This window comes from Dendropsophus ebraccatus, chromosome 7 (assembly GCF_027789765.1).
Source record: "Dendropsophus ebraccatus isolate aDenEbr1 chromosome 7, aDenEbr1.pat, whole genome shotgun sequence".
Lineage (NCBI taxonomy): Eukaryota > Metazoa > Chordata > Amphibia > Anura > Hylidae > Dendropsophus > Dendropsophus ebraccatus.
Window position 1 is genome coordinate 17,711,281 of NC_091460.1, and position 72,089 is coordinate 17,783,369.

Below are 72,089 nucleotides of genomic sequence, written 5' to 3' on the forward strand. Positions count from 1 at the left end.
TTAGGATCAAAAATTCAAGTTCAATTTGGCTGAAATAAGTACTCCAGCGCCGCATGGAAATCCACGGCCGTGAGTTGGAACATTTCCGTCCTCAAACAATGGTCTTGTTCATTTTTCACGGCGCCGTATATGATTCGGCCGTAAGCTCATACGTAGTGTGCATTGTGCGGCCGTATATCGTATACTTTCAAGCGAACGCATCAACCTCAAAACTACGTGCGTATATTCGCGGTTCGCACTACGGCCGGAAACATACGCAGTGTGAACATAGCCTAAATAGGTAGAATTCTAGACCCCTAAACCTTGATACTGGGACCATCAATATCCCTAGCCTTGGGAAGACTTATGTGAATGTCCCACAATGTAATACCAGAAGAGGCTATGGCTACCAGAGGGGGGATTGCTCTTACTTACGTTGCTCCCAGTAGTTACTTATATTGTGTGGTCTTTTAAAGGTTTTCTTCCTATAAGTCCCAGTACACTTTACAATAAAGTTGGCCAAACCCTCTGATTTTAGCAGAATCGTATGACTGTCTGATATGAGGGCCAGACGATTCTTCCCTGACAAATGATGATGATGATGATAGAGAGAAGGATCGGGCAAGCTGGATATCAATGATAAGTCACGTAAGAATGAATAATTAAAGGAAACCTTTAAGACATTTTTCAGAATTTTCTTGGTATCTGCAACTTGTGTTTTGCCTCAAGGTATGAAATGTCATGTTATACTTGTTTTTTAGGGAATATAAAGTAAGAAAATGAGAATGTTTCTAGATTCTTCACAATACAGATACGTAACTCCCAATGTCTTGTTTCAGGCACTAGAGCGGGAAAATGCTGAGGCTGTATCTTCTAATTCTTCTAAGTGTCCCAGGTACATTATGCGAATGATATTGCTGTCATTTTTCTATATTGATACTACTACGCTTATGTTTAAGCTGCCTCCTATTGAGGGATATTATATATTTAAAGGGGTACTCCAACCTTTGAAACTTATCAGTTATTTCCTGTCCTCTCATGGAGAATTCATGGAGCCTGTGCTGACTTATGTGTGTTTGGACCCACCCATGTGATCAAACATTTATCCCCCATCCTAGGGGGGTACATTTTAGTGGCTGGGATACTTCTTTAAGAAGTTAACCTGTAGACAATGCCGCTAAAGAGGAGTCACTGTCTATTAAAGGGGTTATCCTGAGATTTTCACTTTCTATGTAGAGGTCAAGCACTTCTTCAGGGTCCCGTGAAGTGCACAAAATTTACTGCTTTCACTATTGAAAGCCCCACTGTTATTGATAGGATCAGCTGTTCACACATGCCGCACACATGGTCCAGGTAAGACCATTGTATTTTGAAAATATTGTTGCATCAGGCCATTGTAACTTGTGGGACCAAGTGTTTGATTGGTGGTCCAATCAAAGGAACCCCCACTGATCACTAGAACATGGATTCTCTTGTGCAAATGGAGCAGTTAATTAATGAATCCCATAACAAGTGGAAGTCCCATACACTGCTTCATGTATACACAGGACAAGGGTCCCCCATTCTTGCCATTAATAGTTAAACAATGGCCACTCAGGTGCTTATCACTTAATTTGTATTCTGGGCCATCAAATTCAGTTTTGAATTAACACTGACTCAGACCCCCTGGGCTAGGTCCCTACTGTAGAGGAGCAAGGGTTCTTGTCAAAACGACAGGAGTCCTTCTTCCTGGAGTAATGTGAGAATACTCAACTGCTCCGTGCTCCTGTCTGTGGCCAGGCCTGCCTCGACAAGTGGTCATTAAGGCGCAAATCTGGGCCTGAGCAATAACATGAATGGTACCATCAGGTACATCCTCTTTAATCTGACCCACGGATCGAACGGCGGTGCCGCGGTTGGTTTTTGGAACCGTGTCCCGGTTCCCGTGTACGGCGCCATTCTATCAACGGGTCCCAGGCTGGTGCTGAAGCACAGGAGGCGGGCCAGCCCGCCCCCACTGGAATGGGAGTTCCCTCCCCTCTATGACGCGGCTCCTTTAGAATCAATGCAGCCGCGTCATAGAGGGGTGGGGATTTCCTCCCACTGGGGGTGGGCCGGCCCGCCTCCTGTGCTTCAGCACCGGCCCGGGACCCATGGATAGAACTGCGTTGTACACGGGAACCGGGCTGTGGTTTCAAAAACAGACTGCGGCACTGGCTTCCCCTTGACGGCGCCGTTCGATCCTAGGGTCAGATTAAAGAGGATGTACCTGATGGTACATCCTCTTTAAGGACTGAGCAGCCAGGTATACAATGTATACAAAAAAATTAGTTTGAGATCCAAATATTTTTGTAAAATTAAAAACAAATCTAATTATAGCTTGGGATAACCCACTGAACACAAAACATTTACTATTTTTTTTAAAGGAAACCTGTCACCAAGACAATGCTATGTAATCTATCATCATTGTATTATAGAGCAGGAAGAGCTGAGCAGATTGATATGTATCTTTATGGGAAAATATTCACTATAACTTGTAACATGTTGCTTAAAATCCCTGATCATTCTGTGTTAAGGAGTCCAGTGGGCGGTGTCACCCAATGGGCTGGACTCTTTATTACTGAAAGATCAGAGATTTCAATCAATAAATAACGTTAAGATATACTGAATCTTTTTCAATAAAGATAAATATCAATCTGCTCAGCTCCTTCTGCTCTATAACATGGTGCAGATAGCTTAGGTAGCATTTTTCTGGTGGTTGCTTCCCTTTAAGGTTTTGCAGATTTGTTTGGAACAAATCCCACACTAAACATTAATATATGTTCCTCTTTCTAGGAGTTTACTGCAACTGGGAAGTGCTTTACCCCAATAGGGCAAAGAGTGTCTCAGGATCCTGTGCCCTATTCCCTTGCTCTTTTAACTACCCCAGTAATGTTCAAGCTGTGGATGGACTTATCAAAATGTGGTACAAGGACTATGATGGTGACAGAAAACTGGTGTATCATCCAACCGACCAAGTAGATGCGGCTTTTCTCAACCGAGTTGAATTTGTGGGTGAACCAGAGACCAAAAACTGCACGATCCTGATCAGTAACGTCCAGACATCTGACTCCGGGACGTTTTATTTCAGATTTGAGATCGTAAATGTTAATAAATGGTTGGACAAGACTGGAGTCAAGCTGGAAGTTACAGGTAAGTCCCTATCCTATGGATAGGGAATAACAAGCTGAAATGGGAATCCCCCTTTAACACCTATTAAAGGGATTATTCAGCATTAGAAAAACATTGCCACTTTCTTCCAGAGACAACACCCCTCTTGTCTCCAGATCAGGTGTCATTTGCAATTAAGCTCCATTCACTTCAATGGAACTGAGTTGCGAAACCTGCACCCAAATTGGAGACAAGAGTGGTGCTGTCTATGGAAGAAAGTGGCCATGTTTTTCTAACACTGGACTACCCCTTTAAGTTTCCATCCTCTTATTCCGTGCCTATTGTATATGATGCATGTTCTTTCTACAGATTATCTCCTTGCTCCAGACGTTGTGTTTCCATCAGAAATCACTGAAGGTGAATCAGTAACCTTTCAGTGCTCAACGCAATACTTTTGTCCAGATGGCTCTGTGTCGCTAGAATGGACGGACCATCCTTCTGAGAGATCCCACCAATCCTACACGGTACAGATGGACACAAGTGCCATTCTTTTTACCAGGAACCTGACCACCAGCTTCTCCTGGACGGACGACCAGAAAAATATCTACTGTGCAGTTTCTACAGGGAATAAAAAAGCAAGGAAAGAAATAACCCTCAATGTAGTCCGTAAGTTGGACGCCAAGCATGCATATAGGTCCTATATATCCTGCTAAGCTTACTAGAAATAGAAGCAGAAACCTTTTGCATAGGGATGGTCCGAACCCTCCGAGGTTCGGGTCAGATTCCCGCTGTCTGCCCTCTCCGTGCAGCGGGCGGATACAGCGGGAGGAACGCCTGGAAAACTGGGATACAGCCTATGGCTATGGCTGTATCCCAGTTTTCCAGGCAGTCCTCCCGCTGGATCCGCCCGCTGCACGGAGCGGGCAGACAGTGGGAATCATTACAGAGAGTTCGGGTTCGTACGAACCCGAACCGAACTCGGTTCGGACCATCCCTACTTTTGCAAAGAAAGTGGTTTTTATGCCGCCATTTTCCTAAAAAGGTTTATCACATGAAAGTTCTTCCTTTCTCTTATAGAAAAATATTGGCCAAGTGTCAGCCCATTTATAGAAGATGCTAACGGTGTCGGACTGGGGTATCTGGGGGCCCACCAATGAAGAACCAATGAGAAACAACATGTTAGTCAGTGTTTTTGCAGGTTCTAAAGCTGGGGGCCCACCGGAGATTTCTCCCGTCTTCTGATCTGCCAGTCCGACACTGAGTGCTGAAAACAAAATCCAGTACAAATGAGCTTATTCAAGATTAGAAAAACTTAACTGCTTCTTGCCAGAAACAGCGCCACTCTAGTCCTCAGTTTGTGTGGGGTATTGCAGTTCAGTTCCACAGAAGTAAATTGAGCCAAGTTTCAATACCACACACAACCTGATGACAACTAGATGCAAAATGTACAACTAGAATGATGGAATACATGAGGATATCACCAGAGAATGTCCTAATAGACAGCCATCCTAGAAGACAATGGATGATGAAATCCTTTATTGCCAATCCCTATTTCAGACAGTCTAGCTCTTAGACAATTTAAGGCTATGTTCCCATAATGTCTTTTTAGGTGAAAATAAAATGCTGTTTTTTTAAACTGTTTATGATCATTTTAACAGCCGCCATTGTTAAAAAAAAAACTGCAGTTTTTTTTTCACCTAAAAAGACATTATGGGAACATAGCTTTAATGTAATGGTGTTTTCTCACCTTGAGATGTTATCCCCTCTCCTGTGCTAATATTGGGAATGGGGGTTCCAGCAATCTCACGGACAGGGACCCCAGTTTCTATTAGAATAGAGAAGATTATATGTGATGTATTATTTGGAATTTTTTGCCATTGCTTTCCCCATAGATCCCCCCAAGGGGGTGAAAACACTACTGCAGCCTTCAAGTGGCAATATCAAAGAGGGCGACTCTGTGACCCTGACCTGTAACGTTAATAGCAGCAACCCCTCCGTGACCAACTACACCTGGTACAAAGGCGGACTGCAGGTGTCTACAGAGAGGGTTATAATATTCCACAGAGTGTCCAGAAGTGACAGTGGGGAGTATCGCTGCCAAGCACAGAACTCTTTAGGCCGAGCATCATCTGATAATACAGTCCGACTGGTCGTCTTCTGTAAGTAACAGCCTGACAATTCTACGGTTACCTACTGGGATATTAACCTGGGGTTCAGGCAGGGATGGAGTCACTCAGAATACTTTCAGCATCAGGTGATTCCATCATCTTTTATCTACTCCATCTGGAGAAACATCTGCCAATAATAAAAGAAATTCCTTTAATTTATTTTAATCCTGAGGCACAATGTTCTATGGATTGGGGGAGGGTGCAAATTGTTGCAGCCTGTTTTGTTTTAAATATACTTTATATAAAGTGGGTGAGATATAGCATGAACGGGGCATGGCCTCAACCTCCTACCACATTAAATATTATTCATGGACTGCAGGGCTGCTCAAGCCCTGGCCCCTGCCCCAGTTACTTATGGCTGGCATTGCTGAATGCAATGCTTGTGAGCTTGATGTCTTTGCAAAATTAGAATAGACACCAGGCAAGACTCACTAGTACTGTATGCAGTACCACTAGTGATATGTAACTGTCCCAGAACCAACACTTCAGAAGCCCTGCAGTAGGTTGGCACACTTTAGTGCTGAATGTTAAAATATATATATATATATATATATATATTTATTGTTATTTTGGAGGCTGGATTACCCCTTTAAGAGCCGTGCCTCTCTTAATAAAGTTGTAGCAACTTGCTACTGTGCAGATTAGCTAAAAAACTACACTGCCTTTAATAAATCTGCCCCAGTGTTTTGTGTCATATCTGCAAATTGTGGGGGGCATCCTCTAGGCGCCAAATAAAAAAAAAAACATCTCTCCAATTGGCTACATCAACTGGTCGGCCAATGATTTCAGAAAAGAACAAAGAAAAAACTGTCATTCATAAGAAGGGAAAGTTTCAGTTTAGTGGAAGATGAGACTAACTCTAATAACTCCCAGAAAGGAAATGTAAGGAATACAATTATTGGGGAAGTGAAACAGGACGTATAGGCTTTATTTGCTGACTTTATGGATTTTTTGTTTTCTTTGCAGAAGTGCAAGTTATGACTCAAAAATAAGTATAATAGAAAATACTGTATGTTATCCAATAAAAAAATGTTTTGACTAGAAATATCGGGGGTGAGACTTCAATGCAATGTATATTTTCAATTAATTGAAAATATACATTGTGTGAACTTAGCCTAAAGTGTACCTTTCATTGTAATTTTAAAAATCTAAATCAGCAGTAGATGTGCTATAAAGTAAGTTTGCAATTTACATTCAATATGTATTTTTTTTTAGTTATCATACTTTATAACAAAGCTAGCTTCTGAAGGCAGCTATATAACAGCTATACTTACTGTATCCAGGTCCAGTCTCCTGAAGGCTGCTATATAACAGCTATACTTACTGTATCCAGGTCCAGTCTCCTGAAGGCAGCTATATAACAGCTATACTTACTGTATCCAGGTCCAGTCTCCTGAAGGCAGCTATATAACAGCTATACTTACTGTATCCAGGTCCAGTCTCCTGAAGGCAGCTATATAACAGCTATACTTACTGTATCCAGGTCCAGTCTCCTGAAGGCAGCTATATAACAGCTATACTTACTGTTTCCAGGTCCAGTCTCCTGAAGGCAGCTATATAACAGCTATACTTACTGTTTCCAGGTCCAGTCTCCTGAAGGTTGCGATATAACTGCTTTACTTACCAGAAACTAGGTCCAGTCTCCTAAAGGCTGCTATATAGCAGCTATACTTACTGTATCCAGGCCCAGTCTCCTGAAGGCAGCTATATAACAGCTATACTTACTGTATCCAGGTCCAGTCTCCTGAAGGTTGCGATATAACTGCTATACTTACCAGAAACTAGGTCCAGTCTCCTAAAGGCTGTTATATATAACAGCTATACTTACTGTATCCAGGCCAAGTCTCCTGAAGGCTGCTATATAACAGCTATACTTACTGTATCCAGGTCCAGTCTCCTGAAGGTTGCGATATAACTGCTATACTTACCAGAAACTAGGTCCAGTCTCCTAAAGGCTGTTATATATAACAGCTATACTTACTGTATCCAGGCCCAGTCTCCTGAAGGCAGATATATAACAGCTATACTTACTGTATCCAGGTCCAGTCTCCTGAAGGCTGCTATACTGTATATAACAGCTATACTTACTGTATCCAGGTCCAGTCTCCTGAAGCTTTTGTCTTGTGCCGTTTAAAAAAAAGAGACTAAAGACATGAAGTCCCAGCCAGTACAGAGAGTCACGGCTCAATCTGACCAACAATGAAATGACTGCCTTCTTTCTGAGTGCAGATGACAGGGATTTCTTTTCTTTTTTTTAACCAGCCGGAGACTAAAAAGCTGCCTTCAGGAGACTGGACCTGGATACAAGTAAGTATAGCTTTGTTTTAAAGCATGCTAACTAAAAAAATCAAATAAAATAATGAATGCAAATTGTAAACTTTATATCTCACCCCCTGTTGAGTTAGATTTTATAAGTTACAAAGACAGTGCCATTAAGGTCACATTCACACATTTCGTAGATAAGGTCTGTGCCTGGACTTTATGCTACTGGACCTCAAAACTCCCGGCATCATCATTCATTTTGATGCTGTGAGCTCCAAAACAGTTAAATCTCTGCCGCTACTGTACTGACACAGCATGTAACTTTGTACTCAACTGCAGTGGTGCCTTCTGAGGAACGGATATTTTGGCACCCAGTCACTAACGGATGCCAACGTATTTGTGCATGGACTGGAATGAATCCCATTCACTTCTATGGCTCAAATGTAATCAGCTAGTAACTATGTTAGGCTGATGTCCCGCACTAATACAGTTTTTTGGTAAAGCACATTTTTGGGTTCAAGTCCACAGGTTTGCCTATAATTCCCACATCTAGACTGATGATGAAGGTTTTACCATTATGTCCAGTATTACTTTTGTTTTATATCTGTAGCTGCCAGAATCATTGTATCCCCCTCACAAGATATTGGAGAAGGCGAGGCTGTGACCATGACGTGTGAGGTCCCCGGCGCCAGACCTGATGAAGTTCACTACAGCTGGTCTAAGAACAACATCTGGATCAAAGAAAGCTCGGTGACCTCCCTCAGCTTCCCGAGAGTAACCATCAATGATGCCGGATATTATTACTGCAGGGTGCAAAATGACAAAGGCAGCGACGACTCCCCTCCCGTCATATTAAATGTCAAGTGTGAGTGAAATATAAGCCATTATTTATAACGTTACAGTAGAGTAGGGCATCGTATTATAGTGTGATGGATTTTTACTGCCTGACCCTTTAGTTCTCTGAGGTATAAGCTGACGCTAGAGCTGCCTAGCTGCCACTTACTGCTCCTTTCCCTATAGAGAATGCATGAACATACTGAAGTTTATTGGGAGGATAGGAGAGATAACTTATTAAAGGAGTATAGGCATCTTAAAGGAGAAGTCCGGCCAAAATAATTTTTTTATATGTTATTACTTATGGAAAGTTATACAATTTTCTAATGTACATTAATTAGGGGAAATGCTCATATACTGCTATTTCCCTTAATTTAGTGTATCAGGAAGTGTTAGATTTCTCTCAGAACCAGTGACGTCACGACGAAGGGTGTAATTCCTATGAAGTGTCCAGCAGGGGGCGCTCTCTATATAGAAGTCAATGAGTACCATTGACTTCAATATATAGTGCGCCCCTGCTGGACACTCCATAGGAATTACAGTGTATGTGAATGTAATGTTATGTACTGTACTTTTGTGACTTCATGAATACATTTATGGAATACTTTGGGGAGCAAGTGTCCTTGCTCCCCAAAGTATCCCATAAATGTATTCAATGAATACATTTGCTGGGCACCGAGCAGGGAGGGAGAGAGGTGCCATCTACCTCCCCCTCCCTGCTCGGTGCTGGGAACATATACAAAGTACTACTCCCCCATTATCTGCAGATAATGGGGGAGTAGTACCTTTTGCTATCCCTATCACCGCCTGCTCTGCCGCCACCGCCGCTCACACAGGAGCTGCTTTTCATGCCCCCCGCCACTCCCCCTCCTCCTCCCGGCTTCAAACTTACTATCGCACCGCTGATTCCCCAACACCCGCCCCATTCGCACGCCCCGTTCCTCATACTATCTGGCCGACGCTCTCTGCTCTTGCATGCCCGCCACGTCAGCCCGCCCCCACCCCGGCCGGGAGCACGGCGCTTCCTGGTGTCCCCGGCTGGGGTGGGGGTGGGCTGACGCGCCCACATTAGCTGTAGTATGAAATGCCAACTTGGTGTCGTTATTGTAAACCAAAAAACATTCATGAATTTACCTCTTGGTTCTCGATTGTCCAATACTCCTTTGATATAAAGTACAACTTTTGATAGAATTTTAAAAGATTAAAAGGCAATTTTGGCAATGACAAGTCATACCTGATTAAATATATTGTTTACTTTGTCTCGGTCATATGGCAGATCCTCCGAGAGTTCCATCCCTCTCCTCATTCTTAGAGACTCAACAGGGCAACTTGGCAATAATTCACTGCACCGTGGAAAGTAATCCCTTCTCGGAGTTAACTGTGTACAAGGATGGACAACTTATCGGAAACTCCAGTTCTCATGGTACCCTCAGCGAGAGAGTACAGGTGACGTCTACTGGGAACTCTCTGAGGATGAGGATCCAGGATGTGACGTTATCTGATGAAGGATTATACAGCTGCAATGCTCGGAACGAGATTGGAAACTCATCTACAAGTCTTCAGTTCATAGTAGAAAGTAAGTAGAACTGGTTCATAACCGGTTAACTTTTTTGGTGGTTGAAAAGAAACGTATACAATCAGCAAAAGAATATATAAATTATGGTCCATGCTTGGAGTTTAACCCAGGAGCCAAGAACTGAAAGTCATCAGGGACAACCACAAAGCCAAGACTATGTCTTCTGCTTGATACACAGAATGTATGGTCGGGGTTTCCCTTCCCCATTGCTGGAATTACACAAAGGATGAACTCCCATTCATTGAAAGAATGCTGTAGAGCTGAGATTATTATGTGACATCTTATTGGGGTATCACAAGATGGTTAAGCAAATGATGTCAGCTTATGGCTCTATAAGTTAATATTTTATTCCAGGTCCCAGCATTAAAACATGAACGTCAGGAGAATTCGGACTATTAAGTTGGTGATAACGTGCAACAATACATTTAAGAACTGGACATTGATGATGTGTGCCAGACCTTAGCAAAGTGAAAACTTCTTAGACATGCCATGATTAAGTAGTTTTTACTTCGAAACACGTTGGCATCCATTGTTTTACAAATATTGATGTCCAATTTTTAAATATCCTAATAAAGCATTGAAGTTTATTCATCTTTGGAGCCTGAGGCATCACTTGTATTAAAATGGTAGTGCGGCGTTTAACATTTATTCACTAAATTACACACATTACAAAGTTATACAACTTTGTAATGTGTGTTATTTAAGTGAATGGCCCCTTTCCCCGTGTTCCCCCCACCCTGGAAGTGTGGTGCATTATACTTACTCCATTGCTGTCGACCCCGGCTGCCATCTTGGGTCGACGACAGTTATCCTCAGCCAATGCATCAGCCAATGCTCAGCTGATGACGCGGCAGAGTGGGGCCGGCATGAGGGACGGCTGGAGCGGTTTGGCCGGCCTCCCGAAGATTCCGGTATAGTTTGTCATTTGCTCCACAGTCCCATAAGATCATTAGGACCACTGCCCCACCTCCCCCTAGCAATGATCCAGCCCACCCCTGGCCGGCCCGCTCCATTGATTATCATTAAAAAGGGCTGGGCTGGCTGAGGCTAATCAATACTATGGGGGTGGGGTAATGCTTGTAAGGGTCTTATAGGGCCATGGAGCACACGACTAACTGCACCAAGGAGGAAGGTAAGAGACATAACTTCCTCCACGGTATCTCCTGTGCAATAGATAGAATGAGAGACAGCACTCCTGTCAGGAATGTGCCTTTGTGCTCCTCAGTTAGGGGCATGCAGCGCAGAAGGCACTGAATCTTGTGTGAATAGGGCTCTGTTTTTGTCTGTTCAGCCCCACCTGCTTTGCCTCTCAGTCTCTGGCAATGATAGTTACTCTGCTAGCTTGACTCCTGCAGCTGAGCAGTGTGGCGTTTCCCTTGACTGGCAGGTGTCTTTACCAGTTAGGATCTTTGTGGACCTAAGCACCAGTCCAAAGGGGATCTGGACCAGGCTTCTGGTCCTCATAAGTAGTAAGCATGGCCAGCAGCTAGTCGCTGGCTATTAGAGCAATCTAGACTAATTGTACTCTGTCTGGTATCTGCTGTGTGTTTCTTTGACCCTTGCCTGTTCCCTTACTAACCTGTCTGCCGCCTGCCCTGACCTATAGCCTGTTCTCGTTTACCCAACATGTCTGCCGAGTTTGTACTTTTGCTGCCCACCGTTACCGACCCAGATTGTTGACCTTGGATTTATTGTGTTTGTTTGTCCGTTGCTGTTCTGTGTTTCCCCCTATTGAATATAGGGACTGCCATCGTGGTTGTCCCCTATCACCTAGAACTGTCTTGTGGCAAGTAGGCAGGGACAGTGGGTGGAGTCAGCTTAGGGCTCACTGTCCATGCCTTGTCAGACTGCCTTTTGCTATACCCGATGCTGACAACTCCATAGCGTTATCTAGACAAAAGAAATAAGGTGAAGGTATATATGGAACTCTCACCTTAGTGAGTTGTGCAAGTATAAGACGCAACTCTTACAAAGAGCATGACAAGAGGGACATGTCAGCAGGTTAGATTCCTCCAACATGCTGATAGTTCCCCTTTTTACATATAAACATATATGATAATAAGTCTTATACATGTTTTCCAGCTGCCAAAGTGATTATTACACCATCATCCGAAACAGAGGAAGGAAAAGAGGTCACGTTGATATGTAGAGCAACCCGGGGCTCTGAGAGTGAAACCACATACTCCTGGTACAAAAACAGCAAAAGGTTAAAAGAAGACATGAGAGTGAAAGAACTTGTGCTCCGCAGATTGTCAAAAATGGATGCGGGTTCCTATTTCTGCAAAGCTCATAGTAGCCAAGGGACAAGCACTTCTCCCCCCGTGACCCTACATGTTCTATGTAAATTTCATTTCTCTTCTTTACATATTACTTAGATTTCACATCACTAACATCCTATTCTGTGTAAACCTACGCAAATAGCTTAAAGGGGTATTCCAATCAACATAACTTTAGATATGTTTCTGCCCATGGTGACACTAACAATTCCTTCTATACTTGTTATTATCTATTTTGTCTCCTTCTCCCAGTTCTGAGCTGCTGCTTTCTGCTGAAGACACAAAAACCTTGTGAGCTTTTCTCTTTGTCTCTCCCTCCTCCCCCCTACCTTCTGAGACGGCTGATATAAAAAAAGTCCCTGGCAGGTTTTATCTGCAACATTGTAGCTTCTTTGTAATGCTGGGAGAATTAATCACAGTGAAATAAGCAGCAACTTGACCTCAGAATATTCCTCCCAGCATTATAAAGAATCTAAAATGTTGCAGATACAGCTTGCCAGGAAATTGTTTACATTAGCCATCTTAGAAGGGAGGGGGGAGGAGGGGGAGTCGGAGAGAAAAGCTCACATACAGATTTTTGTGTTTTCAGCAGAAAACATCAGCTCAGAACTGGGGGAAGGAGACTGTATAGATAATAAAGTAAGGAATGAATTGTTAGTCTCACCATGGGCAGCAACTTATCAAAAGTTATGTTTTAGTAGAATACCCCTTTAATACCCCCTTACTGATTCAATTTCAGTGTGGAAATTGTAATTAAGAAGAAATACTATGTTTTCTTAATGTCTGTTATATAAGATGAATTTTATTTCTTCTAAAGTCAATGTGAAGAACTAGAAATGTCGTCTACGTAGCGTATCTTTTTTTATACCTATGAACAGAAGATATTGCATTTTGTTACAGTTCCACCTAGGGACCTGTCATTGAATTCACTTGTATCAAGTCAAGGTATTCTGCAAGCGGTCATTCAGTGCACAGTGGACAGCGACCCTCCTTCGCAGATGTTCCTATATCAAGATGGCACCTTGGTGGCTTCAAGCACAAGAGTTATCTCCAACAAGAGATATGAAGTATCTCATTCGACCAACTCTTTACAACTAGAAATCCGCAGTGTTGTGTTAGAGGATGAAGGGCAATATGTCTGCTTAGTAAATAACTCCTATGGAGAAATGACTGGTGCATTAGAATTTACTACAGAGAGTGAGTATGAACACAACGTGTTTCTTTCTTCCAGGTTGCTTCAGCTACCTGCATGGTTGGGACTGGAGAGTCATATGGGTAAACTCTATGGCACAGTAATACTTCATCAGGTTGACCAGCAAATCTTCATTCTGTGCTGGGCATAGGGATAACTAGGGATACCATTCAATAGTTTTAACCTACCTATAAATTGCAATACAAACGTTTGGGATCGCTAACAAAGAATCCCTGCTCCTGTACAGTACACTGAGAGGCTGGTCTGGATGTGGAAGATCTAGCCAAATGAATTTATGTCATGAAAAATGAATGAAAAATGTCAGTTAGAATTGGAAATTTTTTTGCGACATTCAGACCAAATTCAGACCAAATCTGCCTAATCAATTCACTCATCTCTAGAAGCCAAAACAAAGAGCCATCAAAACGCAGAAGTGGGGGATTAGAGCAGATGAGTATACTTGCTATTTAATTGTTAATGATGTCTCCTAAAGATGGCTTCCTGGTCCCCTCCAGCCTGTTTGCAGCTGCTGCAGATGGTAGAAAGAGAGAAGGGGGAAGGGCGAATTGCACCAGGATCTACTTTTGTAAAAAAAATTCAGGGTGAGAATACTCCTTTAAAAGGAAAATACAAACATGGAGAGAAAGGAGCGCTGCACCTCACGCCTATAGCTGACACTAATGCCTCTCGGCTACATTTAAAAACCAATGGCCAGAATGTTGGTATATAATTTGACTCAAACCATATTGCCCCATGTACCACTTGCAGCTCCTCTGGCCCACATGAGTCCCTACACTAAATCAACACTGTCAGTCAGCGACCCCAATGTCACAGGACCAAACCCACTGGGCCCCCCCACACACCCCGCAGGCACCACCGGCGGAGAAGGTGGCTGCCAAGAACCATGAGTGTGAGCAAGGTGTTACTACTCACCATTACTCCAGCAGGTAGAATGGGAGAAAGAGGAGGTACTTACCATATGTGCACAGGTGCTTCCTGCTAATTGGGGTCACATGGGTCTTATAAGGAGGAGTGCTAGCCACTCAGAAAAGGGAAACAAGTAAAATATGAGCATGGAGAGAAAGGAGCTGCTGCACCTCACACCTATGGCTGACACTAATGCCTCTTGGCTACATTTAAAAACCAACACCAGGATGATGGTATAATTTGATCAAACCATATTGCCTCATGTACCACATGCAGGTCCCTTGGCCCACATAAGTCCACACTGTGTTGGTCAGCGACCTCCCCATTTGCCATTTCTCTAGACATGGCACCATTCTTGTCAATGCAATGTAACTGATTTACCCCACTTGCTTGGGGCTGAGATACTACCGCCACTAGTTATAGCCCAAGAATAAACCATCAGTAGTTACTGTATGTTACTCCTTCAGTTATTTATCTACTTTTTTATTTATTTTTTTTAGTTTGGTCAAAATGTAACAGAATATTTTCTACCTTCTTATCCCCAAAATTGAAAAAAAAATTTAGCGGCAAAAATAATTGCGTTTCCATCTGGGGATGTTCGAGAAGGAAGTGGAGTAAATCTAACCTGCTCGCTCAAGACTATGTCAGACAACAGAAACTACTCTTACAGCTGGTATAAAAACAGCCTCCTGCACATGGAAGGATCGAGCAGCCTCTTAGAAATTCCTAAAGTCTCCAGTTCGGATTCTGGATTTTATTATTGCCGAGCGTGGAACAATGAGAGCAGCAAGAGCTCCGCTGTGATCAGCCTGAACGTTGCATGTGAGTATGACTTGGCTCTGACTTGTGTATACTGTACCTGTGGGTGGTACCCCAAGGCAAGGCAAGGAATAAAGTTAGGAGTTTCCTGTATTTTGTAATAAAGATCTTGGCTGCAAAATACGTCAAACTTTTATTTTCAGTGGAAATTCTATAACTAGGTTGGGAGTTACTCCAGAACTTTTATAATTGGGTTTGATAACTGTTACTCTCTGTATAAGGCTGGCCCCCCCCCCCCCCCCCCCCCCCTAAACCAAAGCCTCACTGACTTGGGTTTTACCATTCATATCTACCAGGCAAAACTATCTGCTTTATAATTTTATATACCTTCTATTACAACTTGACAATCCAGAGCATTCCCTGCATGGTTACGGATGTTTCTCCCATTATTTCTACTCTTTATATATCATGAAATGCGGGGCACAACATGGCTTCCAATATTTTGTATGGCGTTATATATGTTTCTACTGCATATGTGGTCACAGGAGATAAGTGGATCTCCTGAGATGGATTGTAGGTCAGATCTGGTGAGTCTGACTGTTAGATCTGGTTTAGAGTCAAATACCATTACCCTATAATTGTCCACACAAAGTATATAAAGCAGCAGGGACATCTGTCAAAGGCAGGAGTCCCTGCTCCTGTACAGTAGACTGAGAGGCTGGCCTGGACGTGGAACATCTAGCCCGATGTGTTAAGTGGGAGTTGCATTGCATGCAGCATCTTCTCTGGGCCATTCAGTCAGTAGTAGAAACAGAACTTATCAAAAAATGTCAGTTCTCACTGAGCTGAATTTTTTTTTTAGATCAAAACCAAATCTGACTTGTGCCTATTAAATTCGCTCATCTCAGTGCCACTCAGTGGTTGCCAGTAGAGATGAGCGCAACTTGAGCATGCTGAAGTCAGTTCGCTCGGCATTTGATTACTGGTGGCTGACAAAGCTGGATTCAACCCTAAGGAGTCAGGGAAAACATTTATACAGCCTAAAAGGCCGGGTTCACACTACGTATAAAAGACAGCCGTAATTAATAACACCGGCCGTAATTGCGCAAACAACGGCCATTATTTCACAAATAACGGCCGTAATTTTTGCAATTACAGCCGTTGTTTTGAAATACGGTCGTGTTTTTTACGTAGTGTGAACATAGCTTAAGGATGTATCCATGTATTTATGGACTCCCTAGGGGTGCATTATACTTCTACAGCTACCAGTATGTCCCTATTGCAAAGGACAAGCCGAGGAGGAAGGTATGTCTCTTACCTTCCTCCTTGGCACCGTTCCAGTGCAGTTACTCATTTGCTCACCTCTCTGGTGAGACTGTTAGGAGCACTGGGGCACCCGTTAGGAGTACTGCCTGCCCCCATAGCACTGATCTGGCTTTCCTCTGGCTGGTTCACTCCATTCATTATCTTTAGAAAGGGATGAGCCTACCAAGGGCTATGGGGGCACTATGGGGGCAAACAGTGCTCCTAAGGGGAACCCCAGTGATCCTAACAGTCTAACTGGACCATGGAGCAAAAGACTAACTGCACAGGATTGGCGCCAAGGAGGAAGGAAAGAGACATCCCTTGCTTCTCTGCGTCTCCTGTACAGTAGGGACATATCAGCTGCTTAGATTCCTCTAACCTGCTGATAGTTCCCCTTTAAAAAAAAATTGCAGAAAGTTAAGGGTAGACACGTGGATTGTGTATTAGGGACTTTCCAACTTGGTGCTTTGAAGCATAGATTCCTTGTAATTCTACCCTATTATCAGGCACAGAATAATTTACAGTAAATGTGTTATCTAAAAAATACCAATATGTTTTTATACACACTACTCATAGACTTGCAGAATATAGTACTATATGTATATTCTCTTCATCTCGCACCACACAGATGCCCCAAGGAATCTCCAGGTGATTTCCTTCCAGGACACTGCTGAGGGAAAATCCGCCTTCATCCGCTGTACTGTGGACAGTTTCCCGTCAGCTGAGATGTCATTTTATAGAGAAGATCAGCTGGTTGCCTCCAATGGATTCGTTGTAAATGAGCGATACCGGGTTACATCATCCCATAATGAGCTGACCATGAATATTAACAATTTAAAGATAGAAGATGAAGGGAAATACAACTGTACCTCCAGGAACAACATTGGATCAGCATCTCAATCAATGGTTTTCCATGTGCAGAGTAAGTTTGTGAAGGCCATTGCATATCTTCTCAGGGTCTATTCACCCAGCCAACAGCTCAGCACAGATGACACATGTTGCTGTTAGGTGCTGAAGCGTGGGGTCAAAATGATCCCTATATTCTACACTAGGGACCCTTGAAAAAAGCTTGGACCTAAAGGGTCAGTTCTCCAGGTTGTGGTCCACAGAGTAGTCACTGGTTAGCAGCAGCACGCAAAAGCAATATCCTAATCGGGGGTAAGTTAGATGAAGCCATAGAGCAGAGCCAGAATATCAAGCAGAAGTTATAATCCTGAAAGAGAAAACTAAGGCAAAGTCTCCAATCCTCTGTCCTTCCCCCCTCCCCCTTCCCTTCTAAGACCAAGGTCATATGATCTGTCTCTTCTGTTGCTAGGCAAGCAGTAACACCTCATCTGTAACCCGGCCGACCACTGACATAACACCAATGAGCACATGGCCAAGAATAGTGGAAACAAAAAAAACTGTGACAGCCTCCTGAGCAGTACTGGGGAATGGAAATAGAGTTGTTTAATCACCCTCTTTCTAATCTATCTATATAGATGAATGGAAGGATGGACTGATGGGCAGATAGATATTTTGTTCACAGTATAAAGCAAAAGTAGACTGAGCCAGAGATGGGCAGATACTACAAGATGAGGTGAATACTTGGCAGTTGGCTCTGAGGTGCAATGCATGCTGGGAAATGTAGTTTCACAACCAGCGCCATCTTGGATATACACTAACTAGAAATACGGGAGACATCTCAAAATACTGAGGGGGACCTGTTGAGTAAGACCAGCTAGGTATGGGAGCATTTCATTTTTAAGCTCTTGGGTAGAATACCCCTTTAAGGAACAAGGGAGAGCTAGCCTTTCTAATGTGGAAGGGGGATAAAGGTGGGCAAGTAAGCTTTGGGCACTTCTGTGCCAGATAAAGAAGCTTGTATGATCTGAACCAAAACCAGGTGAACATACAAATGCAAACTTAATCAGTTCTACTCCTACAGATTTAAGCTGGCACATAGGCTTACTTGGAAGGCAAAGGGGACATGAAGCTTTAGAGGCTTAAATGTGTCAAGTTAAAAAAAGATAAAAACAGAAAAGACAGTGATTAGAAAATGCCCGACTAAACTAAACTCCACTCCCCAGCTTCTTGCCTCTTCTGTCTTGTGCAAGAAATGGTCTTCGTTGTTAGTCTGTATAAGTTGGAGGTCAAAGTTACTCAAAAACATAATGAAATATTAAAAGGAGAGGGGCACACAGAGAGGATGGTAGGTCGATCAAATTTCAGACAATATTTTACACTCAATACTTCCTTTTTAGCTGCTAGAGTCTTGGTGTCGCCATCTACGGAAGTTCTGGAAAGTTCCCAAGTGACAATGACGTGTAGCTTTATGAAACTGCAATTGGAGCAGTCGGAAAAGATTTGGTACAAGAACAGCAAATGGCTAAAGAAGACCAGGGAGAACACGCTGGTGTTTGACCATGTGAAGGACAGCGACACCGGGTATTATCACTGTGTAGTGCAGGAAACGGAGGACAGCAGTGTTTCTCCATCAGTCTTCCTTCACGTGACTTGTAAGTAAGAGTTTTAAGTACATTTTTCCTAACTTTTTGTAATCTAAAATTTTACAAACAACAGAAATTTGTAAAACTGATTCAATAATCTGTATAGTTTGAAAAACAGGTTTCCTCATTTCTTTATCAAAGACTTACACACCATATTATTATTAAAGGGGTTGTCCCCCCGACACCTCACTCAAAAATGAAAGGTAACATACAGACCCCCGTTTACATATTTGCAAAGATCACAAGAGGCAAACAGGGTTAGCCACCCACAATGCTTCCTGTGACCACACTAAAGACTATGCCTGAGAGACTACTACCCAGATCTTCCCTGGACTACTCAACCTATCCTCCTTGATGTAGCTCACAGAGAGGTGTTCCCCTTTAAGATGCCTCTCTATGAAGGTTGCCCTAATAAAGAAACCACACACTTTAGCAGCTAACCTTCCAATGATCTTTCTATAATAAATGTGGGTTTTTGTAAGCTACAGTACAGCTCTAAAGGAAACCATTTCTTTGCTTTTTTTTTTTTAGATGGCCCACGAACTCCAGTAATGTCATCATTTTGGGAAGCTCAGAGTGGACAGACTGGCATCATTCAGTGCTCTGTAGACAGTGACCCACCATCCAGCTTGGCTCTGTACTTCAGAGGGATGGAGATATGGTCCTCAGACTCCATGCCATCCCCCAATGACAGGATAAGAGTGTCCTCTTCACAAAACATGGTAAAGATGGAGATCAGTGAAGTTAGACTGGAGGATGAAGGAACATATCTTTGTGCAGCAAAGAATCGTATTGGAGAGTCGAGAATGACAGTCAACTTCACGGCACTAAGTATGATATTCTCCTATTCAAAATTTTCTACATCTAGAATTTTCTTAGGGTTTAAAATAATAAAACTGGAATAAAATATTGGAAGTATAAAAATATATACCCATCTGGGACAGAATATATCATGTGACCCCTAGATGCAGGTCTCACCTGCTGGACCCACACCTATCTTCAGCTTGAGGGCCCCCAGGCCTCCTCCAGGTAGCTAAAAATAACTGAATCCCGTGAGATATGCAATTTAGTAACTCCTATTGACTTAAATTGGAGTTGTGCAAATAGAGGAACCCATGAGCTACACTGTTTATGTAACTCTGGTGGGATATGCTGTTTGTCAAACTCTCGTAAAAGACAGTACTAACAAATTTGTCTGTTTTTGACCTCTCGACCATCTCTGGAAGCAGTGACTGGAGGGGGCCGGGGAGCCCTTCATCTCAAAATAGGAGCAGGTCCTGGAAGTGCGACTTGCATCTGCCTCCAGTGAATATGTCATAATTATAGCAGATGGGTGTACTCCTTTAAACCATGCTCATCAGATATTTTTATTATCTGAATTAGGGTGAGGCCACATGAGGTGTTGGCTGCATGTGGTCAAAATGCAGCAGCCCATAATTTTGTCAGCCACATGTGGTGGCCTAATCATACGGCCATATGATTAGTGATGAGCCGACTTGACAAACGGTTTGGTTTGGGCAATGTTCTCTGAACCTGAACGCTCGGCATTTGACTCCTGGTGGCTGGAGTAGTTGGATACCGCCCTAGGGATTGCTGAAAAACATGGATACAGCCATAGGCCAAACAGCCATAGGCCATCTCCATATTTTCCTGATCAAATGCTAAGTGTTCAGGAGCAAAGAACATTGCCCAACCCAAACAGTTTGCCAAGTCCGATCAACACTTCTTATGACTTAACCACTCTTCTCAACATCCAAGGATGCTGGGAGTAGTTATATGTTAAATAAGGGCACAATGAGTTCACATTGATAAAATCTTTGTTGTCAAGAAAATGCTAGAAGGAAAAATAAAAGTGCAGAACATTATGAGCACATTAAGCTCAAGATGACATACGCATAGTCATATTAACATTGTACTGAAGACAAGAGGAGAAATTACAGCTCTGTCTATACAATTAATTATGGAATATTCTCAATATTTTAGCTTTAAGGATCATTATAGATTATCATACCTAAAAGTTTCATTAAGTTACATCCACACACCAATCAGTCTTAACATTAAAACCACTTGCCTAGCCATTGTAGTTACCCCTACTGCTCCTCCCAGATGCTCAAGTATTCATATGTTTCCAATGGGGTCGGTTGCCAGAGTCATTCCTGAGAAATAAAGAATTATTATCTTTTCTAACATCTACTACATGTGCAAAGTTGTAGTAGTAAGGCACTATCTCACTGGTATAATATAACTTGTCTATGAAGAAGGAATAATGACAGCATTACTTCATAGGTTGTAATAGAGGGGTATAAAAACACTTGTAACAGAGGTAATACAGACCTGAAGGGCTTTACATTGGTAATCCCACCCATAAGCACTGGCAACATGAAAACAACTGTGCTACACAGCTAGCAAACATAAAAACCTCTGAGTTGCGGCAGTATCATCTACTGATATTACTTATGTGATCTGCAAGGTCATTGTTACCCTCTCAGTATTGTTTTACAGCCACCAGAATTGTGATCAGTCCATCATCGGAGGTTCAAGAAGGAGAGGCAGTGAACATGACTTGTGTAGTCGCCACTGAGGTCTCAGGTGCCATATTATACACTTGGTATAAGAATGGAGTCACATACTCTGAAGGTTCAGCAAACACCCTGCAGTTTACCAAGGTGATGAGTGAAGACAGAGGAGCGTTTCACTGCAGCGTTCAGAGTCATCATGGAACCAAGAGCTCCCAGTCTGTTGTTTTGAACGTCCTATGTAAGTACACAATAGATGACATGGCGAGTAATACTCTACACGATAGAGCTATGTGTAGAGTCCCTACAAAGCATGTGTGTAGAAAGGCAGATATAGGTATTTAGGAAAAGACAAAGACAGTGGTGTACAGACAGGCCCCAATGGTGAAGAGACAGTGTCTAAGATCCAATAATGTCCCTAATAATAGTCCATGGTTTTCCCACCTAGGACAGAAGGATCGTGTGGTTTTTTTTACCTTAATCGATCAGTGCTGGCATGGAGATGCTATCACAGGCCTTTTTTTTAAACACCGGCCATTTCTCGCACTCGGCACCGGTCTTTTCCCAAGCCCTGGCCTGCCGGAGCAGACCCCCCTCCCCGTCTGATGAAACTCCCTCTGTGACGTGGTGGGCTTACAACCAGTGCTCCAGGGTGGGCCGGTGCTCGGGAACAGAGCGGCACTGAGTGTGGGAGACGAGCAGGCTTTCAAAAAATGGACCATGCCACCCCCATTCCCCCGCAGCCGCTGATCGATTAAGCAGCCATGTACCTGATGGTACACTCGCTTTAACCTTTATATAATTACCCATCGTGTGTTTGTCAACAATTAAGTATTTCTGAAGAGGAAAGTACCACCTAGGTTCTCAATACCAATTGGCAAAGACAATGAAACCAACCAAAACTCTCCCCTAAGGTGTTTTCTCTCTTAGTTGTCCTTTGAGGTAACAACCTTAACACGGACCTGAATACTTTTGTAACTTGTACATGCAGGTTTTGAGAGTAAGGCTATGTTCACGAGGCCAGTGAAGCCAAGGAAGCATGGAGGAGGCTGAACAGTGGGTGCATCTGTGCTTGGAAGGGTCTTGTTATTATTCATATGATTTACGCCAGCTCCAGGCATGAGTAGATTGCAGTAAGGAGGCACAGTCGGCTCCAATGAGCTGGGGTATATGTAGAAGGAGCAGGATTAATAGAGATTGGCGTATAGGGTGCCAGTCTTGATAAATTTCCCCCATAATGTGTAACTTTGTAATATTCAGTCCTTTAATGTTTTACACTTTTTCTCTATAGATCCTCCAAAAAATGTGGTCATAAAATCATTTGTGGATACAGAGCAAAACAAGGCGGCCATTATTTTGGGCAGTGCTGACAGTAATCCACCTTCAAATCTGTCTTTGTACAAAGACGGACAACTCATGGTCTCAACTAATAGTAGATGGTCCAACGAGAGGACACATGCTTACTTCTCACCAGGCTTACTGAGACTGGAAATCACCAACGTCAAGTCCTCTGATCAAGGGTCCTATGTTTTGGTTGCTGAGAACATCTTGGGAACTAACCAAGCCTCCGCCATCTTTAATGTGGAAGGTAAGAGTAATGAGCAGCAACAATAGCTGGGACATTGATTTAGGCATCACTCTCCATTTCCAAGTCTTAATATACAATATTGAATTTATCCAAACTCTAGTATCTCTGTTTTTAAAATTTAGAGGGTAAAAATAGAGAATTTAACATTTGTGCCTTTTTCACTCCACTTTTATAGCTTTAATTTTTTTTCCTCCTTTTGCTATTATCAAATGTTTTATGTTTTTGTGCAATAAAGATGATTTTGTGGAAACTTATAGGCCACTCATACTCCACTGGGAGCTTTTCCTTCAGTAGCCTTAGAACATGGCCTAGCTTCCCAGTCATTTTCCAAGACTTCCAATTGGTGTCAAATACTGACTTGAAAGGAAAGCTGCCTTTAATGGTATAAGAGAGCTGCTTTGCATATCCTTCTTCACTAAATTCCTAGTGTAGAATGAATGGCCTATAAATCCCCATAAATTTTTATGACACTCTTCTCGAGCAGAAACATTACCCCTTAGATCCCACGTCACTATGCCTTCCTGAAGACACCCTGCTCTGTACTGATGAGGGGCAATAACCTAGAAATAGCTGTCTACAAATGGGTAACCTCTCCTTCTGGAAAGTTGTCTAACTTGGCTTAGATTCCCAGTCAAGTTCTAAGAGTTCTTAAACTTTTTCTTGAAGTGAAGTCTACCTTCAAAAGGTGGTGTCAGAGAGCTTCTCAGCATATACTTCTTTCTTGTTACATAAGGCTAGCCTCTGCAAAAAAAAAAAAAAAACACACATGGTAACGCAACAAAATGTGAACTCAGCCTTATTCATAGTGCATGTGGGTTCTACAAGATCTCAAAAGGAATCTACACAAAAAAGGAAAAGTTCCCATTATCATCCAATGACAGTTAATCTTAACCTACTATTGACCATGCTATTACAGTTTTCTGATTGGTTGTTCTTCCTTTATATATTTTTGTCCTTTTTGCCAGATGTCCGAGTTATTGTAAGTCCATCCATCGAACTCAGAGAAGGGAATATAGTCACAATAACTTGTGAAGTTTTAGATAATTCTCAAGAAATAAATAGTTACACCTGGCACAAGAACAGTCGATGGTTCCAAGAAGTCAAAGTGAGATCCATTGGTCTTGGACGAGTCAGTAGCAGTGATGCTGGATCGTACTCCTGCACAGCCCATACAACAATGGGCTCCAAGACATCGGCACCAGTCTCCTTATCTGTACTATGTGAGTAGGTGTCATTCACTTTGACATTTTCTGTGTTATTCCTAAAGATTCATATTCATTTCCTTTCCTTTAACAGATCCGCCAAGAAACTTGTCCCTGACTTCATTATTAGAACTTCAGGGCAGACAGCTAGGAGTGATACTGTGCACCGTGGACAGTAATCCACCATCACAGATGCATTTTCTCAAAGATAAAGAACCATTAGACTCCAGTAATTCTACCCAATGGTTCCAACTATATTCTTCTCACAATACATTGAAGCTGGAAATCAGAGACATCACAACTAAGGATCAAGGGGAATACACATGTCATGCCCAAAATTCTCTTGGCACTTTGGAAAGATCTATAAAATTCACAGCACAAAGTGAGTGGTGATTGATTATGTAATATATTTACGTGTGTGTGTGTTTTTGTGTAGGTGTCGGTGTGGGTGTGTTACCGCTGCACAACAACTTTGGTATGAGTATTTTAAGTAATTACTGTAATACTATACATATTAAATGACCCGAAGGTAGTTATTAACTGACTATAGTATGTGCCGAGCAGGAGTTTTTTTGACATACGCACGGGAAGGGGGGGGCTTGAAAATAATAAAGTACACTCCTCTCCATGGCTCCTGTGCCACCAGTATCTTACCACTCTGTCCCTGCTGTGTGGCCACTTATGGGTTCAGGGGAACTCAGAAGCGACCACAAAGCTGGGACAGAGCAGTCAGATTCCGGCAGAGGGACAGGAGCCAGGGAGCTAAGAGTACTTTTTTTATTTTCAATCATCCCGTTTTAAGTTCCAGGGGCTACCACATTGATATTAAACAGCAGATATATCCGTGCAGTAGACAGGCAAATCATGATGTGAACATTATTTTGTAGGTGCACGGCTGATGGTAGTACCATCTGAGGAGATATATGAAGGACGCTCTGTGACACTTACATGTGAGGCCCCCAACATGGACAATACAACATACACCTGGTACAAGAATAACAAGTGGCTTCATGAAGGTCCCGAGAGGACTTATGTACTGCTCAATGTGTCCAGCTCCGAAACAGGTTCCTACCACTGTCTAGCGAATCACTGGAAAGGGAACAGGGCATCGCCATTGGTTGGAATAAGTGTGCTATGTAGGTATTTAGTACATTGATTGTTATTTTCTTTATTACTGTTCAGATTTGGATTAAGTGGCTTTATAACAGCAGTTACAGGGGTGAGCCCAAAATATTCAGCTACAAGGTGAAACTTATCAAGCATAATAAATTATGGACAATCAACTGGAAGAAATCAAAATCAATGACCAATAATAGCGATTGAAGAGTCGATTCTCTAAATTCCTATTTCAGGAGTATCTTACCTACTGTATAACCACCACGTATAATATGCACACCTGGTACAAGAATAACTAGTGCCTTATAAAGGTCCTAGAAAAGACTACCTACTGTATAATACAGCGTACACCTGGTACAAGAATAACAAGTGGCTTCATGATGGTCCCGAGAAGACTCCCTATAATCCAACATACACCTGGTACAAGAATAACAAGTGGCTTCATGATGATCCCGAGAAGATTCCCTATAATCCAACGTACACCTGGTACAAGAATAACAAGTGGCTTTGTGAAGGTCCCGAGAAGACTTATGTACTTCTCAATTTGTCCAGCTCCGAAACAGGTTCCTACCACTGTCTAGCGGGCATCGCCCTTGTGTGGAATAAGTGTGCTATATAGGTATACAGTACATTGATTATTATTTTCTTAACCTCTGTTCACATTTGGGTCATGATTTTTATTATGGAACGTAAGACGATACCGGCGGCACCCACCAGATCGCATAGACTTCTATAACAGTTGTTACAATGGTGAGCCTAAAATATTTACCTACAAGGTGAAACTTTTCAAATATAATAAACTAGAAAATGTACCCGGCGCTGCCCGGGTATAAAGTGTCAGTGTGTTAATTAGATTTGTTCTAAGGTGCCCAGGAGGCCAAGCTAAAGGTATTGTTTCATCTAAGTTAATCAGTGGAATTAGTGTATACCTGTAGTGCATAGTTGGAGGGGTTCTGTATACCCACAATGTATAGATTTAGGGGTCTCGCTTATCTGTAGTCCATAGTTGGGGGGGCTGTATACCTATAGTGTATAGTTGGGGGGGGGTCCTGTATACCTGTAGTGTGTATTTGGGGGGGGGCTGTATACCTGTAGTGTATAGTTGAGGGAGGTCCTGTATACCTGCAGTGTACAGTTGGTGAAGGTCCTGTATACCTGTACTGTATAGTTCGGGGGTCCTGTATACCTGTAGTATATAGTTGGTGCTGTATACCTGTAATGTATAGTTGGTGGAGGTCTTGTATACCTGTAGTTTATAGTTTGAGGGTCCTGGATACCTGTAGTGTATAATTGGTGGAGGTCTTGTATACCTGTAGTATATAGTTCGGGGGTCCTGTATAACTATAGTATAGAGTTGGTGGAGGTCCTGTATACCTGTAGTGTATAGTTTGGGGTCCTATATACCTGTAGTATATAGCTGGTGGAGTTCCTGTATACCTGTAGTATATTTGGGGTCCTGCATACTTGTAGTATAGAGTTGGTGAAGGTGCTGTATACCTGTATTATAGAGTTGGTGGAGGTCCTGTATACCTGTAGTGTATAGTTTTGAGGTCCTGTATACCTGTAGTGTATAGTTTGGGGTCCTATATACCTGTAGTATATAGTTGGTGGAGTTCCTGTATACCTATAGTGTATAGTTTTGGGGTCCTGTATACCTGTAGTGTATAGTTTGGGGTCCTGTATACCTGTAGTATGTAGTTGGTGGAGGTCCTGTATACCTGAAGTATATAGTTGGTGGAGGTCCTGTATACCTGTAGTATATAAATTTGGGGTCCTGTATACCTGTAGTGTAAAGTTTGGGGTCCTGTATACCTGTAGTATATAGTTTTGTGTAGGTCCCATGCACCTGTAGTGTATAGTTTTGGGGTCCTGTATACCTGTAGTGTCCTGTATACCTGCAGGGTTGTATTTACCCGTATGGCAGTGTTATTCAGTCACAGTGTGTCGGTATTGGTCATGTCTGGTATGGCGGTGTTATCCAGTCACGGTATGGTGGTATTGGTCAGGTCTGGTATAGCGGTGTTATCCAGTCACAGTATGGCAGTATTGGTCAGGTCTGATATGATGGTGTTATCCAGTCAAAGTATGGCGGTATTGGTCAGGTCTGGTGTGGTGGTGTTACCCAGTCACAGTTTGCCGGTATTGGTCAGGTCTGGTTTGGCAGTGTTATCCAGTCACAGTATGGCGGTATTGGTCAGGTCTGGTATGACAGTGTTATCCAGCACAGTATGGCGGTATTGGTCAGGTCTGGTATGGCAGTGTTATCCAGTCACAGTATGGCGGTATTGGTCAGGTCTGGTATGACAGTGTTATCCAGCACAGTATAGCGGTATTGGTCAGGTCTGGTGTGGCGGTGTTATCCATTCACAGTATGGCGGTATTGGTCAGGTCTTATATGACAGTGTTATCTAGTCACAGTATGGCGGTATTGGTCAGGTCTGGTGTGGCAGTGTTATCCAGTCACAGTATGGCGGTATTGGTCAGGTCTGGTGTGGCAGTGTTATCCAGTCACAGTATCGCGGTATTGGTCAGGTCTGGTGTGGCGGTGTTACCCAGTCACAGTATGGCGGTATTGGTCAGGTCTGGTATGGAGGTGTTATCCAGTCACAGTATGGCGGTATTGGTCAGGTCTGGTATGGAGGTGTTATCCAGTCACAGTATGGCGGTATTGGTCAGGTCTGGTGTGGCGGTGTTACCCAGTCACAGTATGGCGGTATTGGTCAGGTCTGGTATGGAGGTGTTATCCAGTCACAGTATGGCGGTATTGGTCAGGTCTGATGTGGCGGTGTTATCCAATCACAGTATGGCGGTATTTGTCAGGTCTGGTGTGGCAGTGTGGCGGTATTGGTCAGGTCTGGTATGGAGGTGTTATCCAGTCACAGTATGGTGGTATTGGTCAGGTCTGGTGTGGCAGTGTTACCCAGTCACAGTTTGGTATACCTGTTGTGCCCTGTATACATGTACTGTATACATGGAGTAGGGGGTCCTGTATATACATGTACTGTATAGATGGAGTAGGGGGTCCTGTATATACATGTACTGTATAGATGGAGTAGGGGGCCCTGTATATACATGTACTGTATAGATGGAGTAGGGGGTCCTGTATATACATGTACTGTATAGATGGAGTAGGGGGTCCTGTATATACATGTACTGTATAGATGGAGTAGGGGGCCCTGTATATATATATATATATATATATATATATATATGTACTGTATAGATTGAGTAGGGGGTCCTGTATATACATGTACTGTATAGATGGAGTAGGGGGCCCTGTATATACATGTACTGTATAGATGGAGTAGGGGGTCCTGTATATACATGTACTGTATAGATGGAGTAGGGGGTCCTGTATATACATGTACTGTATAGATGGAGTAGGGGGTCCTGTATATACATATACTGTATAGATGGAGTAGGGGGCCCTGTATATACATGTACTGTATAGATGGAGTAGGGGGTCCTGTATATACATGTACTGTATGGATGGAGTAGGGAGTCCTGTATATACATGTACTGTATAGATGGAGTAGGGGGTCCTGTATATACATGTACTGTATAGATGGAGTAGGGGGTCCTGTATATACATGTACTGTATAGATGGAGTAGGGGGTCCTGTATATACATATACTGTATAGATGGAGTAGGGGGCCCTGTATATACATGTACTGTATAGATGGAGTAGGGGGTCCTGTATATACATGTACTGTATGGATGGAGTAGGGAGTCCTGTATATACATGTACTGTATAGATGGAGTAGGGGGTCCTGTATATACATGTTCTGTATAGATGGAGTAGGGGGTCCTGTATATACATGTACTGTATAGATGGAGTAGGGGGTCCTGTATATACATGTACTGTATAGATGGAGTAGGGGGCCCTGTATATATATATATATATATATATATATATATATATATATATATATATATGTACTGTATAGATGGAGTAGGGGGTCCTGTATATACATGTACTGTATAGATGGAGTAGGGGGTCCTGTATATACATGTACTGTATAGATGGAGTAGGGGGCCCTGTATATATATATATATATATATATATATATATATATATATATATGTACTGTATAGATGGAGTAGGGGGTCCTGTATATACATGTACTGTATAGATGGAGTAGGGGGTCCTGTATATACATGTACTGTATAGATGGAGTAGGGGGTCCTGTATATACATGTACTGTATGGATGGAGTAGGGGGTCCTGTATACATGTACTGTATAGATGGAGTAGGGGGGTCTACCAGTTATTACTGTGGATGTTGTGAGGCAGCTTCCCTAGCAACCATTGCTCCCTGTGACAATGAAAGCAGTAATCCTATTGGTTGCTAAGGCTCCAACTGCCGTGTCTGCTGCAGCTAATTATATCACCTGTGTGTGCAGTGAGGAGATTTTCCCATTCATCTCTATGGGGCGCCGCTCTTCCCCCTCCCCCTCCCCTCCTGTACATCTGGCGGGGACGGGACCTTCGCAATAACCTTCCCGGGCACCCAATGTATCTGTGTGCCAAATTTGGGGTCAAACGGTTCAGGCGTTTGGAAGTCTATAGAGGACAGACAGACAGAAGGACAGACAGACTTAGATTTTTATGATATAGATTATGGACAATCGAGTGGATGAACTCGAGATCTTCCAATGACCATTATTAGCAATTGAAGAGTTGATTCTCCAAGTTCCTATTTTAGGAGTCACTTATCTACAACAATATTGCCCCCTATAATTTATCATTGGCAATTTCTATGTTACACATGTCCCTAATATATTATTATGCTATGTTACAGATCGGCCCAAGAATCTGGTGATCTCATCTTTCTTAGAGTCCCATGAAAGAAAGAGAGGAATCATACTGTGCAGTGTGGACAGCCACCCACCATCCACCATGGGAATTTACAGGAACAATCTACTCCTGGGGAGCTCAGAAATAAGACAGGCTGACCGAGGGCACAAGTATTGGGCTTCTACATCGTATAACTATCTCCGACTGGAGATACGAGACATTGGAGCAGAGGATGGTGGGAATTATGTCTGTACGGCCAAAAATACATTGGGAACAGCAAGTTCATCCATAGACATCGATATTAGAGGTATTTTACTTTAAATTTCTACCCTATGCAAAATTTCTTCTTATATATTATTGGGCTTCAATATTAGTCACCTATCATCATTGGTGGTTCAAGTCATGGGACCTTCATCAATCAATAAAGGTGGTAATCAAAAATTTAAATATTCAAATATGTTTGACAATTAAAAAAAAAAATTCATAGGATGCCCCAATTTCTTTTCTCTTCCTAAGCCATGATTTAATAAAATAACGTTTCTTTTTCCCCAACAGACTTTGAATCTCTGGTGTATAAGGTCATCACCTTTGTGGCTATCATCTGTATCGTGTTCCTGGTCTCCACTATAATTGTACTCCTCTACAGGAAGAAGTAAGTAAAATTGTATCATTCTTGTTATTTCCTTTTCTTGCTCCTTACATTAAGGGAGTTCTCCACTTATGACAATCCCTCTTTTCCATAATGGTCTCTTGACAATGAGAAGGTATTCCCCCTGTTTGGGTCTCCAGTGATCTGCTGTATTTGTGGGGAAGCCTGGCAGGAATTATTACGTTTTCCTGCAGCGCCTCCACAGGTGAAATAAAGCATTACCTAACCTCAGTTTAAATCACAGACTAGTCGGTATTACTAAGACTGTGACAAACTCTCTATATAACAGCTTCGATTCTGGAAAGGGGATCCCGTCTACTAACTCCAAATTTCTAACTAGTAGATGAGTTTAATTAATGGGACAATCTCCCATAGAGAATGGCGGAGGTGACAGCTCTCCATGACCCGTCGTCGATCAACTACTGATTGACACCAGAGCTGTCTGTGGCATACCTTCCCCATGCAGCTCTTTAAGGTATATGGGCAGCTTTGGAAGGAGTAGATGACCAATGCTCAACCCAAACTTCTTTTTAAGTGGGTGAATAGTGACCACTAGGAGAGGAGATCGGTGCACGGAAGTGGAAGGTGATAAACCTCTTATCACTAACTCTTGGTAGAGAATACAGATACCTAAGCATAGGGGTCTCCCGTGATGGCTGCATCAGGTTACCAGGCAGTTCTCCTTGTGGATGTGGATCCAGGATACCCTAGCATCTCTGCAGATGGATTTACATCCATGTTTGACTGTAACCCTGACCTTGACCTCAGCATCATTTCGACCTCAGTTCTGCTTCATTTTTCTGATTTACATTTCTGCCCAAAGTCTGACAGGTGGGCAAAATCCAGTACATCCGAATAATGGTGGCTTATATTCTGCAGGAAAAATGAACATAGCTACATATGGAGCACAGACCAGGAACCTATAGAGATGGAGAATAAGGAAACATCACAAGTAAGGATTATTTTACATCCTAAACGTACTATGCCCAAGGCATCATTTAGCATACCACCCAGGAATACACAGATGCATCTAGTACCATCAGGGGCAGATAAAATGTACCTTAGGCCCACACTGTCCACGCATCTTAACCTCCCCCTCCCCCCAGTGCGCGGATGTAGTCTCCCCTTTAGTAGAAGGCCCCCTGTATACTCCCCCTATAGTAAATAACCCCTTGTGTAGGTCCCCTATTGTACATGGCCCCCAGTGTAGCCCCTCCTTTAGTAGAAGGCCCTGTGTAGTCCTCCTATAGTAGATAACCCCCTGTGTAGGTCCCCTATAGTACATGACCCCCAGTGTAGTCCCCCCTTTAGTAGAATGCACCTGTGTAGTTCCACTTTAGTAGACAGCCCCCCAGTGTAGTCCCCCTCTTTAGTAGTATGCCCCCTGTGTAGTATTCCTATAGTAATAGTAGAAAGCTCCCAATGTATTCCCCTTTAGCAGATGGCCCTGTGTGTAGTTCCCCCTTTAGTAGATGTCACCATGTGTAGTCCCCCTTTAGTAGATGGCCCAGTGTGTAGTCCCCCCTTAGTAAATGTGAATATGCAAAAGAAGAGCGCTTTCACTAGCAGCCAGCAGTGTTGTCGTTTGGCTGGTCTCCCTGAGTTCAGCGATCTGTTTCTCTTATGGCTCTACCAGGCATTGCTCCCACCTAGCCAGAACCCTGCTCCACACTAATGAGGGGCAACACCCCGAAACAGCTGTATGTGGATGGATACCTAGCCTTGGTTTTTCCCTTGTCATTACATTGACTTATAGGGCCACTTAACATGGTGGTTTTGGTGGTTTCCGTACAGGAGCCACTCCTTGGCTGGGTCCTTCCCAGAGGGATATCTGGCTAGTCCTGTGTTTCGAGACTCTTTGATGATTCTCCATGGGCTCTTCTTTTGCATATTCATGTTTCCCAGGGGGCAATGCACCTAGGACTTCACTGCATTGAGCGCTTTCACTAGCAGCCGGAAGTGTTGTCGTTTGGCTGGTCTCCCTGAGATCAGCAATCTGTTTCCCCTTAGTAAATGGCCCGGTGTGTAGTCCCCCTTTAGTAGATTGCCCCCAAGGTCGTCCCTCTTTAGTATATGGCCCCCTCCTGTGTTTTTCCACCTTTGGTAGATGGCCCCCTGTGTTATCAACCCACGCTTTCCCATCGCTGCCACCATCCTGGCATGGCTTTCCCCTTCTGCAAAGGCAGCATGCACTACCAAATACTTTACCTGTATCAGACATAAGCAGAAAGTCTTGTTATTGTTATTAAGGAAAGTTTTGGGTAAAAGCCACAAGATTTTATACAAACAAGATTTAGCCAACTAGATCATTCAACATCCCAAACATTTTCAGAGTTAGCTTCTCTAAACTCCCCATTTCCTGACCAACCTCCCCCTTTAGGATATTCAAGGCTGTGATGCAGGCAAGGACAACACACAGGACTGGGAAACCTCGCATGGTGAGACTTCTAGATTCGGGACCTTCTTTCAATGACCGGTGTGTATCCAGGTAGGGTGCCCACTTATTAGGTGTGATAAATCTACTTAGCTTTACGTTACTATGCATGTGCTTGATCAAGCTATAATCTGTTAAGGCCACTTTGTAGTAGGTTCCTTTGTCCCTTTATCAGGCTATAAGATATAACACTACAGTACTCCATGTCTACTGATAATACTGTATACTGTACATAGTATTGAGTGAATATGCTCAACCAAGCACCTCACTAGATGCCTTTCACCCTCCCCACTTACCCATGGGGCTAACAAGACCAGGACTGGCCAAACTTCTCTGTGGAGCAGGGGGTAGCGGACAGCACATCACTCAGCACCACCTTCCCATCTTGGTTCTAGGCAAAGGTTAATGCTACGGCAGGAAGTGAAGGGCACGTGCTGACAAAATATACAACAATTAAAATTAAAAAATGAAATAGCCGAGCAGGGGACACCTTTGAAATGCTCAAGTCTCCCATTGATTTCAATGGGACTTGTAAAACAAGTACTGTCGATTGCGTGCCATCCCTGAACCTCATACTCACCTGGCCGGCACAGCATTCCTGCATTCTCCTTGCCTTCCCGGGGACCTGTCAGAGTGTTGGAACGCCAGGCCAAGTGAGAAGTGAGTAAGGGGTTGAAGGATGACGCCATTGACAACACGACCAACCTTAAACAGTGCTGGGGGGTCCCACACCACATTCAGGGGGCCCCATACAGTTTTTTGCTATAGGGGCCTCATGAATCCTAGCTACGCCCCTGATATCCCCCATGGTGTTAATTGGCATACAACAAAATCCATGTTTTCTACATAAAAGTGACTGCCACAGCGCCCCCGTAATGACAAATATCACATTGTCCCTATCACAGTATCGGCCACAGTGCCCCCATGTCCGTGTTTACTACAGTGCTCCTATAACAATGTGCCGGCTGCCATAAAGATACAGTAAGAAAACAATCACAGAATGTTGGACAGATAGTATTTAGGGATAGCATTCTCTTTGAAAGAAATGTGTCTCTATTTGATTCATTGCTTCATTTGTGGCAGTGATCCCACATAACTTCAGTATTTTTATATTTTTTATAGTGTTGACCTCTCAGTGCTCCTCGGTGTAGACTCCAGGCGTATGATAGATCCACTGGACGTTTGTGTGGAGAACATCTAGAAAGTCCACTTAATCTACTTCACTTGACCACCATGTTCTCCTTGAGGCGGACAGATCTTGTTGGGGTGACGTGGTCTAATGTGACACCAACATGTGTTTTATTTTACAGTATTTATACCCTATACCTTATGCTACATCATAGTACGCCACCAAAAAATAAAGACTCTGAAAATATTCTTCAGGACTGATTAAGGTCTTCTCCATGCTCCCCGATAGCTAAGTAGACCTTGTTAAGCATCTCCTCATAGTGTTATACATATACCGTACATCTACTCATTGTGGACTCATGTCATATATTGCAATTAAGCCTTCTCCATATGAATCAATTATAATTAGAGATGAGCGAACCGGGTTCGGGTTCGAGTCCATCCGAACCCGAACTTTCTGCATTTGATTAGCTGGGGCTGCTGAACTTGGATAAAGCTCTAAGGTTGTCTGGAAAACATGGATACAGCCAATGACTATATCCATGTTTTCCACATAGCCTTAGGGCTTTATCCAACTTCAGCAGCCACCGCTAATCAAATGCCGAAAGTTCGGGTTCGGATCGACTCGAACCCGAACCCGGTTCACTCATCTCTAATGGTCACAAACTTTGCACACATCAATAAAACGAGCAAATCCACTTCAAGACAGATCAGCTGAGGGATCTGGTTACAGATGCCAATAGAAATCAATGAAGAGGGGAAGGGTGAAGTAGAAGAGAGACTGGAAAAGGAAGGAAGTGGAGAGACAAACAGAGACATAGCTGCAGATTGTAGTAAGTCTTCTATTTCACCCCTTGGCTTGCATCACATCATTCTCTGCTCAGTACTGCTCTATAATGTCTTCAATGCTGCTGCTTGAAAGGACATGCCCCATACAAGTTATATTATAGGCAGGGATGGCATTAGTGTCCATGAGCACACACATGGGTAAGGCCAGAAACGCCTTTAAGTATTACTGTCATATACACTAGAGAAAGGGGACCTAGCACCAGGAAACGCATTGTGTTATTGATCCAGAATAAAGAAGCCTTTAATAGCACATCCTCCTGCCTTAAGTCATGCTTTAAAAAAGCACTGTAGCACCGAGGACAACCCTGCATCGGATCTTCGGGACACCCCACAGGATTTCCAGCACCAAATCCTTCATTTATCTACCATCCGGAATCCCTTAGCCAGGACATCGGGCGCATTCCAGAGTTTGGCTGCTCCAGTGCCATACACGTGCTTTCAGATGTTGTGCTCAAAGGATAACATCCATAGGTGAATCTGACTGGGCTCACCCCTCCGCCACACATACTCCCCTCTACAATAATAATAAAAATAATATTTTTTATTATTATTATTATTATTATTATGTGTATTTTATTATTATTATTATTATTAATAATAATAATAATAATAATATAATACACTGCACAACAATAATAGTAAAAAGGTATAATACACTGCACAATAATAATAGTATAATACACTGCACAATAATAATAATAATAATAATAATAATAATGGTGTAATACACTGCACAATAATAATAGTAGTAGTAATAATAATAATAATAATAATAATAATAATAATAATAATAATAGTGTAATACACTGCATAATAATAATAATAATAATAATGATGATGATGATGATGATGATGATAATAATAATAATAATAGTGCATTGTTCTGTAATTAACTTATAGGAAAGGTCATACAGAACCATTCTTCAGTCACAAAATCACAATGTATAAGATGTGTGCAACTTGTAAATTCTCCACTAGATGGCAGCAAAGTACACAAGATGAAACTACTCCTTTTTAAACATTCAGAAGGGGAGATCCAGAAGTGAAGAGCACTGAGCACAATATGGATTCTACTAAGTTATCTCTAAGCTTAAAATAAAGTGTCCTATAAGCATTGGTTTACCAGTTTTAAACTGTTACTATCCCAGCAGCCCATAGTGGTTCTATATAGGGTCCAATATGTAAACCTGCATTACTGTAATGAAATGTTATGTACTTTATGATTCATTTCCTCAGGTTCAGGATCTCTTGTTATCAGTGAAGGCAGGATTCCTTGTTTACATTCAGAAGTCTCTAAAGAGACAGAAACTTATTACAGCCGAGGGTCCACATACAATTGTACCTAGTGCAGACAATGCTCTGTGAGCTCTACAGCCTGGTCACTAGACTGATACTTTGAACATAACTAGTCCTGCTCTCAGCTGTATCTAGTGCAGACAATGCTCTGTGAGCTCTACAGCCTGGTCACTAGACTGATACTTTGAACATAACTAGTCCTGCTCTCAGCTGTATCTAGTGCAGACAATGCTCTGTGAGCTCTACAGCCTGGTCACTAGACTGATACATTGTACATAGCTAGTCCTGCTCTCAGCTGTATCTAGTGCAGACAATGCTCTGTGAGCTCTACAGCCTGGACCCCAGACTGATACATTGTACATAGCTAGTCCTGTCTATAGACAATGCTCTGTGAGCTCTACAGCCTGGACCCCAGACTGACACATTGTACATAGCTAGTCCTGCTCTCAGCTGTATCTAGTGTAGACAATGCTCTGTGAGCCTGGACCCCAGACTGATACATTGTACATAGCTAGTCTTGCTCTCAGCTGTATCTAGTTCAGACAATGCTCTGTGAGCTCTACAGCCTGGTCACTAAACTGATACATTGTACATAGCTAGTCCTGCTCTCAGCTGTATCTAGTGCAGACAATGCTCTGTGAGCTCTACAGCCTGGACCCCAGACTGATACATTGTACATAGCTAGTCCTGCTCTCAGCTGTCTCCAGTGTAGACAATGCTCTGTGAGCTCTACAGCCTGGTCACTAAACTGACACTTTGTACATAGCCAGTCCTGCTCTCAGCTGTATCTAGTGCAGACAATGCTCTGTGAGCCTGGCCCCCAGACTGATACATTATACATAGCTAGTCCTGCTCTCAGCTGTATCCAATGTAGACAATGCTCTGTGAGCCTGACCCCAGACTGATACATTGTACATAGCTAGTCCTGCTCTCAGCTGTATCTAGTGCAGACAATGCTCTGTGAGCTCTACAGCCTGGTCACTAGACTGATACATTGTACATAGCTAGTCCTGCTCTCAGCTGTATCTAGTGTAGACAATGCTCTGTGAGCTCTACAGCCTGGACCCCAGACTGATACATTGTACATAGCTAGTCCTGCTCTCAGCTGTATCCAGTGTAGACAATGCTCTGTGAGCTCTACAGCCTGGTCACTAGACTGACACTTTGTACATAGCCAGTCCTGCTCTCAGCTGTATCCAGTGTAGACAATGCTCTGTGAGCCTGGCCCCCAGACTGATTCACTGTACATAGCTGGTCCTGCTCTCAGCTGTATCTAGTGTAGACAATGCTCTGTGAGCTCTACAGCCCGGTCACTAGACTGACACTTTGTACATAGCTAGTCCTGCTCTCAGCTGAGAAGTGATACAGTTGTATCCAGTGCAGACAATGCTCTGTGAGCTCTACAGCCTGGACTCCAGACTAATACAAAGTATCAGTGTAGGTGAAATATATGACACTGCGGCCTCATCATGTGTGCGGCTCACAGAGGATTTTCCAAACTAGAAGCCATTGTAGCAAACCCTCTGCTGGGAGACACGGAAGGTCTTTACATCCAACATTATACCTTAAAATAAAGAATTGTTGTGTCCATTAGGGAAGTGCTGAGCTTTTCATTCCGCCATGATTGAACTATGTCTGTATCTATGTAACTGGAAAGGGTAAAAATACTGGTGACAAATTAGTATCAAGTAAAGTGCAATCGTAAAATATCACCATAATAACCAATGCCTATAGTACAGTAATAGCACAGTTCTATACAGTCCTGGCACTTTATTTTCCATTCCTGATTATCCAAATTTATAAGGAAACAAATACCACATGCAATTCTGAAGATGAACACTAGATGGCAGCAAAACACACAGCATTTCTTTATAGACAGATGATCTGTGTCTCCTGCTCAGCCATAATGTAATGGTTTACTGCTCATCAGATGTTTCATTCTAGGAGCAGAATAAGCAGTGAACATGGAAATAATACAATGACTTGTGTTATGTGATGACTCAGGCCTCATCTGTGTTATAGTAACTTGTATTTAAAGGGAACCTGTCACATTAAAATGCAGTCCAATCCGCCAGCATGATGATATAGAGCAGGAAGAGCTGAGCAGGTTGATGTATAGTTCTGTGGGAAAAGGTCCAAGATAACTAAATCTCAGAAATAGTCAAGTGGGCGGTTCCACTCAGTGACAGCAAAAGCGGTCACAAAGGTTGCAATTGTGACCAGGCCCATAGGCTAGGGTCTGCCCCCCACCCCCCTCACCTATTGCTGTCAGCTATAAAACTGACAGCTGGTTCTGGAGAACTGCAGTGAGTGAGCCAGTAATCTGCTCTATTCTATGTAATTGTACCAGCTATTGCTGCCACCGCTAATACAATAGTCCAGTCCTGGCCGGGGGAGGGGGGCCCTGTGCTGCCTGTCCTGCCACCAGTCACTTCTTGTGATTAGCTCGGCCTATATTACACATGATTGGGACCTGATAAGAATAGGCCAGAGCACAGCAGCTGCGTGGAGAAGTTACCATTACCAGGGTAGAAGACTAATATGGGCTGTCTTCACCAAGCAGGCTGTACAACTACAGACCCCCAGCTTGCTGACAGTTCATGATGTAGTTTGGCTACGGCTGAAGAGCCACAGTGAGAGAAACAATGATTAGAGGACAGTGGCACAGTACAGGGGAAGGGAGACAGTGGCACAGTACATGAGGGGAGACAGTAGCACAGCACATGAGGGGAAGACAGCGGCACAGTACATTAGAGAGGACAGTGGTACAGTACATTAGGTAGGACAGTGGCACAGTACATGAGGGGAGACAGTAGCACAGCACATGAGGGGAGGACAGCGGCACAGTACATGAGGGGAGACAGTGGCACAGTACATGAGGGGAGGGGAGACAGTGGCACAGTACATTAGAGGGGACAGTGGTACAGTACATGAAGGGGGCAGTGGTACAGTACATGAGGAGGAGGCAGTGGTACAGTACATGAAGGGGGCAGTGGCACAGTACATGAGGGGAGACAGTAGCACAGCACATGAGGGGAGGCAGTGGTACAGTGCATGAGGTGGAGGCAGCGGCACAGAACATTAGAGAGGACAGTGGTACAGTACATGAGGGGGAGGCAGTGGTACAGTACATGAGGTGGAGGCAGTGGTACAGTATATGAGGGGGAGGCAGTGGTACAGTACATGGGGGGGAGGCAGTGGTACAGTACATGAGGGGGGGCAGTGGTACAGTACATGAGGGGGGGCAGTGGTACAGTACATGAGGGGGAGGGAGTGGTACAGTACATGAGGGGAGGCAGTGGTACAGTGCATGAGGTGGAGGCAGTGTACAGTACATGAGGGGGAGGCAGTGGTACAGTACATGAGGGGGAGGCAGTGGTACAGTACATGAGGAGGAGGCAGTGGTACAGTGCATGAGGTGGAGGCAGTGGTACAGTACATGAGGGGGAGGCAGTGGTACAGTACATGAGGTGGAGGCAGTGGTACAGTACATGGGGGAGGCAGGGGTACAGTATATGAGGGGGAGGCAGTGGTACAGCACATGGGGGGAGGCAGTGGTACAGTACATGGGGGGAGGCAGTGGTACAGTACATGAGGGGGAGGCAGTGTACAGTACATGAGGGGGAGGCAGTGGTACAGTGCATGAGGGGGAGGCAGTGGTACAGTACATGGGGGGAGGCAGTGGTACAGTACATGAGGGGGAGGCAGTGGTACAGTACATGGGGGGAGGGGCAGGGGTACAGTACGTGAGGGGGAGGGGCAGTGGTACAGTACATGAGGGGGAGGCAGTGGTACAGTACATGAGGGGAGGCAGTGGTACAGTACATGGGGGGAGGCAGTGGTACAGTACATGGGGGGAGGCAGTGTACAGTACATGAGGGGGAGGCAGTGGTACAGTACATGAGGGGGAGGCAGTGGTACAGTACATGAGGTGGAGGCAGTGGTACAGTACATGAGGGGGAGGCAGTGGTACAGTACATGAGGGGAGGCAGTGGTACAGTACATGAGGAGGAGGCAGTGGTACAGTACATGGGGGGAGGCAGTGGTACAGTACATGAGGGGGAGGCAGTGTACAGTACATGAGGGGGAGGCAGTGGTACAGTACATGAGGTGGAGGCAGTGGTACAGTACATGAGGTGGAGGCAGTGGTACAGTACATGAGGGGGAGGCAGTGGTACAGTACATGAGGGGAGGCAGTGGTACAGTACATGAGGTGGAGGCAGTGTACAGTACATGAGGAGGAGGCAGTGGTACTGCACATGGGGGGAAGCAGTGGTACAGTACATGAGGTTGAGGCAGTGGTACAGTACATGAGGTGGAGGCAGTGTACAGTGCATGAGGGGGAGGCAGTGGTACAGTACATGTGGGGGAGGCAGTGTACAGTACATGAGGGGAGGCAGTGGTACAGTGCATGAGGGGGAGACAGTGGTACAGTACATGAGGGGGAGGCAGTGGTACAGTACATGAGGGGAGGCAGTGGTACAGTACATGAGGGGAGGCAGTGGTACAGTACATGAGGAGGAGGCAGTGGTACTGCACATGGGGGGAGGCAGTGGTACAGTACATGAGGTTGAGGCAGTGGTACAGTACATGAGGTGGAGGCAGTGTACAGTGCATGAGGGGGAGGCAGTGTACAGTGCATGAGGGGGAGGCAGTGGTACAGTACATGTGGGGGAGGCAGTGTACAGTACATGAGGTGGAGGCAGTGGTACAGTACATGAGGAGGAGGCAATGGTACAGTACATGAGGTGGAGCCAGTGGTACAGTACATGAGGTGGAGCCAGTGGTACAGTACATGAGGAGGAGGCAGTGGTACAGCACATGAGGTAGAGGCAGTGGTACAGTACATGAGGGGGGGCAGTGATACAGTACATGAGGGGAGGCAGTGGTACAGTGCATGAGGTGGAGGCAGTGGTACAGTACATGAGGGGAGGCAGTGGTACAGTGCATGAGGTGGAGGCAGTGGTACAGTACATGAGGGGGAGGCAGTGGTACAGTGCATGAGGTGGAGGCAGTGGTACAGTACATGAGGGGAGGCAGTGGTACAGTACATGGGGGGGAGGCAGTGGTACAGTACATGAGGGGGAGGCAGTGGTACAGTACATGAGGAGGAGGCAGTGGTACAGTACATGAGGGGAGGCAGTGGTACAGTACATGGGGGGGAGGCAGTGGTACAGTACATGTGGGGGAGGCAGTGGTACAGTACATGAGGAGGAGGCAGTGGTACAGTGCATGAGGGGGAGGCAGTGGTACAGTACATGGGGGGAGGCAGGGGTACAGTATATGAGGGGAGGCAGTGGTACAGTACAGGGGAGGGGAGGCAGTGGTACAGTACATGAGGGGGAGGCAGTGGTACAGTACATAAGGGGGAGGCAGTGGTACAGTACATGTGGGGGAGGCAGTGGTACAGTACATGAGGGGAGGCAGTGGTACAGTACATGAGGGGGAGGCAGTGGTACAGTACATGGGGTGGAGGCAGTGGTACAGTACATGAGGGGGAGGTAGTGGTACAGTACATGAGGAGGAGGCAGTGGTACAGTACATGAGGGGGAGGCAGTGGTACAGTACATGAAGAGGGCAGTGGTACAGTGCATGAGGGGGAGGCAGTGGTACAGTACATGTGGGGGAGGCAGTGTACAGTACATGAGAAGGAGGCAGTGGTACAGTACATGAGGTGGAGGCAGTGGTACAGTACATGAGGTGGAGGCAGTGGTACAGTACATGAGGGGGAGGCAGTGGTACAGTACATGAGGGGAGGCAGTGGTACAGTACATGAGGAGGAGGCAGTGGTACAGCACATGGGGGGAGGCAGTGGTACAGTACATGAGGGGGAGGCAGTGTACAGTACATGAGGGGGAGGCAGTGGTACAGCACATGAGGGGGAGACAGTGGTACAGTACATGAGGGGAGGCAGTGGTACAGTACATGAGGGGGAGGCAGTGGTACAGTACATGAGGGGGAGACAGTGGTACAGTACATGAGGGGGAGGCAGTGGTACAGTACATGAGGTGGAGGCAGTGGTACAGTACATGAGGGGGAGGCAGTGGTACAGTACATGAGGGGGAGGCAGTGGTACAGTGCATGAGGGGGAGGCAGTGTACAGTACATGAGGGGGAGGCAGTGGTACAGTACATGAGGGGGAGGCAGTGTACAGTACATGAGGGGGAGGCAGTGGTACAGTACATGAGGGGGAGGCAGTGGTACAGTACATGAGGGGGAGGCAGTGGTACAGTACATGAGGAAGAGTCAGTGGTACAGTATATGAGGTGGAGGCAGTGGTACAGTACATGAGGAGGAGACAGTGGTACAGTACATGGGGGGAGGCAGGGGTACAGTATATGAGGGGGAGGCAGTGGTACAGTACAGGGGAGGGGAGGCAGTGGTACAGTGCATGAGGGGGAGGCAGTGGTACAGTACATGAGGAAGAGTCAGTGGTACAGTATATGAGGTGGAGGCAGGGGTATGCAGTGTCCCAGAACATGCAGACTACTACTCCTATTATGCTCATTTCTATTGCTATGTCCATGCCTGTTCTGGTAATTGTTTGCACTGCAACTGCTGCTGGTATTCCCCTGGTATTCTCTGGTTATGTGTATTCTCATGCATATTCTTATATATTCCCGTGTATTATTACATTGTACAGTGGTATGCAAGGCTGCTGATCACGTGACTGTGCCAGTGCCCTATAACCATGGTTCCACCAATGGCCAACTAGCTCTGGCCAGGGGCAACCATGTGACCTCCCACTTCCTCCTAACAAGTGAGTCTTCCCCCTGCTTCCAAGCAAGGAGGGTGTGTGTCGTCTCTCTCCTACCTCACAGGAGTTGGACGTGTCGCAGGTCCCACTTCACCACTAGAAGTGTGGATCAGGTGCTCTGCTGTATTCAAGTCTTCGGCTGTATCTCCCTGCTCAAGTGTCCGGAGTCTTCTCTCTCATCTGGGTGTCATTCCGTTATCTCTCATCATCGCTACAAGGATTCACAGCAAGTATTATTCTCAAGCTAATCCACCCAGCAACGCTATTTCTCTCATACTCCTACTCCCATCATCCAGCACGTATTCTCACAGCCTATACAGCACCACTCCTGCCTTGTTTGTCAGAGCCTGCTATATACCCGGTTGCATCCGGACAGAACTGTTGCTACTAGTTACCTCATCTATAATAAAACCGCTGTTACTGAACCCTGGCATTGGTGTCTACTAACTGGTGCCCTGACTAAGTGCAGCGAGGAATCGCATGCCCATCATCACCCGCAGATTCCACAGACCGGCCCTACAGCTGTGCCGCCCTCAGGCCTATACCGTGACAAGTATACACCCTGCAGCTGCCCCGGTTATTGCCCGCTCATAACAACAGCACTGCGGAAGTGGCCCCAGGGGCCAGGGCATCGCAGGTACAGTACATGAAGAGGAGGCAGGGGTACAGTACATGAGTGGTAGACAGTGATACAGTACATAAGCGGGAGGCAGTGGTACAAACATGAGGGGGTTGTAGCACAGTACATGAGGATGAGACATTGGCACAGTAAACTAATGGGGAGAGTGATTCAGTACATGAGGGGGAGACAGTGGTGCAATACACTAATATGAGACAGTGGTACAGTACATGAAGGAGAGACAGTGGCACAGTACATGAAGGAGAGACAGTGGCACAGTACATGAAGGAGAGACAGTGGCACAGTACATGGGGAGGGCAGTGGCAGAGAATATGAGGAGGGGACAGTGGCAAAGTACATGAGGGGGAGACAGTGGCACAGTACACGAGGGGGCAGTAGCACAGTACATGAGGGGGAGAAAGTGGCAAAATACACTAAATTATTACCATACAGATCACTGCCACACTATTACTGACCAAATAATGTAGACCGAGACCAATATTTCCAACAATACCAATATAGAAGGGGCAACTATTAGTGCCACACCATGACCACCTACATTACCACCATACTGTAACTGACCAAATCCAGTATACTAAATGGTTTTTCAAAGGGGCTGATTATTGTCCAAGTATGTTGCTAGAAGCATGGTCCATGTAAAAGGCAAATGCTTGATCCTCGGCCGATCATCTGTTTAGAGCAGGCTTTAAAATATATCTTTATCAGCCACATATCTTCCTATTTAACTAGGTTATGTGCGGGCAACAGTAACAAAAGGACACTGACAGCACAGGTATGTATATATAGTATATATGCTGTCAGTTTCCACATCACAAGCAGCAGTGTATACTTACCACCCATGCTTCTTGTCATCTGGTCATCTGGCATGTCTCTCCAATCCTACAGCCGCCAGCTGTATCTTCAGGCCCCGCCTTCACCAGAATGAGCAGAGATGATGTGCCTGTATTCCCTATAGTCAATTACTGACCTCAGTAGTAACTGGCACAACACCCCTGAAGCCAGTGACTGGGCAGGTAGTAGCTGCAGGTGCCATGGCCTGGGGTAGCTGTGAGGTGGTGTTGCAGCTAGTAAGGCTTGGAGTACACTTTGGTTCTTGTCACAGTGGCTAGGAGTGGAGTTGGTAGCCACCCCCGGACACACGAGCACTGGGCTCGACAAAGGGTAGTCCAGACTCAACCAGTATAACATCTTTACAGTGCAATACAGGTTAAGAGCATTAAACACTTCACAGGTGCAGTCAAGACAGGGGGTGAAGACTACGTATGAGTGTACTCTGCCGGGGTGAATGTAGTAGACAGGTAGAATAATGGTGAAGAACTCTCATACTCACGTATTGATAGGGTGCTATCTGACCACCTTCTACCCAACTAGTTCAGTGAGTGCCCAGTTGGGAAGTTGGGTCGTACCAGTAACAGGCCTTACAACTTGGCATAGAAGACTTTCCGAGGCTTCCCAGAAGAGCCGTGCATGGTCAGCAGGATACTTCAGTTGGTTGCTATTTGTCTTGCTGGCAGGGCCGGCCTTATGGTAAATATTGCCCTGTGTGAAAACTTTTTTCAGCACCCCCCCCCCCCCCCTCCAACTTAGGTAACATAAAAGTTCTTCAGCCTCCCATCCTTCCAGACAACATCACACTACCCCCAACTACCCAGCAGCCATTCACGCAACTACTAGTTCCCCTTCCAGCCATACACGCAACTACCCCCCAGCCATCCAAACAACTACCCCTTAGCCATACAAACAACTACCCCCAGCCATACAAACAACTACCCGCCCCCCCAACCATACACACAACTATCCCCTCAGCCACCAGCCATACAACTACCAACTTAGCCCCCAGCCATACAAACTAGTATCCCCCCAGGCATACAAAAAAGTACCCCCCCCCGCCATTCACACAACTACCACCCCTAGCCATACAAACAACTTCCCCCAGCCATACACCCAAGTACCCCCACACACACACAATTACACCCCCAGCCCCACACAACTGTAGCCCCCCAGACAACTACAGCCCCAACACAACTACAGCCATCCAGACAACTACAGCCCCCACACAATAGGGCCTTTACATAAAGACAGAGAGTGACACCTAGTGGGGAAACACATAACAACACCTTTATCCCCTTCTAGTGCGATACCTGACAGAGACACTTTATTCCGGTCGAATAAAAACTTAGTGGACCATTTGTGGTGGGACACTACACAGGGAAGTAAGCAAAGGTGGAATAAAGGACCAGGTGATTGGTACTGTTGCAATTCACTTACGGCCTGGGCCCAGTAGCAGTTGCCTTCTCTGCCCACATAGTAAGCCACTGCTTACATGGTAGTTTAGCCACTGCCTTCTCTGCCTACTTGGTAGTTAAGCCACTGCTTAGTCAACCCCATGTAGGCATCCCTCTGTTAGCCCCCTCCTCTTTATGTTGGCATCCCCGCACAAATCATCCCCCTCCCCCATGCAAGCATCCCTCTGTAAGTTAACCCCACGCCACGTGAAGGCAACCCCCTGTAAGTTAACCCCTCCCCCATAGAGGCAATCCTGTAAATGAATGCCCTCCCACCATGTAGGCACCATCATCCCCCTCTCACCATGTAGGCATCATCGCCCATCATCCCCCTCTCACCATGTAGGCATCATCGCCCATCATCCCCCTCTCACCATGTAGGCATCATCACCCTCCCACCATGTAGGCATCATCGCCCATCATCACCCTCCCACCATGTAGGCATCATCGCCCATCATCACCCTCCCACCATGTAGGCATCATCGCCCATCATCACCCTCCCACCATGTAGGCATCATCGCCCATCATCCCCCTCTCACCATGTAGGCATCATTACCCATCATCACCCTCCCACCATGTAGGCATCATCACCCATCATCACCCTCCCACCATGTAGGCATCATCGCCCATCATCACCCTCCCACCATGTAGGCATCATCACCCATCATCCCCCTCTCACCATGTAAGCATCATTACCCATCATCACCCTCCCACCATGTAGGCATCATTACCCATCGTCCCCCTCTCACCATGTAAGCATCATCGCCCATCATCCCCCTCTCACCATGTAGGCATCATCGCCCATCATCCCCCTCTCACCATGTAAGCATCATCGTCCAGAATCCAGAGACGCTCTTGGTGACTCTAATAACTTTGTAACTTAAGCTGAATATCTGAGAATGTGTTTCCTATGAATATGCTTTAAAAAGTTAATGGAGTTTATGAGAAACTTTCTCCTTACAATGAGGACTGCCTAGAAGTCATTGGTCGTCTGTTGGTGCTGATGTGATCAGGCTGCTGCACCATTATCTCACATTCAGGGCAGAGCAAGGTCACGGCGAGAAGATGTCAGCTCCAGCACAGAGCCGGCTGCACAAGAGGTAATCTCCCCTCCATAAACGCCTAACATGGGAGAGCTAGAAGTGACTCGGAGAATATAATTGTGGTGACACCAAGTACGGCTCTGCTATTAATAACGTGGTCGGCTTCATGGCGGCGATCATTGATGGGCAGACCCCAAATGAAAAGGAAGGAACAGATGGAGCAGCAATTCTGAGAGTCTTCGTGCAGCACACGCTATTAGACGCGTTCCAGGCTCTGATGCCCAGGGACACTTGGTTGTTCAGTCTATTGTGCTGGTTACTTGAGGCCAAGCAAGAACATCCCGTAACCTGATGTGACTTCACAAATCGCTTTTCGTAGCCTCCGAGCAAAGGGAAGAAAAACTCTGCTGAATGCGAGCGGATACTGTACCTGCTCCACTTACATTCACTAATGGTGTCCAAGTCACCACAGCTGACCCCTGTGTATTAAAGGGATATTCCGGTATCAGAAGATTGTACTTAAATAAACACCTCAAGATATATAACTTACTAATATAGTGTTATCACTACTAATACTGATTCACCCCTGAGAAAGAGTTAGAAAACAGATAGAAAAGCTACATAATGTGTATTGTCTACAGCTCCCAGGCTCCTCCCTCTCTCTGTAGACGATATATCATCCTCTGATGTCACAGGAGGCCTGGCTGAATCTTGTTTCTGAGTTTTAGCCCCCCTCCCCCCCAAAGTGATGTCGCCATGTCTAACCAGTCCCTTCACGCCACATCACCATTTCCCTGTCATATACACAGCTCCGTATATATCTTTATTGGGACATTTAAAGCAACATTGCTTTAAGATTTTTACATGAATAGACCGTCGCAGGGATGCCAGGGACGCAGTCCTTTTTTTGAACTGAGGACGGTTCCTGCACACTGCGCTGGACTATTCCCAGTCACCAGTCCGGCCTGAAGCCCTGGAGACAGGCCCGCCCACCCCCAGTGTGTCAAAACCCCTCCCTTCTGTGACGCAGCTTTATTAATTCTAAAGGAACCGCGTCACAGAGGGGAGGGCAGAACATCACATCGGGGCGGGCCTCTAACGCTTCAGGCCGGGCCGGTGACTGGGAATAGACCGGCGCCGTACATGGGATAAAAAAAAGGACCACGACACCGGCATCCCTATACCAGCACTAGTCTGTATGTAAAAAAATCTTAAAGTGTTGTACCTGCTGGTACATTTGCTTTAAGGAGAGTGAGGTGTGATTACAGCATGCTGCCTTGTGCTGATTGATGCAGCAGGTGCTGCAACCTCATTGATCGTGCAATAGCCTGCAGTAAAATTTGATGTTCTGCAACAGCTTTTGGTGGGGAACTGGCAGGAATGCTGTAGGAGCGGAGTAGGAAGGACTTGATTGACATCTGAGGGAAAGCAACAGATCTTGGGGATTGTTATACTGAGCAACTGCTCTACCAGGAAGTACAGAACTTAGTAGTACAGAACTCCTTTCACGTTCTCTTAGTAAGAGAGGCTGCACTGGGGTGAGCTTCATGTCCTCTCTGTGTAACAGTGCACAGTGCTTAGCGGTGTGTGGTATACATACAGTAGTTATATCACACTAGAATAGTGAATAGTAATATAGGCACATATGACATACAACACCCAACCATAGTCTTTAAAAGGTCCCCAGTAAGGCGATGTCTGTATTAGTGTATGTTCACCAATAAAGCATGTAATGTAGGTAGGTTCACCAATAAAGCACAGTAATGTAGGTAGGTAAGTGGGCTTGGTGAAGAGGTAGATTGACTGGTCCCTCTCAGTATGTAGTGTTCCCAGTATATAAAGTAGATACCAAGTAGGTAGGGTCTTCTGCATATAGTTGCCCCAGTAGGTAGTTTACTCCTGTCGATTGCCCTCTGTAGCCAACAGTAAGCATCTCCCACTGTAGGTAGCCCCCAGTAAGTAGTTTAAGCCTGTAGATTTCCCCAGTAGCCAGCTTTCTCCTGTAGATAGCCCCCAGTAGGTGTATTCATCCTGTAGATTGCCTCCAGTAGCCAGTTGGCCGTGAAGGTAGCCACCAGTAGGCAGCTTTCTTCTATAGATAGGCCCGTTAAGTAGTTTTCCCCTTTAGAAAGCCCCCAGTAAGTAGTATAGCCCTGTAGATAGCTCCCAGTAGCCATCTTGCCCCTGTTAGTAACCTCCAGTAGGCAATGTTCCCCCACTCACAGCGCAACTTAGATACACTGCGGAAGAAAGTCACATAGGTAGAGGAAGTGTAGTTCAGTCTTAGTCAGGTTCCTGTATGAGTAGGTAGCAAGACAAGACACAGCCAACGGTTTCTCCTCAGTTTACTCTACACAACACTATACAGTGTTAAAACCCTTACAGGAGAGGACAAGTCAGAGATAACCTCAACCCACGCCGTGGACTAGGAGAGTCACAGTGCAGGACAGTATCCACAGACAGCAGTACGCTAGGAACTGATCCGGATAGAGCAAAGTTGCTAAGAGCCTAAGAACTCTATCTTGCAGGGCAGTTGCCAGCAGGGAACCCTCAGCATTCCACTCATCCCAGGTAACAAGGTCTGGGGCCTTGTGTCACCCTCATAGGATGGAAAAATAAGAAAAATTGGCAGCACATCTATGACTCTGTTGACACTGCAAGTACACTGCTTGTGGCTTAAGTACAGACAAAAAAATAGAAGGTGCAACAGCAACCCACAGGCGCAAGGGCTTACTGTATATACTCCTCCAAGTGTACACACGATAAACAGCTGCTTTGTAGATATTAAAAAGTGAGGATCTTAGCAAACTATTTGATCAAACAGAGTGTACCATGTCACCAACGTTAAGGTGTCCTCAGAGACATGGTCCCTACTCTGGCATATTCACACTAGCAATGGCCTCTCCTGGGCTGAATAAGCCTACAACTGGGCAAATAGGAGCCAAATGATCTCTTTTTATAGCACCCTTGGAGATGGGTGGAGAGCAAGTCCTCATAGGATGGGTCGTCCGACACTTGTGGGCATTAGGTGGTGCGAAGAACCAAAGGTCAAAACACGGGCACAAGGTATTCTCCTCTTCCTCTAAGTATTCTTCTACCTCATCCTCCAACATCCCATCCCGGCAGAGCACAGTACTACTTGAGACTCTCACGACATCCTCCTCTCTGCTCCTCTGATACTTTGTATCTTTCAGCACGCTACTCAGTCAGCACGACTGTACTCTTCACTGTATCCCTATCACGGATCTGGTTGCTGTATTGTCAAGTGTATTACCGACCGTATTATCAAGTGTATTATCACGTGCTTCTTCAAGAGAAACATATTCTGTCAAGGCAAAGCTGCATAACTTGCTGCACACAAGTACTGTACTTTCCAAGTAAAACAACATTATTTATGGTAAAGAGACTCTGTGATTCTTCACCCCACACCGAATCCCAAAATGTTCTTCACCTATATAAATAATAAAAGACTTAAAACCGAAAATGTTGGACCCCTCAAGCAGCTAATGTGGTACCAATATTCAAGAAAGGGTCACAGAGTGATCCTAGAAACTACAGGCCCGTAAGTCTAACATCTATAGTGGGTAAAGTATTTGAGGGGATTGTAAGAGATGCTATACTGGAGTATCTTAATGAAAATAATCTTATGACGCAGCATCAGCATGGATTTATCAGGGATCGATCCTGTCAGACTAATCTGATCGGCTTCTATGAAGAGGTAAGTTATAGATTGGACCTGGGGGAGGCTGTGGATGTTGTGAATCTGGACTTTTCAAAGGCATTTGATACTGTGCTGCATGAAAGGTTGGTCTATAAAATGAGGATACTGGGACTAGGGGAAAACGTATGCAAATGATTAAGTAAGTAACTGGTTGTGTGATAGAAAACAGAGGGTGGTCATTGATGGAACATATTCAGATTAGGTTTAAGTTACTAGTGGGGTACCACAGGGGACAGTGTTGGGTCCACTTATTTTTAATATTTTTATTAATGATCTTGTAGAAGGGGTACAGAGTAGAATCTCCATTTTTGCAGACGATACTAAACTGGGTAAAGTTATCACCACAGAGGAGGATAATATCATATTGCAGAGTGATTTAGAGAAGCTGGAGGCTTGGGCAGTGAAATGGCAAATGAAGTTTAATGTGGATAAATGTAAGGTTATGCATTTGGGCCATAGAAATAATAAGTACAGTTATGTGCTAAATAGTAAAACACTGGGTAAAACTGCTTCCGAAAAGGACCTGGGGGTATTGGTGGACAGTAAACTCAACTTTAGTGATCAGTGCCAGGCAGCAGCGGCCAAGGCTAATAAAATAATGGGATGCATCAAAAGAGGCATAGATGCTAAGGATGAGAACATAGTTTTGCCTCTTTAAAAATCACTGGTCAGACCACACATGGAATACTGTGTACAGTTTTGGGCACGGGCATATAAAAAGGACACAGCTGAACTGTGCAGAGGAGTGCGACAAACGTCATTAAGGGAATGGGTGGGTTACAGTACCAGGACAGGTTATCAAGCTTGGGGTTATTTACGCTAGAAAAAAGACGTCTTAGGGGCGATCTGATCACAATGTACAAATATACGAATGGACAGTACAGAGATCTTTGTAGCGGTCTTTTTACTCCTAGGCCTATAACCAACACACGGAGCATCCTCTATGTCTAGAGGAAAGAAGATGCAGGTTCTTTACTGTACGAGCGGTAAGACTGTGGAACTCTCTGCCACATGATGTCATGGCCGATTCAGTAAATAAGTTCAAGGGAGGCCTGGATGCTTTTCTTGAAAAATATAATATTACAAGTTATGGGCATTAGATTTCTGGTGATACGTTGATCCAGGGATTGTTCTGATCGCCATTGGAGTCGGGAAGGAATTTTCTCCCTGTGATGGGGCAATTGTCATCTGCCTCATAGGGGATTTTTCCTTCCCCTGGATCAACACAGTAGGGTTTCCCTAGGTTGAACCTGATGGACTCTTGTCTTCTTTCAACCTTATTTACTATGTTACCAACACAGTGTACACTACATTCTTAGGACATTGCTCCTTTATGTGGGTGGCAGTTCCAGTAGTCCGAGAGGGTCACTACACCGCTCCAGCCTACCGTTATATCATCCCAAGGGACACCGTAGCAGCCCGGCAGGACACTGTCCACACGGGAACAAGGTACAAAAGGCCCTCTAAACTAAAAGCAGGTGTGCCACCATACCTGTGTGCCCAACTGGCACTGGCGTCACGACATAACATCACTGGGCCCGGCTGTATCTCGGCCAACCACCACAGAAGTGGCGTCACACCTCAACACCTAGCAAATGACTGGCCGCACCTCTGACACAACACCCCGGGGGCATACCAGACAGCTAGAAGAGCGGCAGGACACCAGCGGCTGTCAGCGTGACCCAGGAGCAGTACTACGGGGCATGTGGACAGGCAAGTTTACTATGTTTATTATTTTCCTGCACCCCCTTCCCCCCGCCTTCCTTCCTCTTTTGAATTTTATGTGACTTCTCCTTTCAACGTGTCCTCTTTTTGGAGAAGGATCTAGCAATTACTGTATAAATGGACAGTGAATCTCATACGTGATTCCACCATAATCCAGTGACGTCCACCCTCATCTTCTCTGTCTGGTGTGATTAAGAAAAGCAGAACGTGCCTCGCTGTAAGCCCCGAGCATCACCCTGAATTTATCAGTCTGAGAGGTTGCTGTCATATTACTGCACAGATTCCATATAACATTCTGTACCCTGCTGCCGACAATAAGGGGTGAGTGGCGGTGGTGGAGGGTGGGGGGGGGGGATGTAGGACAGTCATGAACCGCAATCATATATGTAATATTTATATTTTACAGAAATTTGCATTTTTTATTTGGATCTACTCTATACCATTTTTCCTACCACTTGAGAACCAGAACCATCTTCAGTATAGAAGGGTCCCGGGGGAGGTAAAGCAGAGTTCACGTAGAGTGCTGCCGCACGCTTATATAACCAGTCAGGTTAGAAGCGAAGGATACACCGATCAAGCCTGTCATAACATTAGAGCGATCCGCAGAGACAGGGTACGCCGCGCTCCATAATATAATGTTTTCTTACAGCTCCACCGAGGATGTAATTAAAAGCAAAAGGAAAGGGATAAAAATAGGAATATCCTGCAGATAAGTAAAGGCAGGACTACGATTTACCGAGCTGCCGCAAGCAAGTATGTGCTACCCGTATAGATGAAGACACGTGCACATGACCGCCGCAACACAGCCTGGAATTTATATAAGGAAAATCTTTTTGAGATCGTTTTAGCGACAATGTTGAGACTTTGGTAAATAAATATTTACAGTTATGGGTGCGAGTTGCTAGAAATCATAAAGACTTTAAAAATGCTTGTTTATAAACATTTTCCAAATAACAAAACACATTGTTAAACTATGAGGGTACGTGCACACTACGGAATGGCGACAGATAACCCGTTGAGCATTCCGCAGCTTGTACCCGCTCGCGGACTGAGGCACACATGCGCTTCTCCGTCCATGTCATAGACTTCATTCTATGCATGGGTGGATTCCGTCGTCGGACGGCGGAATCCACCCATGCATAGAATGGAGTCTATGACACGGACGGGACGGTGTCTGACATTAAAAGAGATGTCACATAAATTCTTTATTTAAAGTGTCACTGTCAACATTACTTTTAAAATCTAAATTAACAGTAGATGTGATATAAAGTAAGTTTGCAATATACATTGATTTTTTTTTTTTTTGTTATCATAGAAAACACAGCACTTCCTGTGTTCTGACTCTGAGTCTAAACACAGGAAGTCCTGTATTTCCCAGGCCATTTGAGCGCTTACAGAGAAGGCAGTCATGTGATTGATGAAAACATTGAACCGTGACACTCTGTACTGGCCAGGACGTCACGTTTAGTCTCTGTTTCTTTTAACCAGCACAAGACTAAAAAAGCTTCAGGAGACTGGACCTGGATTTCTGGTAAGTTCAGCTTTGTTTTACAGCATGATAACAACAAGAAAAATAATGAATGTATATTACAAACTTGCTTTATATCATATCTACTGTTGATTTAGACTTTGAAAGTTATAATGACAGGTACACTTTAACTTTTTAAAGGAGTTCTTTGGCATTTTTGTTTGTTACTCTCGAAGGGAACCTATCACAGGAAAATGCAGCCTGACCTGCAAGCTTCATGTTACAGAAGAGGATCTGAGAAGATTGAGACTTGAACTGTATATCGGTCTGCTTAGCTTCTCCTGCTCTATAATGAGACAGTTTTACTTTACAATAAACACAACTCTGAGCATGGAAAACTAGTTCTCTTTCTTTTTTGTGTGGGTGCTCAGAACTCCTGGATATTCATGAGCACCAGCACACTGAGCCCACCGGTTGCTGATCAGCAGTTGTCGTTCCATTCTGTATATAGGCAGACAGCTGTCAATTAACATTTGGAGGATGGAGGGAGTGACAAACAACAAAGCTCATTCTTCCGCATATTAGGAGAACGGCTGAACAGAATGATGTAAGAAATACACCAATATGTTTAACATTTCTAACACTAGCTTATGCTGCCATCATTTAAGTTATATGGCTGGGTTAAAGGAATATTATTCTATTGTGAGACTTGAGAACCAATAACTAGTTTTCCACAGAGTTAAGGTCTCAAGTTACAATGCTTTTAGCTAACAATGGGGGCTCCATTAAACAGTTCTGTCCGGAACTATAACCAACAGCCAAACAGCATGCTCGCTCAACACTAGTCATGGGCATCCAAGGCTCATTAATGTGTTTGGGGTGAACGCTAGCCCACAGAAGAGCTGATGAAAGATTTTCCTGCTCGCTATGATAGAAAGGAGTCAGATCGCAAAGGACATTGTAGCTTGCTGTGTTTGGGGCCACGCAGACTGGTTAGAGTGCCTATGCTGATGCTTGTTCACCACTGGAAAGGTATCATCAAATATGAAGCAATGTAAGAAGATGCCTGGTGTGGTGGGTCATGTTCTTCATCATGTGGACGACCAGGTGTGCGCCACTTACCTGGGGAAGAGATGGCACCAGGATGCACTATAGGAAGAAGACAAGATGGCGGGGGGCAATGTGATGGGCAATGTTCTGCTAGAGACCTTGTGTCCTGGCATCATGTGGACGTCACTGTGACACTGACCATCTACCTAACCATTGTACACACCATGCGCCCCCCTTCATGGCATCGGAACCCCTAATGGCAGAAGATCATACCCCAAGGGCCACACTGGAGATATTGTTTAGGACAAAGGTTTCGAGATGGTGAATTGTCCTCCAGATTCCTAAGATCTCAATCTGATCTATCATCTGATCGACCTCACACCTTACAGGACCCATGACAGCTCTACGGTGTCCAGGCCTTTATAATATTAAAATTTTAATGTTATGGCTGATCGACGCGGGTCCCCTCTTTAACCCAATGCCGCAAACTTTCTCCGCACCCGACTCCAATAAACCAGTGTTAAAGTTTTCTAAAGTGCAGATTATATGCATTTGAAGCCATTATTATTATTATTTTTTTTTACCCTATTTTGCTTTAATTTCGCACTTTCCCCCCAAACGCAGCGGCATTCAGAGCTCTCAGGCATACTGGCGTCAAAACAAAGACTTGCCGAACAGACTGACAGATTCCACTTTTCATGTCAAATCACTAAATGAACTCAAAATATGTGTTAGCCCATTGCCCTGTTAAAAGCAGAACATCTCGGCATTTTTGTTTTCACCCAAACAAAGGGATAATATCTATATAAAATTATTAAGTCCCCGCGAGCTCGAAAGGGAGAGAAAAAAAAAATTGTAACCTTGGCACTAATGCCTCCGCCGCAAATATTTTTAATTGGTTTTAATTTCTTTCCCCCTGCAATGAGTGTCAATTTGCTTTTCCATTAGTCAGGCCTAATGAATGTAATGAAAACATCGTGTTGCTTAAACAATATTAGATTCTTGTCAGCATCAGTCTTGTCCTTTGTCTGCCCTGGCAGTCTATGATTTGTAGCCGCAGCTGTTCCGTTCCTCCAGGACAAACATTTCAATCAGCCCTTTAAATGTAGATGACAACTTAATGGTCGAAACTGACAACGGTTTTAATGCAAAACCACCTTTTCATAGAAAATAACACACAAAAAAAAAAATTATGTGTGGGGGGGGGGGGGGGGGGGGGGGGCCTAAAAGCTAAGAAATAACTAATGCGGCATCTGTCTATCTACGACTAATTTCTCCCACAATTTATATTCCTTGAAAAAAAAAAGAAGGGAAATAAAATCATTGTAATTAAAATATATTAAAAAATGGTCACCTCCTATGTAATTTGGCCATCCATTAGCGTCGAAATGGAAGTATGAGGAGCTCCGATTAAAAGCATTAGCTGACAATAAGCGCTAGCTTGGCCGCCGTCCGATAAAGTAAATGCTATATAAGGATCCGTCACGATGACCGTGTTGTTAGTCACTCTTGTGTTGTAGGTATGGAAGGTTGGGGGGGGAGGCTGAATGGATGAGCATCAATTGAGAAACTTTATGGACTACAAAGAGTCCTCCAACCATAGTCCAAACCTAGCCCCCCCATGTGTCTCCAATTACCATAATGAATAACAAACCATTAGCTGTCAATCAAAGATACAGCTTTGGGTCCCAGCAGCTATATTTTGCCTAAAAGCAGAGTTGGTCAAAACCTTCCGCAGTCCTGGACCTTCAATTCACCAAAGTTTGTTTTTCAAAATCCCAGAAGACAATGCACTGATTGAGTTGACTATAAAAGTAAAATACAGTAATACCTCAGTGTTCGAACATTGTTCGGTATCCAAACAAAATCAGGGGTGATAACGGTCAGCTGGACTATTGTTATTAAGGTGTTTGGACACCTAGGTTACAGGAGTGCTAGGAGCCTCTCCAGGCCACCGGCGATGAAGCTTAGTATAACAAGGAGGTGATCATCAGGACTCATTCTATACAGTAGGAAGGGCTGTCAGCTGACAGTGAATGATATGTGCGGTACCACATCAGGGAAGATGAGGCCGCACACCGATCGGGCTAAGGGTATCTGTGCAGTATGAGGAGCAGATTACCAGGAGAAGCATTTTTATAGGAGGGATAGGGCGAGGGTGGTATTGCTGGGGGCACAACACTGCCGAACATCGGGCACCAGGTTCGGAACAAAGGAATCATGTAAGGGGGATGGGGTTAAGGACAATCGTTCTCTTGCTCCTAACACAATTTAATCCTTCAGAGCTCCCCACCGACGCAACGAATTCCTGCCTCTCTCCGTGCATCCACCAAAAGGAACACCTGTTTAGAGCAGGGTTTCCCATCATTTTGATGGGAATTCCTGCTCCTTTACAGTAAGTAGAGGTGCACATTGCTTTACTACTTACTGCTATTGCAAATAAGGTAAGTGGTGATGCTATTGCAGAGGAGCCAAGTGGTGATGCTATTACATAGGAGGTAAGTGGTGATGCTATTACAGAGGAGGTAAGTGGTGATGCTGGCGCAGAGGAGGTAAGTTGTGATGCTTTTACAGAGAAGATAAGTGGTGATGCTAGTGCAGAGGAGGTAAGTGGTGATGCTATTACATAGGAGGTAAGTGGTGATGCTAGTGCAGAGGAGGTAAGTGGTGATGCTAGTGCAGAGGAGGTAGGTGGTGATGCTATTACAGAGGAGGTAAGAGGTGAGGCTAGTGCAGAGGAGGTAAGTGTGAGGCTAGTGCAGAGGAGGTAAGTGGTGAGTCTAGTGCAGAGGAGGTAAGTGGTGATGCTAGTGCAGAGGAGGTAGGTGGTGGGGCTATTACAGAGGAGGTAAGTGGTGAGGCTAGTGCAGAGGAGGTAAGTGGTAATGCTCATGCAGAGGAGGTAAGTGGTGAGGCTAGTGCAGAGGAGGTAAGTGGTAATGCTAGTGTAGAGGAGGTAAGTGGTGATGCTAGTGCAGAGGAGGTAAGTGGTGATGCTAGTGCAGAGGAGGTAAGTGGTGATGCTAGTGTAGAGGAGGTAAGTGGTGATGCTAGTGCAGAGGAGGTAAGTGGTGATGCTATTACAGAGGAGGTAAGTGGTGATGCTGTTACTCAGTTCCAGAACTGATTATGTTCGAGAATAGAGGTATTACTGTAAATCTTAGAGGTAAAGGCTCCTTTGACTGTTCTCACCTGATATCAAATTAAAGGGAAGCTCTAAACTAAAGTTTTCGTTTGTAAACAGTAAGGACTGTGAACCAGTGTCAAACAGACTTTGGCAGCACGCTTTCTGTCCATGATTTTATGGGTCATCACAAACTTATATCCCAACTTTGTGTAGGTCGCAATCGTATGGATGGTTGTGTACGGGAGAAAGAAGCAGATATATCACCATGACCAAAAAATAATACAGGCTCCCAATACTGGTATGATGAAGATCAGCTGTACACCTAAACATTTATGAGTTCAAGAGAACATTGGAGACCGGGGGTGGGTCCATCTTTCCCATAAATTGACATCAGTATTATAGTTGGCACATGCTCAATATGAGGTACTATTGCACTGGGGTCACAGAGCTTCAAATTACACTTCCGATAATTACACCATTCTCCCCAAGCTTAGTAATGAATTCACCTGCTCAAGTGAATGTGACAATGCTTCAGTTCCCTGCACCAATAGTGCAAAAGGGACGTGCAGTGTCCTGGTACCCTTATCTCAGATGTTGTGTGGTTGAGGAATATTTAACTAAATATCTGAAACTGTGTCTGGGTATCTTATGTTCTTTGTATCTACTGCTTACTTGTCACACTGCGAAGCACTGCTACACTTAGGTATTTTGACTATGCAAGGTTTAACATTGTTGTGTATTGATCACATGTAAGGAAGTAAAGGTTGATCACATGACTCTAAAGCAGATTTATTGTGAAGGGAACTCTGAAGTGGTCTCCCAGGTTTAACCTTTTTTCGAGGTTAGAACCAATCCTTGCAAAGTATCCCTTTCTCCAGAAGAATGGATCATTCCAGTTTGGTCCTGGCTTGACCAGGGGAACGAGAACACTCCCTCAACTCTGTCTCCTCCGGTTTTACTGTTAGGCCCCACACCAAGCTTTAGGCCTGGACAGTTTCCAGTTCCCTTCAACCCACTAAAGCAAGTAACTACGCTACCCTGCAACCTTTTCCAGTTGCTCCTGCGTTTCAGGACAGATCTAGGCTCCATACACAGCAGATGTGCAGTCAGAAGGTTTTCCCAAGATTGTTTACAGTCCAATCTGAGAGGAAAGTGCCTCAAGTGCTTGTTCCTATTCCAGACAGGATACATTGGCTTGTCAGGAGAGGTAACAGTTCCTCAAGGACTCTTTTGCTTTACTTTTTGTTGACATAAGCCAGAGACAGAGCATAATGGCTACACATCACAACTATCTCTTATGCATACTACTTTCAGGTTGGATTGTTCCGCGAATGTAACTATGAATGTGGCATTTTACTACACTGAAGGATTCACCCCTAACGACACTAAGCCGCTTATACTACACCACCAACACCCAAAGTCCACAGAGCACTTTATTCAGAGACTTTTGGTCCAGGAGGTCTGTATTTGCATCTCTGTAGGTTAGAACACTGTACTTTCCCAAAGCCCTCTGTCTAGGAGATCAGGTCTTCAGCTGGGTGCATCCAGCATTAACCCTTTCAGTACCCTGGACTAGATTTGGAGGCAGACCAAGCAGCTGCTATGGAGTCTGTGCGGCAGGGGGTCCGCCCTGGCAAAGTGGGGTCTGCCTCTATGGTATAGCGCTCTGGAATTAAAGGCGCTTTATAAATAAATAATAATAATAATAATAATAATAATAATAATACAGCTCACACCAGCATCCCCACCCAACTCCCAGAAAGTCGTGAGCCCAGACAGTGTCATACCTACCCCCTTCCCTTGGACAAGATTTGTAAGCACATCACCCTCAACAGTCGCTTGCCCACACCAGTACCCCCCAGACTGGCATACATATGCTCTATGCTCACCTGAACCGCCCCTGGTCTTTGTTCTCCCGGTTCCCTGGAGCATGAGTAATGTCACTCACTTCTGCATTGGGGAGCCGGGAGAGTGAAGTAACGCTGTGGCACTCGTTAGGGTGTGTGAGTATATGTGTATCGGGCAGGCTGTCCGGGATGGGGGGGGGGTCGATGCTGGATGATGCCAGGAAGGGGGGGGGGGTTACAGGATTTAAGGGGCCCCATAAATCCTAGCTACACTCCTGCTGCAGTATCCATACAGTTGTGGCGGCAACAAATACAACGGGCTACAATAAGCAGATGTAGTGCTGCCGTGATTATGTTGGCAGAAAATAAACTGCGTGATCACAGAAAGCCTGGCAGACATCACTAGAAAGCAGGCCACCCCCTACAACATGCTTGTGCCCCATCGTCTATAGTCTAATACAAGTCACATTACCAGAGCTCCAAAAAGGTTGAAAAATATAGTCAAATGCATTTTGACAGGTTGTGCTCGAAAGTACACTGTAGATAACCCTGTGGGCCCCGCTTATTCCACTGACCCTCGTGCAGCTGAACAGCCTGCACAGGCTAAGTATCCCTCCATCCAGAGAGTCGGCATGCATTTATTATACACGCTATATCTGCATATAACTGGATTAATGCCGGATTATTGATATAAATGGAGGAGCACTATACATAATCTGGTTACTGACTAAAGAACGTTTTAAGAACTATAAGGCCGGGCCCAGACATAGAAGCGAACAGATTAGTCCCGTAGCAGCAGAATAATCATGTATTGTAACGAGGAAAGAGCAATCACTAAAGCCGAATACACGAGATTGTTAGAATAACAGCAGCGGCACAAAACGTTCCGTGTTTAATGATCGGTAATTTGACTGACAAAAGATCACATCGTCTGATTCTTTCAAGAAAAAAAGGAAACATGATTGCGGGATGGATTATGAGATTGTTCTAATGTCAGAATCTAAAGACAATGAACAATGGTGATCAAGCGTTGACAATCAGGCACCCGGAAAGCTGTGCGCGGCGGCGTGCAGCGCTGCGTGTTATTTATGCTGTGTTTATGGTGTCAGTGAACTGGTTAGAAATTCCTTGTAAATATTTTATTAGGCAGAAGGAGCATTATCTAAGGACTCGGATCGTTCTTAAGGAAAAATAGAACCGTCGCTTATCTGATTTAAAGGACAAGTCCGGCACTGGGCTGGGAGTCAGGAACATAAAAAAGAAGTCATATTCACCTGTCACGATGCCCGCACAGTGCCACGTCCCATTCCTGGACCCCGCCAGCTGTTTCCTAAGCTACCCACCAGCTACATCACCACCCAGTTGACGGATGCTCCACTCAGCCAGTCAGTGACTGGGGCGAGACACCGCTGCAGTTACTGATTGGCTGAGAGGGCTAAATCACACCCGTCTGTGATGTTAAACTCGGGTTATGACGCACCTGGAAGAAGAAGACAGCCAGCGGGGTACGGGAGCTCTTTGATGCGGCACAGTGCGGGCTCCAGGAGCGGTAAGCATATTGGCTAATATTGCCCTTGGTAATGCTACGTTTACACAAAACGATAATTTGCCCGATCGTACGATTAACGATGTTGGAGTAACGATTTTTTTTTTCATAACGATCAGCATTTAGACGGTACGATATATCATACGGAAATTCGTTTTGCGATCGTTTTGCGATCGCTTAAACCTATCTCACACATTGGTTAAATCGGCGAACGACTGTTCACACGGAACGATCTGTGAATTTTTTGCAAACGACGATTTGAGAAAGATCAAAATGTCCGATTTCTCGCTCGTCGTTTGATCGTTCGCTGCGTTTACACGTACAATTATCGTTCGAATTCGATCGTTATCGTGCAAATTTGGTCTAGGGATCACCCGATGAATGAGCAACCACTTATTTGGGAGCTCATCCGACTATTCTGATCTGCCAAAAGGGAACGTGCAGCTGATAGAAGTAAGCGAGCGCTGATCAAAGTAATGAGCAATCGTTCACAGAACGGGTCATTTAAAATGGCCCTCAGTCTGAAACTCGTCTCCTAAGAAATCAGCAGATAAGGCAGCCTCCTCCGAACAGCTTCTCAGCACCAGTCTCTCCCGCAGTGTCTCTCTCATTTATTGTTGGAGGTCTTAATTACTGTTGAGAGTACAGTTTCGGCAATGTTCTTCAAACCCAAATGTTCAGCCTTTGACTCCCGGAGAAATTGGATACCGCCCTATGGTGTCCTGGAAAACATGGATACAGCCTTCTTGAAGGGCAGCCCTCAGCTCAATGAGGTTCTAGGATACAGAGTTACAAGCCTCTAGATGACCACTCAGCTGATCCTATAGGTTTTCTATGGGATTCAGGTCTGGAGAAAGTGCAACCCACTCCACTTGAGGTCCCCCAGTCTCCTCAATAATGCAACCTTGATGAGTTGGAGCATTGTCGTCCATAAAGATGACATTTGGCCTATGTTGTTCATACAGTGGCAAAATGACCATAGGCTATCACTGTAGCATCCACAGAGTTTAGGGCAGTTCTGGATTGACTAGATACGCCTGCCCACACTGTAACACCACCACCACAATACACCACCCAACAAGCTCCTTGTTAGAGAACAGAAAATTGTGCAAAAAGTGCTGTAACATTGAACATTTGGACATGTGCATTCGAAAGTTTAGAGAAGGTCACATTAAGTTCACATTAAGGTTAGAGTGCATTATGGGTTCATCCTGAAGTTTCACCCCCAAGCCAAATATCTCTGACTTTTTAGTAGTGTATGTGCTGCCTTCCGCATCTTAATACTACGGCACAGATGGGATTTAAATATTAAAAACAAAAGGGTTTCTAGGTCTGCATTCAGAACTCCAGTGCCGTGGGCAGAATTCTTTGAGCCTACAGTATAATGTTTATCATGTACAGTAAATGGAGAGAATTGGAGGGCAGCATTGCAAGTGTCTTGGTTTGGAACTTGACTTCTTTCTCCTCAAGACATGGGAGAATTTCGTAGATAATAGCCACCAGAGGAGGTAAGCCCTCAGAAATGGCAATCCATCTAGGTAATCTGCTTCCCTATTAACACTACCTTCTGAGGGAAAGATCTGGGCAGTTCACCTTCACTAACCAACATGACAACCATCTCATAATGGTTTTTTTAAATATGAATCTTTAATAAACCAATGGAAGACGCCTTATAGCTATAGGAATGCAACCCCTTAGGGTAGGTGCACACTAAAGAATTAAACGAGGAATTTCAAACAGAGTTCGGGTGGCGGGTTCCGCTTGAAGTTCTGCCTGTCCAGATGACTCATTGTGATTTCTCAAGTGCGATCCGCCCAAAGAATTGACATGTCAATTCTTTGGGTGGATCACGGATTGCGCCTGAGAAATCACAATAAGTCATCTGGACAGGCAGAACTTCAAGTGGAACCCACCACCGGGACTTCTGGAATTCCTCCCTTAATTTCATAGTGTGCACCTACCCTTAGTCTGAGATTTCTGAGGTTCTTGAAGAACCAGTGAGATATTGGATATTGAACTTCACATCAGTGAAATAGTTAACAACAATCATATGAACTCTGAGTGTTTTAGCCTTTAGGCCATGAGAGGCTGAATGGTATGGCTCTGAATTGGTAATGACAAACAATGCCCTGCTGGAAAATTGCTATTCTTATGTATTTCTCACTCTCTGTTACTATGGGAATGTGCAAGTGGGCATCGATTAAATTCAAGGAAGACCATGACGTCTCCATGCAGAAGCTATGCTTTCATATATTTTATGGTCTCCATTTTCTTCTTCTCAAGATCTATCATTAGATGCCAAGAGCCTCACGGCTTAGGAGGCTACGAGTTGACGCTTAGACCTTGTTGAGTTTCTACTACAGGTTACAAGACTTGGTTAAAAAACCTTCCAAAAGATTGATGTCTTCTTAATGATTTCGAGGAAACATGTATAGAGGATTTTGTAGGGAGAAGCCATTAATTGATTGAGAACCCATCGTCAGTGGTAATTTGGGGCTAGTTGGAAAGTTGGAAAGTGCTAGATTTGTAGGAGACATCCGAAGGTTAAGAAGAAAATATAATTAGTTGAAATCTGTTGAAATTTTCCAGTTGGGTTCTTGTCCTAGAAGGTCCTCTCTGGATACAGGGTCTCAAATATTGTGGTTTATGGCAGCTGAGATAATCACTCTTAAGGCCCTGGAGGCTGATACTGTAGCAAGGGAGGCTGCAGAACTGATGTACAGTCTCTTAAGAATAACATCTGCTTTTCTCTCCATCTGTCACATAGTAATGACGTATAACCCGAGGGATGGAAGGACCTTCTGGACAATTTGGCTACTGCTGGATCAACATTAGCCGATTCTTACCATTTTCCCTGACTCGTCAAAATCTCATTTCTACACGGCTTTGAACCTCGAACCCAGATTCATTCATTTTTTTTTTAGCGGAAGGCTTCCATTCTCTCTCCATGGTAGAATACCCGGTAGAACGCACAATTTGTTTCCTCTTGGGAAAAAGAAAATCTTCTTCAGTAATTTAATTAAATCATGTATATTTTATTTTTTAACCCCTTAGTTACTGCTACTGAATTCTAGGGCAGTTACTATTGGGCTTTATTCTACAATAGCAGCAATAAAAAAAAAATTAACAAAAAAGTTCTGGCATTAAATGGAATCTGTCAGCACCTGGGTCCTACCTGAGGTGCTGACAGTGAGCTGTAGCTGGCAGTCCCCTAGAAAGCATGGTGCCGTATGGTAATTTGTCTGTGGAGTGGATTATGCACAATCTCAGGTCTTCTACTATATTGAAGAGTCAAACAGGAGTTGTGGCTCAGCGTTTGTGCCTCACCACTGCTTTCTCATTCTTCATGAATAATCAATGCTGCCTGGCCTCCTGCTCACTCAGCTGTTAAGGCCCTAATACACGGCCCGACTCTGAGGAGCAAGCAAGCGCTGTCAGCGCTTGTTTGCTCCTCGTTCCCCGCTCGCTGCTGCCGCTATTCCGAGCGGCTGCAGCGAGCGGGTGAGTCCGGGGAGGCCCGGGGGAAGCTACGGGGGGGCTGCCCGATCGCTGATCGTCCGGGCAGCCCATAGGATATAGCAGCGGTCTGCTGCCGCTGCTCCTGTTCCACGGAGCAACGGCAGCAGATTGCTAATATATATGAGTCGTTTGTCTTTCAACATGTTGAAAGACAAACAACTTCAACAATCAGCCGGATCATTGCCTCCTATTCCATGGGGCGATTATCGGCCGAATACGGCCACATAAACATTCCGTGGAATAGGGCCTTTAGCCAGTATCTGCCAATAGACTCATCAGATATAGTTTAACCTCCTAGCCTGTGTTGGAGCTATTGTCTAGGGGTGAATCACCTGTCTAGAGACCAGCACCAGTTTGTTTTCTTTGGTTCAATTACCCTGGGTAAGAAAAAGGTCAGACTGCATTAACTATTCATGAAGAAAAAAGAGGAGGAAGGAGGTGTGAGGTGTGCCAGAGTACAGCACAAATGCTGAGCCACAACTCCTCTTTGACTCTTCTTTACATAAGGAGATCTGAAATTGTGCATGATCCACTCCATGGACAAATTACCAAAAGGCAATATGCGTACTGGGCAACTGCAAACTACAGCACACTGTCAGCACCTCAGGTAGGGTCAGGGACTGACAGATTCCCTTTAAGGCCTAAAATGGGTAGATCACTAAGGAATTAAACAGAAAGTTTGTAGTGTCCCAGCACAGGTGTACCAATAAGTTTTATTCCCCATGGGAAAGTAACTCTCTCAGATTCACACAGAAGGGGATGAAGGGGGGGTGGGCGTAAGTGTTTTCCCCACTAGGTGTCGCTGTTGCGTTTATTCTATTTATTATGTCAAGCACAGGTCTCATGGGTTAACTATTGTATATCACATGTTCTACTTTTATCCTATTACAGGTGCAGACTCTTTTCCTTCTCTTTTCCTCTTATCACCTCTCTGCTTGCTTGTTCACACACAGCCACACCAATCACACACTAGTTAAGGTACCCATATAAAAAGGAGCTAGTTCCTTGTGTGAGGGCTTTTTGGTGTCAGTAGAGCAACAGAAAGCACAGTTCCTGCTGCAGTAAAGCCAAGGCCTAGCTTAGGCCAGGACCTAAAGAGATTTCTTCTATGTCAATGACTACAGCTATATACTGACCCCAGTAGGACTAATAGCATTAAGGAAGCTGACGTATCCTACTGTAATGCACGGCTCTTCTGGGAAGTCTTGGAGAGTCTGCTAAACCCAGTGCAGGGACCTGGGACCTTGTACTACCCTATTAGGAAGCCAATACTGCAGGGCAAAATACAGTCAGATTAGATAATCTATATGTCAGTATGGGTATCTTCTTCTGTTCTCCACTATCCCAGCAGAATACAATGTGACAGGGCCCTCAAGATGTTCCTCTACTCTACCCTGCTGTTACAACTCTTACTACTACCTCTTGCCTTCACCTGCAGTTACAAAAGTGTACCTAACGTGTATTGCACTGTAGTTCTTACTGGTAAACCAAGTTATCCTGGTTAAGCTATTGGACTCTGGTCTATTTTGTTGCACCTGCACCTATACACCTGTTCACACGTGGGTTACCTTCAACAGGGCCGTATTAACAGCTGCTGCTGCCCTAGACACTAAACCTGAAGACGTCCCATCTTCACTCCCCATCACATTTATATCTGATCAGTCTTAGGCTGCGTTCACACATTAACTGTACGTAACCACATGCAGCAGATACCAGACACTCATGCGGTAACCAGTAGGCATATGGTCAACAATCCTGGTAACAGCACATGACTAGTGGGGAAGAAATGGGAGCCTGGTTTCCGCCACATGCATAACCTCAACACCCCACCACCACCTTGAAAATACACCAGATTTACTGGCAAGGGGAGGTGGGAGAGTAAAAAAATAAAACAAAAGAAAACTTTTTTCTTCCCCCTGCTCCCTGGTGCTGCCCCCCTGAAAGTTGCTGCCCTAGGCACCGGACCACGAGTGCCTAGTGGGAAATACGGCCCTGACCTTCAAACCTCAAGCGCAGTGCCTGTGTGTCCGGGGATATGTTCCAACACCACTCCTGGCCACTGTGACAAGTGCCCAAGTGACCCTACACCAACGCAGCAGCCACAACACTACATAGCTACCCCGGCATACGGCAAGTTGTCTTCCAGTTTTGGAATATCTGAAACATAACTTTTTTGATGTCTGTTTTCTTCTTAAGCAGCCTACATTTGAGATTCGAAGCAGGCAAAACCTTTTTTCCTTCTTTATCCACAGCTGTATCTCCCTTGGGGTATGAACAATCCGCACAAGTTTCTGAATGACAGTTTTTAAAGAGAAGCTGAATAGGTTTTATGCATAATTTAGGCTGTGGCTTTTGCTTTTCTTCTTTTCTGCTTATTACGAAGTGAAGTGGCTTCTAATTGAGATCTACAAATGTCACCAGTGTCACCAAGGAAATGGTCATACATAATGGTCATCGGCTGTTCACAAGTGCTCTAGATGAACGGATACATTAGAAGGGGCGATTGTCGGGAGTGAAGGGCTGCGTGTGCGATCACTTGATCATTTGTGTGGCTGTTTGCTTCCATCATTGCCGGCAATAGATCCGCTGCGGATTAGCTGGGATTTGTAAATGGGGCAATAATTGGGCTGATAATTGCCCTTTTGTAAACAGACCTTAGTGCACATTCTAAAAATTGATTTTTTTAACCCCTTAAAGTACAGTACAGCTGCTTGGGCTATAATAATACTGTAATAATATGAAGCAAGCTGAGAAGCTGATCTCGTTTCTAGCACCAGATGGTACTCCACTCTACGATCCAGCCACCACTTCTGTGATGGACTTGCTGTGGCCTGGGTCACTGGATACTGGTGTTGAACCAGCCGGTGGGTCTGGCGTTTTGGGATGACTTGTCACTGTGGCCAGGAGTGGTATTACCCACCCCCAGACACATGGGCAACCGGACCTTTGGTAAGACTAGTGTAAGGTGCAAGTTGCGATAACAGAGTCCCTCTTTAAACATTGCTTAACTTAAAGGAGAAGTCCGGCAAAATTTTTTATTGAAGTATTGTATTGGCCCCCAAAAGTTATACAAATCACCAATATACACTTATTACGGGAAATGCTTATAAAGTGCTTTTTTGCCTGCACTTACTACTGCATCAAGGCTTCACTTCCTGGATAACATGGTGATGTCACTTCCTGGATAACATGGTGATGTCACTTCCTGGATAACATGGTGATGTCACGACCCGACTTCCAGAGCTGTGCGGGCTGTGGCTGCTGGAGAGGATGATGGCAGAGGCATGTTCAGTGTACCTCAGTGTCCCTCTGCCATCATCCTCTCCAGCAGCCACAGCCCGCACAGCTCTGGAAGTCGGGTCGTGACATCACCATGTTATCCAGGAAGTGACATCACCATGTTATCCAGGAAGTGAAGCCTCGATGCAGTAGTAAGTGCAGGCAGAAAAGCACTTTATAAGCATTTCCCGTAATAAGTGTATATTGGGGATTTGTATAACTTTTGGGGGGCAATACAATACTTTAATAAGAATTTTCACCGGACTTCTCCTTTAAGCTCTTCAGTGCAGTACAAAAGGTAATAGTGCTTTGGTACTTAGTGCAATAAAACAGTAACAGCAGCTCGAGATTGGGTAGAGTAAGGACGACTGTAGCAGGAGATAGGTGCTTGCATCTGTGCTCTACTGCGGATCTGCCTTTTTCGTTTCCCCTCCTTTTTAAATCCGGCTGGGGAAAAGGGCTTTATTTAAGACTGGTGTACTCAAACGCCGGTCTTCATAAATGTCCCCCATAGAGTTCGATCACTTTTCATACAATGGGGAGCAGTGGGAGAATAGTGATAGTAATGGAACTGTTACAAGTGGAGTCGTGGATCCACTGTACCACCGGTAGTGATGGCATATGCCGCACCAGGGAGCGGAGTCTAAGGGCCCTATTCCACGGGACGATTATCGTTTGCATAATCGTTAACGATAAACGATCCAAACAACCGCTATTGCGAAAGACCTGAAATCGTTCACCCATTTTCATGGGAAGATAATCGTTACTTATGATCGTTCTTGCGGTTGTCTTGACGTCACTATTGCGTTCGTTACTACTGCGAACGACCGAGCGATGTCTTATTCAATGCGAACGATTTGCGAACGAGCAACGATAAAAATAGGTCCAGGTCTTATTAAATGACCAACGATTTCTCGTTCGGTCGTTAGTCGTTAACTGCTATTCAAATGAACGATTATTGTTTAGATTCAAACAATTTAACGAAAATCTGAACGATAATCGTTCCGTGGAATGGGGCCCTAAGGGGCAGCTGGTTTTAACTGTGAGTAACCTACCCACTCTACCTTATCAATATATCCAAACCCAGGCTTATTTATGTATTGGTACAGGAATCATTAATGTGTCTTCTACAGCCAGCCATGAATTATAGTTGCACATTGACGGACATATTAAGCCTATTGCACAGCCAACACGAAGACTCCCTTATAGCCTGAGATCACTTGTGGAGAACAAGCTTACAGAACTATTGGAACGTCATGTCAATGAGCCAGTGGAAGGGCCCACTCCTTGGGTATCTCCATTAGTCATTGTGCCAAAGGGGAAAGATAATCGGATTTGTGTAGACATGAGATGTGGTAACCAAGGCGTGCTCAGAAAAAGACACTGATACCCACTACTGAAGATAAGGGTCTTCACTAAATTGGATTTTGAATGGGGCTATCATCAAATTGAATTGACCCCGGCATCTAGAGTCATTACCACACTTGCAAGCCAAAGAGGCCTTTTTAGATGAGACATGAGACTGATTTGTCGCTGATCAAAATGTGATTCAGCAAGTCCTACATGGGGTGAAGGCACACAGAAAACGATGAAAAGCGGTGCTGAAATGCCTACAGGAGAAAGGATTGACTTTAAGTGAAAAGAAGTACAAATTTCAAGTGAATAAGATGACTTTCATAGGCCACATGCTGTCTGACAAGGGCATTGGTTCAGAAGACAGTAAAATCAAAGCTGTGTCTGATACCAGGAAGCCTCAAAACCTTCTTAGGTTAGTGAATTATTTTGCTAAGGGTCCTATTAGATGGGCACCCGTTTAAATTGATTGGGCCCTCCTTGGCCCGTCTAACAGTACCCTTACACCCAAAGGGTGTGTTCACGCTACGCAATCCGCCGTGTGGCCTCCGCTTGAAGTTTCGCTCGTCCCATAGATTCATTGATATTTGCCGATGGATTCTGCCGTCCAACTAAAGAATTGACATGTCATTTGAGAGCCGCGGAGAGTGGAGATGCGCTTTACATCACATTGAGATCCTGAGGCAGGCGAGATTCCGAGCAGAGTTTGCAGCGGAGGTTCCAACTGGAATTTCTGTCTGTTTTCCTCAGTGTGAACGTACCCAAATAAACTATACAGTAATGTGATCTTAGTAGATTTAGCCATTGCCATTGCATTCAGGGAGCTATTACTATCTTTGAGATAATTGAAGAATAGAGTTGCCTTAAAGCCTCCTTTTGCTTCTAACTCCAGTGCAGTTCCTGCCCCCATTACTGTACCAGCTGTGCTGCCGGTCACTGTATAAACAAAACTACCATACCCAAAATAATAGTGCAGTATACTAAGGATTCCCTATAACACCTTGTTTCCCCAAAAATAAGACATCCTCTGAAAATAAGACATATGGGAAGATTTACAGGATAGAGAAAAATAAGGCAACCCCCCACCCCGAAAATAAGGCATCCCCCAAAAATAAGGCATTTCCTGAAAGTAAGACCTCCGCTACCCTCTGCCACCCTTTACCACCAGCCCCTACACAGGCATACCGCAGGTCTAGGCCTCACGCTCTAGGTCAGGTCCTGCCGCATGCTCAAGGTCAGGTCCCGCCACACGCCCGACCTCAGGTCCTACCACATGTCCCGCTGAACGTCACGCCATACACCCGAGGTCACGGCCCGCTGAACATCCTGCCGCACATCCCTACGAGCGTCACGCCGCTCGGCCGAGGTCATGGCCCGCTCTGGTGGTCTTACTGCAGCAAGCATCTACTGAGGAGTTTGGTAAGTATTCTTCATCTTTTTAAAATAAGGCATCCCCTGAAAATAAGACATAGCGCGTCTTTGGGAGCAAAAAATAACATAAGACATTGTCTTATTTTTGGGGAAACACGGTAGTAGCCCACACCCAAATATGCAATAATAAATGGTGCCACCCACAAAATGATCCATAATAAATAGTGTCATACACAAAGTGCACCATGGTAACTGTCTTCATAAAGATAATACCCCCAATAAACAAAACCAAACAGATGGTGCTCTTTAAATTTTCCCATAATACAGTGTCCTCTAAAGTAGCCTATATAAAATTGTTAGTTCCCTCCTAAGAGCTCCATATAGACACTTTATAAGGTTTATCTTCCCCTATGGCGGATCATTGTGTTTTTGTTTGGTTTTTGTTTTTCTTAGGGGGGGGGGGGGTAAAAAGGGTTTGGATTAAAATGCTGTATCAGTTACTCACTAATACACAATTACTGTAATGCTGCCAAATATCCAGTCCATGTATGTGGCAGGACAGAGCTCCCGTTCATAGATGGCATCCAATGGAGGGTTACGTAATTTACATGTCGCTCTGCATTGGAGGAGGCAGGGTAATACAGGGTTACATTGTATAGTCACATGCTTCTCTATAGGACACCCTCTATAGATGGGAGCTCTGCTCTGCCACACAGAGTATTGGTCTGGGTGCAGAGCTGAGCACTACTTATACAGTAACTATTTCAGTGGGTAACAACCCCTTTAAGTATTTTTTTTATCAGTGACATTCTACACTGTTTCCCCCAAAATAAGACTTCCCCTGAAAACAAGACCTAGTTGAGGTTTTGCTGAATTGCTAAATATAA

General features: G+C 44.6%; 1 protein-coding gene across 2 annotated transcripts; it reads left to right on the forward strand.

Annotated features, from left to right (window-relative positions):
- Positions 1 to 641: 641 nt before the first annotated feature.
- Positions 642 to 34,573, forward strand: LOC138797260 (sialoadhesin-like). 2 transcript variants are annotated; one of them, XM_069977157.1, is made up of 23 exons: positions 642 to 708; positions 819 to 874; positions 2,794 to 3,150; positions 3,478 to 3,774; positions 5,001 to 5,267; positions 8,149 to 8,403; positions 9,649 to 9,948; positions 12,031 to 12,288; positions 13,125 to 13,421; positions 14,908 to 15,165; positions 17,036 to 17,329; positions 18,651 to 18,905; positions 19,428 to 19,727; positions 21,399 to 21,653; positions 22,704 to 23,000; positions 23,966 to 24,220; positions 24,297 to 24,584; positions 25,090 to 25,338; positions 30,120 to 30,422; positions 30,671 to 30,767; positions 31,644 to 31,716; positions 33,145 to 33,240; positions 34,321 to 34,573. In XM_069977157.1, the coding sequence occupies exons 2-22, from the start codon at positions 835 to 837 to the stop codon at positions 33,235 to 33,237; spliced, it is 5,088 nt and encodes a 1,695-aa protein (XP_069833258.1). In that variant the 5' UTR covers positions 642 to 708; positions 819 to 834; the 3' UTR covers positions 33,238 to 33,240; positions 34,321 to 34,573. The 2 variants fall into 2 exon arrangements, with proteins under 2 accessions (XP_069833258.1, XP_069833257.1); XM_069977156.1 differs by having other exon boundaries at positions 644 to 708; positions 33,145 to 33,252.
- Positions 34,574 to 72,089: the final 37,516 nt, after the last annotated feature.

Excerpts from the sequence above, each read along its gene's own strand:
- LOC138797260 (XM_069977157.1), top strand. The coding sequence starts at position 835 with ATGCTGAGGCTGTATCTTCTAATTCTTCTAAGTGTCCCAG. Across the intron at positions 9,949-12,030 it reads TCTTCAGTTCATAGTAGAAA|CTGCCAAAGTGATTATTACA; the intron begins GTAAGTAGAACT and ends CATGTTTTCCAG. Across the intron at positions 30,423-30,670 it reads CATAGACATCGATATTAGAG|ACTTTGAATCTCTGGTGTAT; the intron begins GTATTTTACTTT and ends TTTCCCCAACAG.